Source organism: Nelumbo nucifera, chromosome 2 (genome assembly GCF_055504915.1).
Source record: "Nelumbo nucifera cultivar China Antique chromosome 2, China Antique-T2T, whole genome shotgun sequence".
NCBI classification, from domain to species: Eukaryota; Viridiplantae; Streptophyta; class Magnoliopsida; order Proteales; family Nelumbonaceae; genus Nelumbo; species Nelumbo nucifera.
In genome coordinates, this window is record NC_142650.1 from 17,543,790 (window position 1) to 17,615,763 (window position 71,974).

The 71,974-nt window shown below is 36.6% G+C and overlaps 5 protein-coding genes and 1 pseudogene across 6 annotated transcripts; 3 read left to right on the top strand and 3 right to left on the bottom strand.

Annotated features, from left to right (window-relative positions):
- Positions 1–4,727: 4,727 nt before the first annotated feature.
- Positions 4,728–5,602, bottom strand: LOC104596975 (WUSCHEL-related homeobox 5-like). Its single transcript, XM_010258318.2, has 2 exons — positions 5,189–5,602; positions 4,728–5,006 (listed from the first exon to the last, which is right to left on the bottom strand). Exons 1-2 carry the CDS (start codon positions 5,532–5,534, stop codon positions 4,804–4,806), a joined length of 549 nt encoding a protein of 182 aa, XP_010256620.1. The 5' UTR covers positions 5,535–5,602; the 3' UTR covers positions 4,728–4,803.
- Positions 5,603–19,299: 13,697 nt separating this feature from the next.
- On the top strand, positions 19,300–21,081 carry LOC104597328 (transcription factor bHLH53-like). Its single transcript, XM_010258804.2, has 3 exons — positions 19,300–19,859; positions 19,891–20,250; positions 20,520–21,081. Exons 1-3 carry the CDS (start codon positions 19,554–19,556, stop codon positions 20,715–20,717), a joined length of 864 nt encoding a protein of 287 aa, XP_010257106.2. The 5' UTR covers positions 19,300–19,553; the 3' UTR covers positions 20,718–21,081.
- Positions 21,082–21,902: 821 nt separating this feature from the next.
- LOC104597327 (protein NRT1/ PTR FAMILY 5.5) lies at positions 21,903–31,136 on the bottom strand. Its single transcript, XM_088896972.1, is given in 7 exon segments — positions 21,903–22,416; positions 22,418–22,451; positions 22,454–22,758; positions 23,035–23,349; positions 23,351–23,445; positions 25,715–25,929; positions 29,358–31,136. Coding segments are annotated over 7 exon segments (1,482 nt in total). The 5' UTR covers positions 29,395–31,136; the 3' UTR covers positions 21,903–21,935.
- A 4,708-nt stretch (positions 31,137–35,844) lies between these two features.
- Positions 35,845–37,491, top strand: LOC104597326 (transcription factor bHLH53-like). The gene is made up of 2 exons (XM_010258802.2): positions 35,845–36,766; positions 37,014–37,491. The coding sequence occupies exons 1-2, from the start codon at positions 35,987–35,989 to the stop codon at positions 37,239–37,241; spliced, it is 1,008 nt and encodes a 335-aa protein (XP_010257104.2). The 5' UTR covers positions 35,845–35,986; the 3' UTR covers positions 37,242–37,491.
- Positions 37,492–38,226: 735 nt separating this feature from the next.
- LOC104596974 (protein NRT1/ PTR FAMILY 5.5-like) lies at positions 38,227–41,571 on the bottom strand (annotated as a pseudogene). The gene is made up of 3 exons (XR_016082535.1): positions 41,216–41,571; positions 39,424–39,947; positions 38,227–39,259 (listed from the first exon to the last, which is right to left on the bottom strand). The product of XR_016082535.1 is annotated as a protein NRT1/ PTR FAMILY 5.5-like (transcript).
- Positions 41,572–60,876: 19,305 nt separating this feature from the next.
- LOC104596971 (uncharacterized) lies at positions 60,877–62,503 on the top strand. Its single transcript, XM_010258316.3, has one exon. The coding sequence runs from the start codon at positions 61,114–61,116 to the stop codon at positions 62,233–62,235; it is 1,122 nt and encodes a 373-aa protein (XP_010256618.1). The 5' UTR covers positions 60,877–61,113; the 3' UTR covers positions 62,236–62,503.
- Positions 62,504–71,974: the final 9,471 nt, after the last annotated feature.

Sequence of the window (71,974 nt, forward strand, 5' to 3'; positions counted from 1 at the left end):
TTGACCAAGAAAGAGAATGAGAGAGATTGAAGGAGAACTATAGGTAGAGAGAGAGAGAGAGAAAGAGAGATTGACCAAGAAAGAGAATGAGAGAGATTGATGGAGAATTATAGGTAGAGAGAGAGAATGAGAGAAATTGATATAGAGAACATAAATATAGAAACCAAAAACTATTTTTATTTATTTTCAAATCACATAGTCATTGAGCAAATAAATATGATTGTGAGTGAGATGGTGTGTGTGTGTGTGTGAGAGAGAGAGAGAGAGAGAGAATCACCCAACATTAAAGGGCAATTTCAGTATAAGCTTTTTGTTGTGTCCAATATGGATTAAGAGTCCCATATTGGCAATGGCCACATAAGCCTCCGATGACATGGCGGGCATTTTTATAAATTGAAATGTAGAGCCGGTTGCCAGAATAGATTGAATTGAGTCATATCGCAATATCTCAATCACAGTTAGATCTCATGTATTAAACCACACAATTATAAATTCAATCATTCTTATAAAGTTTTACAATAAATGACCTAACTGACAAATTAGAGCATATATATGCTCTAATTATTTGATACGAGGGTTTGGGTTTTACTATTATATTGAAAGTAAACCCTTTCAACATGAAGATGTCCCATTATATAAAATGAAATCAAACCAATCTAAAATTAAAAAGGGAAAACTATTCACTTTCATGTGGGGTTTTGACAAATACTTAGGCTCAATTTGGGAGGAGTACAAATACAAATAGATAAAAAATAGTACAAAATACAAGGTTTTGCATTCTACATATTTGTATTTGTATTCCTTCCAAACTGAGCCTTAAGGCTTGGTTTGGGAAGAGTGCAAATACAAATATGTTAGGTGCAAATACAGGTTTAGAATATACAAAATACAAGGCTTTTGCACTGTAAATATTTGTATTTGAACTCTTTCCACTCTTTGCATTGTACTTGCACTCAGTTTTGGGAAGAGTACAAATACAGATATATAGAGTACAAAACCTTGTATTCTGTATTATTTTGTACATATTTATATTTGTACTCATTCCAAGTTGAGACTACGTACTCTTAATGATTTCAAAAATTACTTAAAAGTAATCATGTGGTTTTATCACATTCCGTTCTTACATCATGTGACCATCATAATATTTTGAAAACCCGGCTTTTTCCTTTTAATGCAAGAGGGAAAAACCTCCCAAAGCTTTGAGAACTCACTCAGAATCTTGCCCGTGAGTCCATGGATCAAGAGACTTCAAATTATTCAAGCATAAATAAGACAGATAATTAGTCCGTGGAAGGCAATTGCCTATATTTGGAGGGATTTTGCCAAACATGTATGTGCTGGTCTAACTTGAGCAAATTTCTTATAAAAGATGGAATAGAATTAGATAAGTGATTTTTTTGAGAAAAAGATACCTTGTTTTGGCTCTTCTGCAAACCATCCAATAAGGTAATTGTTTTGGAGTTCCATAAGCAACAGATCTGGCAAGTAAAGAAACCCATGTGGAATTGAACCACTGAATTAGTTATGCCCAAGTCTAACTCTCAAGAGTATCACATACAGGTCCAAACAAGAAATTGTTGAGTAAAATGAAGATCTTCAGCTACCTTCCTTGGTAAATAGATCTAACTTATTAATATAAAATAGGGGTGGGTACGTATAAATTAAACTTTTCACGAGTTATTCAAATTTAATTTGATCTAAATCGAGCTTCGGGCCAAATTTTGAACCCAATAAATAAGCTTCTTTGCTAATCAACCTAAACTAGAATCAAGCCCAATAGAATTTAGCTCATTAACTTTTTATATATAATTTTAAATTTTATATGAGCTTGATTGACTATCAAGTTTGAGTTGAACTGAGCTTCAACGTATAAACTTTTTGAGTAAAGCCAAAGGGTTTCTAACAGGGCAACTTTTTGCCCTTAATATCAATAAAAAATAATATTTTTATATATTAATCTTCCTCCTCTTTCCTCTATATTCATGCGAATGGATAGTCAAGTAATAACCGGAAATGTTCTTCACGTCCCAAAAAGCAAACTGGCGATGGGGCGTCTCCGCCGTGACGTGGAGGAGGAGTCGAACTCTTCGTTTGCACAGAGCAAGACAATCAAGGTCTTCCAGGTTGAGTATCGAAAGCATTTTCAAAAAGATTGAGCCCCCCGCTCGTGAGAACGCCGTAACGGAACGCTGGCAAGGCTTGGGCTATGCACGTGAGAAAAACTCGGTGAGGCTTGGGCGGAACGCCGTGACGACATCGGGTGGGGATGAGCCCTCCGCTCATGTCCTGTTTTGCACACTGACATGGGCGAACAAGAGAAGAAAGAGGAATGAAAAGACAATGGATTCATAAGGAATGGCCGGAATCTTATGATCCTCCGGCAAGCATTGCGGAGTGCGGATCCACAGTCCTCCGGCAAGCAATGGATTCATAAGGAATGACTGGAATCTTATGTCCGGAGGTTCTGTGAGTCCTTAGAGATGGACACTTGGAGACGGCCGCCAGTTTAATTTCTGGGACACGAAGAGCATTTCCGGTTATTACTTGGCCGGGATTTTATTATGATTCATCCGGATGAAGACGAACACCACTACCCTTTTTTGATATTTTTTCCATATTATTTTTTATTGATATTAAAGGCAAAAAGTTGCCTTTATTTGTTATTCTGCCAAATTTAAGTTCATATTTCAAGCTTAAATCGAGCTCAAAGCCAAATTCAAACCTTATATTTTATGTCTTGATTCGCATCCACTCCGATTTCTTGTGGTACTTGTTGATAAATAGATAAATAGATGCAAGAGGCCAAGAAGGAAAAGTCCTCCAAGCTCTAAGAACTCGAGCAGAATCTAATATCACAATAAATGCATCCATACTTTGAAACAAGTCGAAAGGAAAAATGTATAAGCATATTGCCCCCCTCATTCTTCAATGACGACGCCTTTACATAGAGGAAAAAAAAAAAAATGTTGCTTTCTTGAACCAAGCAATATAATAGCAATTAGCAATTAATTTAGCATCTCTTGATAAAACTTGTTCCTGGTGTTCTCTCCTTTCCGTTTCGTTACTTTGTTTCTACCTGTTAAAAAGTCAAGTAACTAAACCCCACAAACTCTTTCCAGACATAATAAGCACGTAATTTGGAAACAAATTCAGAATTCATAGATACAGAGAGAAGCAATTTAGGGAATGAAAGTGTTCGGGAAACATCAAAGTAAATAGACGGAGAAGAGAAAGGTCTAGGTGTCGCCAAATTGGGTCTGACCTACAAATACATGTCATCATTTCTTGGCGAAAAGTCCTCCAAACCCGCCGGACTTCTTGGGTGGAACTGCGACAGATCCCCTCTGCCCCGATCTCGTTGTGCCGCTGTTCTTTTCCTCGACCTTCTTTAGGATGGGATCGGTCTCAAGCAGCTGGTCTTCCTTCTGTAGACCCCCGAGGATCCAATCCAGAAGCCCTTTCTCCTCTCCGCTTCCCCCGGATCTCTTCGCCGCAGTTGCAGCAAATACTCTCCCCGCCGGAGGAGCAAAAGCTATGGTGAATGACGCCATGGCACTATATTTCTGTGTTTCCGGTGGTGGATGTAACCCTTCGTTCCTGTTGTTTATTGGGATAATAATATATCCTTGTCGCTCGGCGCAGATGAACCGTTGGTTGGAGGGGAGGAGTTGTGATCAGATCACATGGAGCATTACTAACACGAGTCCGCCACAGGTGTCTTATCCTTATTCCTTGCATCTTTTTAGGGATTAGGGAAAGGAACGATTTGTAATTTGCGAAGGAGATGAGAACTGATCGTTAGTAGGCTATATTTTTGACACGTGGTAACATGTTATCCTTTTGTTTTCATCCAATACATGTGCTCCAAATTTCACACTAGTGAGTGGCCTTTTTAAATTTCAACTGACCATGATGCATCATCAAGGTCTGGCCCACCCATACATTAATCAGAACCATCCAATCGTTGAAACACATCTTCGTCTGATCTGATCTAATGTAAGGCTAACTCCGCAGACGTTTGGAATAATTTGTGGGGACATTCTTGTTGTTTGCTGAGGCACAGCCCCATGCCTCAGGTGTTGCTATCTTGCCAATTTCCAGAAATTTTTAAGAAATCATTTATTTTCACAATTTACGTACAAACAAACGGAGCCTAATAATCTTTTTTTTTTTTTTTTTTTTGAAAGGATCATATGAATGATGATAGACCACCACTCCCAAATGACGGCATTGGCCTCAGCGTCCTTGGACGTCAATGAAGCCATACTATTACTAATACCACCATCGGAGTCAGTGGAGTCAGTCGCGTCAGATAAGGAGTAAGAGTGAGGACAATTTTGGTATATGAAATTCTATATATACAGCCAGACACCCCAGTACCACTCCCTCGCATCCCGTCCAGTCCACCACTATTTTTTTACGCATTTATTCAAACGAGTTGTGTTTATCGCGAGACGGATCGAAGTTCAAGCATAAACAAAAATCCAACAGAGTAATCACACAGATAAACGAACCAACGTTAATTGAGGAGAATGTCTGAAGCATTTAAAGCTCCTTACTTACTCACTCCACTCACTCGATATCTGGGGCGACGTGTTAATCAACAAAACACAAATAAAAACCGGAAAAGAAACTGAGTTTCAGAGAAATAATTAATATCCTTCTATTTGATTTTTATCATTAATCTTCACTGCTACGAGAGTCTACTACAACTAAAGGTCCCGATCCCCAATCCGAATAACAACGATGGTATTCTTTTTTTTTTTTGTTCTTCTGCACTAGAAGAGTCAGGTATGAAACTGGTTACAAGAAGCTTAGACGAAGATCTAATGGCGGATGATCATTCTCTTTGCCCATTCCATTATAAGAAAATGCCGACTCCTTGCATTCGTTCCTAAGTAGTCTCAGCTTCTGTGGCTCTGATTCTTCATATGAGTTCAACGGAAAGAGCTGCAGTGTCTCTATGGTTCTTTCAGGCTCTGAAACAAGATCAACGTCCACAAAATCTGCAAAAACGCAAGGGTCCATAAATTAAAGCAATAACAAACCAAAGATTAAACAATAAAACAACAAACAACACCAGTTCTGGTTTCAACGAGAGCTATACAAAAAAAAAAAAAATTCTTTTCTAAATCGACATTCATGCATTGGAGGATATTCTGTTATGGTTTTCTGCGTTGTCACCTACGTTTTTCTGGTAAAACCTTATCTGCTGCTCGTTCGATAATATCTCGGTCTTCAACGGATACTCTCTTGCGCTTCTGCCTCTCTCGGGCTTTATGGTTCTGAAACCAGTAGAAGACGTTCTTGCTCTCGATCTTCCCGTAAAAGCTGAGCTGTGCTGAGATCTTTTGTATCTGGTCAGTGCTCGGAGTTCGGAGCCCGGACCTGAAAAGATCAGTCAGAACTTTAACCTGTTCTGCCGTCGGGTTCCAACGCCCGCACTTGGTTCCTCCCCCACCTCCTCCATGATCACCACCACCATATCCTCCTCCTCCAGCTCTAAGACAAAAGCCTGACATTCTTTCGTCCATATACGAGCTTCTTCTTCCAGCACGCTTCTCTTCTCCAACTCTCTGCTGAAACCTCTGAAGTCTGAACTACTTTTCCTGAGCTTCTAAACTCATCAAAGGTTCCAACTCTGGTGCCCGTATATATAACTTAATAATATAATAAGAGGGTTTGTTGATGTTCTGTTTTGTTTTATTGAATCGGAGATCAATAACAGTAAAAACCGGCTTTTTGTTCATCTTGGCCTGATTTGATTTTAGTACAAAATTAAAATGGAACTGAGAAGATTTTGATTTGTGCCTGGCCTGGTTTTTTGTGCACCCAAGAGAGAGAGAGAGAGAGACGGAGAAAGGGTGGGAGACATGCGCAAAAGCTGCCACTGTTCAACGTTTCGATCCACGAGCATATACATATTCACATTGTAAGTTTTTATTCAATTAACTACGAACAACCCCAAGTATATTTTATTATAGCTTTGGCCTTCGACTGTGAGAAAGAACAAAGTCACCCCCAGAACAGAACGTTTCTGATTCCAAGTATGGAGTATAAAATAATAATGGCGATAAGAACCAATAGTATTGTCTTCACTTCTGTGGGGTACTTCCTTAGGTCCTTCATTCCTTTGCTCGGCTGCGGATAAGTAGGGTTTCAGTTTCTGTGCCAGTGTTTGTACAAAACGCCATGTTGTGCCTAATTATAGTTCCGTCTTCGTGGTGCGATAATCCTTTTATTGACTGAGTTGGAGCATGAGCCTCTTTTCTGTTTCTCGTCTGACCAACTTCTTTAATTGATCAACTACTACTTCTTATTCGGAATTCTGTCACTGTGAGAGCAATATTGTTTTAGAACTCCGAGTAGTGAGTAACCTTTCATGGTTAAGAAAAAGAAAAAAAAAAAAAAGACGTAACAAGTATAGGGCAAGAGGCCCAAGCTAGACCTCCGCATTTATTTTTAATCCCAAATACAAGGGTTGTGACTTGTGAGGGGTGAGGACAACTAGATATGGACATATATCATCCATCCACCTTGTTGACACACAAGATTCCTGTATGGATTTACTACAGTGGTGCCTGTGTCTAGGGCCCTGGGCTCCTTTAGTATCCAAAATAGGCCGTCTGGGCTGGGTATTGAGATTTGAGACACCCAATAACGTCCCAACCCAAGTAATTAACCAAACAACGAGGTAAAAGAAAAAGAAAACAAGGGTATACGTTGGCCTCCTGGCTGCTATCTATAATTTAACTAGGCCTTGAGAGTCTTGCTTGTTCAGTGCAACTATAATGCATTTGATCCTTACTGATCAGACAGCCAGAAGAATACAATAGCTCTCATCATAAACTACTAGGCTTTTTCTTCGAAAGTTGTCGAAAATTGTCTAGCTTTTAGAACATTGAGTAGGTGGGGTCATATCTAAGTCAATCTGAGATTGTCTGATCTCAACTGGACGATTTTGATAGGTACTGATGAGATTACATATATATACAAGACCTCCACAGTAAAATCCATGGAGGAAATGGTGGACAAGAACGTCTTTTAAGGGTAAGGGCTACTGTAGTATAGGGGCGAGAGGGTGATCAAACTAAGACAATGAGTGAAAGAGACCACCAAAATAGGGACGACACCACATGACCAGCAAAAAGGGAAGCACGTTGCCTTTTCTTATGTCGTGTCTTAATAAAAGATATTCTTAATTTATTGCATTATCGATCCTCTTCTATAATATATATACCACCTTGGTTGGGTTGGAGACTCGAGAGGGGATGATCGGTGTGAACATAGGTTAGCAGCTTGATGGGTTACGTGGCCGTGTTTTCCACCGGCCGATCGATGGTCGATCGTCGAAGGAGCCAAACTGAGCTACAGATTTAAAGACACATTCCCCAGCTTGGGTTCTTTCCAATAACTTGTTCTTTTTTTTTTTTATATAAAAATATAAACAGAACGGAAAAACCGTTTTGCGTGCGAACTCCAATTCCCAAGGCATATTCTCTTCAAGATCAGCATGGGATTTGTCTTCTACCTCTAGTAGTTTTATGGGTTCCATGCCTGCATTAACTCCGAAGATTCACATACATTAAATACTAAAATAGCTGCGGAGTGCGGAGTACTACTCTGCTTGGTTTCCGAGACTCCAGAGTTGGATCGATGTACTCAGTCAAACACTCGATTCACTGCCGAGTGCCGACTGATCCGAACGCTCTGTTTAAAAGTGAGGAAAGAAAAAATCAAAATTGCTTGATTGGAGGGAACCCATTGAAGATAATGGATCTGAGGTATATTATAAACATATACATCTCAGAACTCGAAGAATATATAAATAAATGAACAAGTAGGTATATATCATAGGGGAGGTGGATGAAGGTTGAAGGTTTGAACCTGACGGGAGTTGGTCAGTTGGAGATCTGGTTAGAAGAGCTGTCTGTCGGGTATTACTGTCCTTTCCATTTGTCTATGTAGATCCTCACAAATATGTCTTATGTCTTATCACGAAGGGGAAGAGAGAGAGAGAGATCCGATTCAGGGGATCCCAATTCCCAACTCCAATACATACATCACGAAGCAAAAGCGGAGAAATGTTTTTCAGTGAGAATCGCGAAGACTATCAAGACCCAAAAGGTTTTTTTTAATGAGCACGCGTGAATTCAAGGCCGCCCGGATTTCTGTCTTTCTTCACTCTTGTCGGAAGGCTACTCTCACAAAATTTATTAATTTAACTTCTATCTTTATTTTTCTTTTGGTTTTTTGGGCTTTTCTAGTACTGAAATGATGCAGAGAACTGAAAAAAGGAAGTAGTAATTAGCTACCAAAACCTTGATTATCCATGCAATACTCCTACGCTCCATCCTAGTGTTTGGAAACAGGTCGACAGTTGATTTCTGAGTCCTACTAGGATGACGTCACGGTCAAAACGAATAAAGATGACGTTGTTTTGCTTTATTAAAGAATACAGAAGACCACCAGGGTTGTTTGGATTACAGCCATACGCTTTTACATAAAAATACCATTTACCCTAATTAATTATGTGCACTTGTTGGAGTCAAAATTAAAGCAGTTTCTAATTAATAATTTAGTAGGTTCATGTGGCAAAGTTTTTTTGTTAAAAAAGATTTTCATTAGAATAAAAATAAGAAATCAACACAGAGAAACCAGCTAGACACTAAGACTGGGTCACACACTACAGACAAACAAACAGAAAAAGAGACAACAAACTAACCACGAGCTAAAAAGTCCTTCAACACATTATGGGTTATGATCGTTAAATTAGATTTAGATTAATGAATATTGGATTAGTTGCGATTTCTATATTATAAGAAATTTTTTAAACTTATTATGAGATCGGATTCAGTCCTTCCGAATGCAAGGTTGCAAGATACTGTAAGTAACGGTGTGAGCACAGTTTGTGAGGATAGAATTCGATTCTTATATCACAACAGATTGATAATTTTTTATACCTCTTGAATTCTCTTCTAATACCTCAAGAGTTCACATTTGTGCCCCACAACGTCCCACAGCACATCCTGTTAGTTTACATCTGTGTCCCACAACGTCCCACAGCACATCCTGCTGTGTATTAAAAACATCTCTTGATGATAGTATCAGAGCTGATGATGTCATTATTGGGAGATATTTCCAATACACAGTGGGGATATAGTGTGGAACGTTGTGGAGCGCAGATATGAACTCCAATTCAACCATATGAAAAAGAAAAAGCTTAGGCCTTGCAATAAGGAAGTGGCAAAGTTGAGTCAAGCTATAAATTATAACCTTTTATTATGAAAGGGGGTTTCACACGCTACTCAATGAAGCAATTAATGGATCTCCTTTAGTTACACCCCATTTAGATAGGTATAATTTATGAGACAAACAAATAAGGGGCCATTTGATAAATCTTTTTTGAAAAATCTTCTAAAAGTTGACAATCAAAAGGTGTAGTGAATTTTTGCATTAAGATCTTAATAGCATGAAGACCATTTGGTTAAGGTGTATTTTTACACGCAAAGGTGAGTTGAAAAAAAACCCTCGAAAAGCTCTACTTGGAACTTCCTGAAAATAGCTCAAAACGAGCTTTGCACATCTTTTTGGCACAATATCTTTTTACGGTTAGATCTCCTATGAACCAAACGAAAAAAGACCCCAGTGCGATTTGTCGGACTTCTAAATAACCAACAAACCATGCTGAAAGATGCACCAAACGAGGCCTAATTCTAATTGATTATAGTTTACGCTCATTTTGGAAAGAGAATAAATACAAAAGTGTGTATTGCAAAACCTTGTACTTCACTACTTTATATTTTAAAAAGTACGTATAATTCTAAAAAGTAAAAACATAAAACCCCTGAACGGTGGTAACGTGTGACCACCCTTAGATAAAACCCCTTGACCGAAGACTCCCCACTCACCTATCGTCTTCAAGCCCATACCTTCTTGCCACCATGAGTTCTTGCTCCGCCATCGCCTATCTCTGACCACCAAATCCATCAGAAATTGCCACCAAAAAAAGCACAGCCTGTTGGCGATTGTACTGCTACTTCTTTGTTAGAATTGCCATTACCGACGAAAAACTTGCAGGTATGGGTTCCGATTTCATCTTTTCCCCTTTTTAATGTTTTTTCTCCATTTTCTCCACGATTCAATGGTCTGTCTCCATTGGAATCACCATTGTTGACCGCTGAAGTAATTGCCACGTGTATAAATACCGTACATGATATATACACGTGGCCTGTGTGTCTCTTCAATGCATACAGGTGGCTAATCATGGGTACTGACATATCGTGGCATTTGTCATGTGTAAGATTAACTAAATCACATGACTAGTAACGTTCTTTTACCAAATGGGAAATGCAAATGGTTCTTTTGTTTCATAAAGCATACTTTACAAATTTTTTTTACCCAAACAGTTTTTACAACAAAAATATCAAAGTAAAAGCAATATATGTACTTTATACTCTGATACTATTAAAGTAGAAGTCTATCCAAACATACCCTAAGTTAATTGCAAGGTGATGAGGGTGGAAATGGGCTCCGGATTGATTGTTACATGGATGTATAGGAGGGTTATACGTGGCCGAGCCAAGGACTGACAACTGTCGCACACTTGATTGAGCAAGCATTATCGATGTGGTGGGCTCCCATTCAACTCGATGACTAGCGCTTACGAATACTGCGAGTCTTGGATGAAGGGATACACGTGGTGAATTTCAAGCAAACCCCCATTGTGATGAGATCAACATAAATGGCCTCTGAACTCTTTGTCCCATGACATACGGCTTACGCCTCTAACGACTCGAGTGTGAATGTCCCAAATACCAACACGTGTCCCAGTACCAAGGAGTGCAATAACACAACACGTGTCGCAGCACCAATAAGTATTTAAGAGCATGCCACTCAAGATGAAGTTTCTTCCGCAATCTCGGATGATTTGGCCTACCTGACCATTTCATTACCACTTATTGAATCGAGCGTTGGAATGCTCCCTTATAAGAAATCACCTTGAGGCCTCTAACATCTTGTATTGGCATGTTGTTGGTCTATTCTGTCTAGCTCAACACCCGAATTCATTTACTACCCGTCCACCTTACCTTGAACAGCATTACAAGCATAAACTTTTTGTTATTCATATGATTTTAGGGTATTGCAAGAGAATTGAAGTGGGCGTAAAAAGTTATTATATATGTTGTAATATAAGGCTTAAAATATTTGTTATAATGTAGATAGTCTTGAGTCTCTTTGACAATGAGACAACATACCTTTTGCTAATTTATGAACCACCCTAATTATTACGGTCTCTACTAGCATAAGTCACTGAACCGTGGGAGAAATTTGACAAGATCGACTTGGTTTGAATTAGACTTTGAATAACTCGAATATAGGAATATTTAGTTAAACCAAATTAAGACACGTCGAAGCTTGACTTAGCTTGATTTGATTACACCCCTTGGCTACACGAAAGACTCAATCCCAACTCACATATCCGTTCAACCAGTTTGAAAAACAAAAGGTAAAGAAATCTAAACAACGTTTGTAGAGAATGAACTATGAAGTATGGAACGGAGGAGCATGTCATGTGTGCGGTCTGATGCCATCCCATCCCATCATATTCTACAACGGTTCAACCATCTTCCGTTTATTGTGGTACAAGCATATCGTGTTAGACTGATCCGTAAAATACTTGGCGCGAAAGATGCACTTTCGAACACGTGGCGAGAGGACATTAGATTAACCACAGGAGGCATCAAAGCAAGAGGGGATCCCCATCCATCCCGATTGAAACAGTTTCCTCGAACCGTTAGTAACTTTCTCGCTTATTGCTTATTAATAGTATTAACGTTGCTTTCAAAAAGAAAAAAAAAAAAGGGGGAAAATTTGAGTTTAGTACCTTGAACTTTAAAAAGTGCAGCACTCAAACTTTCGAAATCTGTCAAATTGATCCTTGTTGTTAGTATTCCATCCGTTATTTTGGTCACGTGACGACATGTGATGATTATAAATTTTCAAAATGTTAAAATTACCCTTCGGTTTTCAGATTAATGACGATCATTGTTGTTGCGTCGTATATGAAAAACCTGTACCGTAGAACCCTTGGGGGTATTTCTTCTTCTTCTTCTACTTCCTCAAAAAAGTCCCCTTCCAACATCCCCATTAGAGAAGTCAAAAAGGTAATCAACAAAAAAATCATCCCTGCAACACCATTTGCGCCATTAACATACCACTCATCATCCCAAAACACTTGTTGGTTCGATTTTAAAGCCATCTTCGGCAACAGACTGGTTTTCAACACCCTTGCTTCGACACACTCCTTTTCTGGTTTTACATATGAACGAATAAAACCCAGAAGAAAGAAAGTTCAACCTGAAATAGTTTCGGAGAATATGTTGAAAAGTTAGAGTAGTAATTTTGTATTTTTTTTTTTATATTTTATCTTTTGTATTGAATGGGTTACTTCAGGAGTTGGACGGAAGCCGAAATGTCTAAGTATAAAAGTAAAACTCCTAATCTGAAATATTTTGTACGAGAGCTCAAAAAGCTAAGGACGAAGTAAACCCTGAACTTTAAATGGGCTTTTCATATTCTTCTCTTCATTCTATATTCCTCTTCTCTTCAATAATTTTTTGGGTTTTTCCTTTGGTTTTTACTATCCAAGTTATGATTATTTTTCTATTTTAAAATTTCGGTTCAACTATGATACGGAAAAGAAGTTGTAACCAATTAACTAATATCAAATTGCAGCAAAAAAGAAAAAAAACAGTATTATAAAAGTTGTAAATTAAATGGAGTGGGATGGGAGGTGGCTGTTTGATTTTGATATTCAATGTTTTAAAAATCAAACCACAATTGAAACGGCTTTGGCCATCAGTTCAACTATTCGGTTTGAATAGATGTCCCATTGGAATTAAAAAAATAAAAATGACAAAAAACATTATTTGGATTGAATGGATTAATGGTTTGAGCACCCAGATCAATAAGTCATTGATCAAGTTTAAGGAACGGTTTATGGGTGAAATGAAACCCATTGCCTAAATGGTTTTTGAACTAAAAGGTCCAACTGTCCAAAGCAACGACGGTTCAAAAATCATGTTCAATTCATCGAATACAATTAATTCTGTTTTTGCATGACTCACGTGGCACTGTTTTATAAGTAATAGAGTAAGTTGAATAACCAATTAATCAAACTTATCAAACGGTTGAAAAAAACTTACAACAAATCAACTAGCATCATAAAAATAGTAACTAATCAGATGGGTTAATTTTGACCAAAATTCATGGGGTTGTGATTGATCAAGTCCTTTCCAATATGATGTAAAAGGCTCGATTTGGAAAGGAAACAAAATACACATGTATATTCATCAGTTTAACCAATTACAAATCCACGTGAATTGAATGAATACAAGTTAATTGAATAACGATTAGTCATCAGTTGTTTGGATAATGTACCATTCTCGGTATGATAATAGGAATTATCGAGTAGGACAGGAATCCGTTAATGAGGTTGAATTCGAAAGGAGGAGAAGGAAGTCGGGGGGTGCAAAAGCGGCGCAAAGTGTCCTTGAAATCAGATATGTATAAACTTGGGTTCCTTTAAAGTTCAAACGGTGGATGAAAAGGCCACGTTGTCAATGTTAGTAGAATCTTAAACCTTTCTTCACAATCTTCACACTTTATGTGGGTTTGTTCAGGAGTGAGCTGGAAATCTTTTTGTAAGATAAAATTTATCCTATCTAGAATAAAAATCTTTGTTTGGCACCGTTGCAAAGGAGTCTTTCATGTGTCTGCTGACCTTGCCAAGAGATCGAATGACATTGATCCCACCTGCAAACTTTGCCATGAAGATCTAGAAACTTTAGACCATTTATTTTTTCACTACCCAGCGGTTCAACCAATTTGGTTTGCCTTATCCATGTGTTTGCGAATCAACATTTGCAATGATCAAGGTTTTCTTTTCTTGTTAGAGGAATGGAGGAAAATGGATAACATTATTAAAGAGGAGTCGGATCTCTCCCTATTTACTAGAGGCATTGTTCTTATGTGGAATATTTGGAAGGCTAGATGTCAAACCTATTTTAATGGGAAGCCATTCACTCATTCATCCGTTCTCATTCCCTATAATACCCACCTTGGAGACTTGGTGAAAATGCGTGAAAGACCTTTGTTGACCCAACCAGAAAACTTGGGATTTGCTCCTCCTTCTTCTCTTCAAAGAACCTCATCAGTTTGGATCAAACCTCCTCTTTTGCACATTAAAATCAGTACTGATGGAGCATGGTCTCCATCAAAAGTTGCAATCGGTGTCATTGCTCGAGATGAAATTGGATCACTCTTGGTTGCCAAAGCCTTGTTGGTGAAGGGTTCTTCTCCCATTGAATATGAATTTAAAGCAATTCTAGAGGGTAGGGGTGTTCACGGGTTGGGTTGGGTCGGTTTCTTGGGATTTTCCCAACCGACCCGACCTGGTCGGGTTAGCTAAGGTGGGAACCGAAACCGACCCACTGACAGGCCAAACCGACATGGTCAGTTTAAGTCGGGTTGGGTCGGTTTCTTGGGATTTTCCCAACCGACCCGACCTAGTCGGGTTAGCTAAGGTGGGAACCGAAACCGACCCACTGACAGGCCAAACCGACCTGGTCAGTTTGAGTCGGGTTGGGTCGGTTTCGGTTTTGCTCCTGTACAAAGCCAAATAAAATCTGAATTAGTTGATAATTTGATATTCAAGAGTCCAAGATAAATCTAAATTTAATTCAGGTAAAGAATAAAATCAATAAATTCTTCATGTAAAAACAAGTGTCAATAATGGGCCTTCTAGAGTAAAAAACTAGGTAAATCAATAAAATAAAAATTTAGAAACCTTCTAAATTCTAATCTAGGTAAAAAACTAAAAAGGGACACCTAATTGAATTCTAATTGTAATTGCCTAATGAGCCTTCTAGAGTTCTAGTTCTAGTAGAAGTCTAAAAGTAGAAGACTATTAGGAATTAGGAAACTACTCAAACTAGGAAGTAGGAACTACCAAACTAGTAGAATACTAGTTCGATTCGGGTCGGGTTGGTTTCGGTTTTCTCGCAAGAAAACCGAAATCGACCCGAGATTTCGGTTTATGTATGTGCCCAACCCGAAACTGATCGGAACGGATGAAAACCCGGCCGACTCGGTTTGGGTCGGTCCGGGTTGGTCGGGTTGGGCATTCTTATGAACAGCCCTACTAGAGGGTCTTCGACTAGCAAAATCTTTCATCTTGGACCTGATTATCATAGAAAGTGATGCTAAACTTGCTATTCAAGTTCTCTCTTTGGATTTGGAACCCCCTTGGAGTTCGCATCTAGTTGCCTTGGATTGTAAAACCATCTCAAAATCCTTCTCATCCTGTACTTGCTATTGCACTCCACGGTCCTATGATAGAGCAGCCCATGGGCTTGCCCAATTTGCTCTAAGACAAAACCGATCGTTTACTTGGTCCTCTATTTCAGATTGTATCCGATATATTATTTTGAATGAGATGTAACCTCCAAGTTGAAAATTAAATAAAGCTCTTGCCCTATTGTCACAAGTGACCATTTTGCCGTGCCTTCAAGTGCCATCATCACGCCCACAACATGCCATCCGAGTGTCCGAGTGTGTGTCTTGGGTGGGACATTGCATTTATTTTGTATGGGGGGATTGTCAATGGCATTTCTGTAATTACCTAGTATGTTTTTTCATCATTTTGATGTATCTTTATGTCACTCCCCCAAAAGCTTAACGTACTCTTTGAGTGGAGGTAGGTAGTCGAGTGAGTCATGAGCATGTAAAGGTTAAGCATGAGATCCCCTCGACTTGCCATTCATTAATGCAGTACAAGTAGCATTTTTCTAATTCGTGTGCCATCTTTGTTGCCTTTTTTTGTATTGTTGCTTGTTACTTAGGCTTATTCATCGCATTCGAGTGCCGCACGGGGTCCCAACGACTAGCCCCATGACAGTTGGTATCAGAGTAGGAGCTCCTACACACACTCTAGACCCTATCTTCGTTCTTGTGTCAACACAATGAAGAGCAACCGTGGCATTGCCGATGACACACCACATGGGCGGCTCCAAGCCCACGACATTGATAAAGCTCCACTTGACGAACCTACCAAGACACAAGCCCCAAAGGGCCGCACAACTAAAGCTAGCAAGTGTGACGAATCAGTCGACCAACTAGCTAGCATGGACATGCACCTCCTATGTTGCGAGGTGACAGTGGGAAAAACCCGAGATCGGGTCGATGAACTCCACCTCAACCTAGAGACTGTTGAGATTGCAGTGGTGGAACTAGAAGGACATTTCAATGGCACCTTTAGAGACATGCACACCACCATACAAAATTCGGGAGCTGGGCCTTCCCAAAGTAGCCTACAGGGCTTGCTAGACAGATTTGAAGCGCAATTGGATGAGATGACTCTCCTAAAGAGGGCGGTGGCCAACGCTCCTAGCACTCCCTCCACCCTAGCTTCCAAGAACATCAAGATCCGTGATCCAACACCTTACTCGGGTGCTCGGGATGCTAGGGAGCTTGACAACTTCTTGTGGCAATTGGAGCAATATTTCTCCGCCACTGGCATCATTGACAACCAAACTCAAGTACGTACAACTGCTATGTATTTGACTGATATCGCAATGTTATGGTGGCGTAGGTGTTGCCAAGACATTGAACGTGGAACCCGCACCATTGACACCTGGGTTGGATTCAAGCTGAGATCAAGCATCAGTTCTACCCAGAAAATGTAGAGTACATGGCGTGCCGAAGAATGAAGAATCTCAGATATCAAAAATCACTACATGACTATGTCAAGAGTTTTCGGCCTCGACGCTGGAAATCTCCGACATGTCAGACAAGGATCTCCTATTCAATTTCATGGATGGTCTCAAGCCATGGGCCAAGCTCGAACTCTAGCGATGCGGGGTTGAGGACCTCGCCACCGCCATGGCCGTAGCTGAGCAGCTTGTTGATCTGAGAACACCTAAGGAAGATGCGCAAAAACCATCCAGCCCACGTACCATGAGTTTGAGTGGGGGAGATCAACAATCAACCTCTACAAAGGAGAAGTAGTGCCTGCGGACAAGCCCTACAATTACCAACAAGGGAAGCCGACCCAAGCCTTGGTGGACACTTGGGCCACCCACAACTTCATTTCGCTTGCGGAGGCAAAGCGACTCGGCTTGACCACCACCAAACAAACAGGGTGAGTCAAGGCTGTCAACTCCGGGGCCAAAGCAGTAGAGGGCATGGCTCGTGGAGTAGAACTCCGAGTTGGACCATGGAAAGGACCCATCAATCTATCTGTGGTACCCTTGGATGATTTTCAGGTTGTTCTTGGAGTGGAGTTCCTCACGCAGGCGGAAGCAACACTTATGCCACACATCAGCTTCTTACTTATTTTGGACGAACACTCAGCCTGCAAGGTTCTTGTCTCATCAGCCTTGTAGATACTTGGGAAGCAGCTTTTAGCCTTGCAGTTGTACCAAGAAACCAGCAACCATGAAGACAGCGCTGCGTCAACAAGGAAGAACCCCTGTCAAGCATCTCACATCGACACTGGAACTGGTTGAGAAGTCGTCACCAGGAAGAAGTCTCCCCCAAAACAGTTCCATTTCCAGCACCAACACCAATGCCAACGCTCAAGTTAGCACCAACATCAGCATCAACATCAACTTCAACACCAACCACATTAGCGGAAGTCGACTTCGCAGCAGAAGTCGCAAGCGCCTGCAATTGATGGGCCCAACAGAAGACCCAAGGCCGTGTCAAACCTTGCCCACATCTACTACCACAACCACCAGGGAGAGCGAGTGCCACCCAAGCCATCTAGGGACCGCATTCACATCATCCCTCATGCTAAATCCTGTAGTAGCCCTATGAGTCACCCTTGAGGAAAAATGCATGAGAACCAATACCCTAACTATCCAAAATATCATTTTGACCCAGCCTTGGCCACCAATTTTCCTACCACCATCGGGGAACATCCAAAATCCTACCTTGAAGCAGCCAGGCATGGACTTAACTTAGGGACTAGCCATAGGTTTTCCCACCATCAAGAACATCCACTAGCCATCTACCCAACCTCCTATCCGGGGCCTTGGAAGAAACCCTGTTCATGGAGCAGTCGAAGAACCTTCCTTCACCAACAAGAAGTTCAAGCCTCAAACAGAAGCTCATCTTTGAGGACGAAGACGGAATTGAGTGGGGGAGAATGTCACAAGTGACCATTTTGCCACGCCTTCAAGTGCCATCATCACACCCACAGCATGCCATCTGAGTGTTCGAGTGTGTGTCTTGGGTGGGACATTGCATGTATTTTGTATGGGGGGATTGCCAATGGCAATTCTGTAATTACCTAGTATGATTTTTCATACTTTTGATGTATCTTTATGTCATTCCCCCAAAAGCTTAACGTATTCTTTGAGGGGAGGTAGGTAGTCGAGTGAGTCATGAGCATGTAAAGGTTAAGCATGAGATTCCCTCAACATTGAACTGTGTGCTTATGCTTGCCATTCATTAATGCAATACAAGTATCATTTTTCTAATTCGTGTGACATCTTTGTTGCCTTTTATTGTGTTGTTGCTTGTTGCTTAGACTTACTCGTTGCATTCGAGTGCCGCACGGGGTCCCAACGACTAGCCCCGTGACACTATGGCTTAAAAAAAAAAATCTTAAACCTTTCATTATAATAGGCACAATGTCGCTAATCTCTCTACTATTGGAAGTAGCATTTCTTCCTTTCAAATTGATCAGCGAAAGGTGAACCCCATCGAAGGAAATGATAATAACGGTATCGTGCGTATAACCCTAGAATTAAAGACAGAAGGCCATGTGGCCATGTGCATCCTACTCACTCGGAGGCCATTAACTGTTTCAAGCCTTATCAACCCCTGGTTTTTCTGCTATATGTGCCATGTCCCCCCCACCCTCTCTCTCTCTCTTCATGTGCTTTTGTGTCTCGAAGTGTCAAGAATCAAGCGTCAGTGTTGGTTTGATATCGTTTGTTTAGTCTACTTTTGATTCGACAAAGAAACGACAGCCAAGCCTTCTTCGACCGTATCTTTTCAGTACTCAGCATCAGCAGTAACTTCTGCTGCCTTTCTCTCTCTCTCTCTCTGGCACATGCACACTAACACTGCACAAAAGTAGGTTGTGTTCTGCTTCTCTTACCGTGCTACCGAAAGATCTCTACTCTTATGTTTATATTCTGCTGTTTTCTATTTTTCCTTCAACTGTGTTTTACTGTACCAGATTCATCGATCTTAAAACAGTACTGTAGCTGCTAGTATTGTTCACTTTTACGTTACTTCTAGTAAGTAACTTGCTTTCTTACATCCCATGAAACTTCTTCAACGAGAAAATGAAACTGAAAAAACAGAAGAAAAAAAAATATCTGTTTTCTCTAACATTTCTCAGTCAAAATTGTTAGAGACAAAGAAACAGAATGCAAGACGACCGCCAATTCTTTCTAACATATCTTTATTTTGATTTATCTATCTAGTATTTTAATTGATTTTGCATTTGCCATCTTTTCTGCAGACTCCAATTTCCCATGGCACTGAGTTCTTACTCCAATTGGTGGACACTCGAGCATCTTAATCCAAAGATGAGTACCTTTCAACAAAGGCAGGAAGAGATAGCCAGGGAGCTCCTGGGCTTCTGTGACAATCTCAACCCGACCAACACAGTTTTTGATCCTTCCCTTGAGCCCAATGATTTCTTATCCACCGAAAACTATCACCATCTTCTCTCATACTTCTCTTATCCCTCTGATCCTCTAGTTACAGTCTCCTCAGGAACCCTTCCCACCCAACCACTTGGATTTCTGCTGCCAGTACCGGCATCAGTACCCAAAATGCCAAGGGACCTATGATGTTGATTTCTGAAACTCTGCTGATAGCATATCCAACTCCTTCGATGGGTATATCCCCAACTCTTTCCCAGTACCCAAAATCTTGCTCGAGTCTGATCAACTGTTGCTTCCAGGCACAGAAGTTCAAGTTCCACCAGTTTCTTTGAGTGACATTATGGACGACAAGAAGAAAGCTAATAGAGGGAATATGTCCACACAGAGTGTCGCTGCTCGGCAGAGGAGAAGAAAGATCACTGAGAAGACTCAAGAGCTTGGGAAGCTTATTCCCGGTGGGAATAAGATGACCACAGCAGAGATGTTTCAAGCTGCATTCAAGTACGTGAAGTTTTTACAGGCCCAAGTTGGAATCCTTGAGTTTATGGGATCAATATTCCAGGTAAATTTTCACCTCTACTAATTTTATAACAACGATAATTACTTAATTATATATAGTTCCGACTTTAATAATTCTTTGTATATCTACCGTTGTAATTTTTCCGAATAAGCAGCTTTATATTATTGGATTCAATTTTTATATTGATTAATATTACAAAAGGGCATTATTTTCTGCTTTTATTCCTGTCCTCTCTGTGTTTCTTTGTCGATTCAATATTCATGATTGGGTTGCTGACTAGAATGAGCCATGGTTTGGTGTTTGTTGTGCAGGAAACCGGTAAGGATCAATTTCATATAGAAAAACTCCAGGTTCTTGTGTCACCCACAATCCAAGAGAAGCTGTATTTGGAGGAGAAGTGCTTGGTTCCACTAGGATCTGTCCAAACCATAGCAAAAGATCACGACATACAATCGAACCCGTTAATCTCCGAAGGGCTGAAGCTGTTTGGTCAATCAGAGCATTTATAGTGAATTTAAAGCAATCCAAACCTGAAGTGGAAGTATTCTTTTGGGTTTTTAATTATATTTATATGCGTCCCTTCATTTGTTTCATGCATTTTGTCCGTGTAAATGTCATTTCTCCCCTTAATTTGTCGTCATTTCTCCCCTTAATTTGTCGTCAATTTCAGTTGAAGAATTTTAACTAATTAAAAATAGGATAAATTTCTGAAACATCCCTTGAAGTTTTTTGTTGTAGCTGAAACTTTTCCTGAAGTTTGGTAATTACAATCACCTTCCCTAAACTTTCTGACATAGTTGCAAACAGATCCCTCTTGATGGATTTTTTTTTTAAAAAACATGAATATCTCCAAAATATCCATGCAATTACTTTTAACAAAAATGTTTGTTTTCCAAATTTTCTTTTCATATGAATCACTACCCTAAACCCTTCCAATATTTTTTCTAAAATTGATCTATTTTTCAAATTTGCCCTTCATATCAATCACTCAAAGGTAAAGCTGCAAAATTAGTTAATTCTATTTGTTTTTTTTTTTGTTCATAATATTTGTATTGTTTTTTCCCCACAGAAACCAACCTCAATAATAATTGTATGGGTATTTTAGACATTTTCATGCATTTTTTTAGAAGATTTTACTAGAGGGTGTCTACTTGCAACTATATTAGAAAGTTCATGGGAGGTTTCAGCAACAATCAAAAACTTTAAGAAAGGTTTTAGCAAATTACCCTTAACAATATGGAGTGCCATCCAATAAAAACAAAAAGATTAGTTAGCAGTGCATCAGTATGATTATTAATTCATAGTCCTGCTGCGAATTTGTATATTATATGATCTGTTTGGCGTCGAATTTGTATATCTGTCATGACTCATGACTGCAAAGAGACTAGGTAGGGCTGAGATTTTTTCTTGAAGGCTTGAATCAAATTCAATTGGAACTTAAGTAATACTGCAAAAAGCTCCAAAGCCTAAAATGACAGAATTTGAGCTCCATCCACATTAAGGATCATAATCAACTTTTTAGTTTATTATTATATAGCACAAAAATATATTTTATAATATGTATTTTGAAGTCCGTTGACAGCCCTAGTAAGTAGTAACCATTAATCGAACAGGTAGGCCTCCATTAGAAGGAAATTAACTAATTAATCACTAAACATTAGAGAGTAGAAAAGGTAAACATGTCACACAAAATGTAGTAGCAACAACAGTTAGCTTTATATATATAATCAATCATCATCATCACAGTTTAAGGGTGAACCAGCCCTCGTCTCTTTATTTGCTGCACCTTTATAGGCAATAAGTAGGAAGACAAGAAAGTTGATAGAACTCAATACTGCTAATGTCCAATAGTAATTATCCAAGCGACTCCGGTTTAGAGTGTCCTGGAACCAGCTTGGTCGCCTTCCTTGCTTGCTGTTGCTAGCATGGCTTACTATGTAAACAGAAAGAACACTGCCTAGGCTTCCTGCTCCAAATGAACTGCTGATGAAGTGGTTAATATACTTGTTCATGGAGTTTGGGGTTTGCTTTCGGAAGAAATCCTTGATGTCGTTATGAGCAAATCCATGTAAGGACCCTAGCAACAAAAACTGTGGAAGTAGCCAAAATATACTCATGGGGATTGTGTCATCAGGCTTGTCTAGTAAGCCATGTTTTCTGATCACATCTAATCTTCTGGCTTCCACTTTTGCAGCAGTAATACAACACTCCTGATGCAATTCCAACTGGTGCGGCATACTCTTCCGTCTCTCACCCAAATCGCTTGACAACTTCTCATATAAATTGGAAGCTAGGGACTTTGAGCATTCACTGAACACTAAAAAGATTGGAAGGGGAAACGATAGGCGTCCAACCTTGCGATTCATGTGATTTGCCTGCTCAACAAAATAAGTGTTGCCAAAGGATAGTACAACACCAAAAATAGCAAAGGTAATCCACATAGGTATCATGCGTATGATGGCCTTAGTTTCTTCCACCTCTGTGACTCTGCAAAGGGTCCATCCATTCTGCGGCCGGGAAGGCAGTACCACTGCAGCTTTGTCGAGACATCTGTTTTTTCACTGAAATTTGTTAAACACAGAAATTCAAATTGCAGGTTCAATTGAGGCCGGAACCTATGGCAATTAGTATCTCTATCTCACACATTTAAATGGTAAGACTTTGGTTAAACACTGTAATGGTAATGGAGCCTATAAAAAGTCATTTAGCACAGTTAATTAAAACCTTGAACCAAGCCTTGCCAACTGCTCGTTTGAATCAACACTCAAACATTAACACAAGGTGGCAGGAGGGAGAGAGAGAGAGAGAGAGGTTTAGTAATGGTACCTGAGGCCCTTTGTGTGAGGCATCACATCTTCACCAGGGTCATGCATCCCATAAGGCTCAGCGTTATTAGTATTAGGAGGATGGTGCATCTTCAAGGTAGAAGCCACAAAGACCCGGAATACATGAGTAAGAGGACTGCCTTGCGGTTTGACAAATCTGTAAGAACCGCAATCACTCGAAAACAAAAGAGTAGCCACCGAAGTACATATTGCTGGAATTCCAAAGCGAACCGACCAAGGATGTATATAGGGAAGTGCTATTGCGCCAACTATTGGACCAATCAGCACCATCAAGGTACCCAAATTTTTAGCCCATCTGCACATTGCCAATGCATGCTTTCTCGTACCTGCTGGATGTGCCTGTAACCTTGGATAGGACGGGAGGGGTTGACATGGCTAAAAATCCCAAGCCCTACAAAGTTTTATTTGTAACTTTTCAAATTCTTTTCAATGTCCACAACACTCATGTTCAATAATATAACTTTCTAGTGTGGACACTGGCCAGTAAAAAAGTGAGACATGAGTGCTTTTAGAGATGTAAGTAGCATGGGAAACCAAGGTCTTCAGGAATAGGGGAAGTTTTTTGAGATGAGAATGGCAATATAAAGGCTCTCTTTTCCAGGGCAATAGGGGAGGGGGATTTACTATGAGCAGAATGGATGGCCATGGTTGTTAAGGAGATACAAAAAGTAAAAGATATCAAAAAATGAGAAGCTTGTAACGGCGGTTATGGGTGGCAGAAGAATACACACAGGAAGCACTTTGGACTTATAGGGACGAAATTAACAAGTGGTTAACTCGAGGAATGCAGGTGCAATGAGTTCAAAGATCAAATGCAATGGCTAATACTCCAGCAAAACAAAGGGTGAACAGAGAGGGCATGATACCCCAAGGTCTGGTATAATTTCAAGCTTTCAATCAATCCAAGTTGATAAATGGAAACAGAGCTTCAAGTTGGAGGGTGATGACATCTCTAAGCTGCATTTGGCATTCCTTATTTTAAGGACTTATCTCAAAACTCATTGTTCATAAGAGGCATTTTAACTGCAAATAAGAGATAAGTCCTTAAATAAGAAATGCCAAATGCAACCTAAGTGATTGGACGTTTTTATATTGGCAATGGTGGTCAAAAGAACATTTCCATGTCAAAATTTCTTATATTATATTCAAAAAGGATATTAAAACTAATCAAAGATGAAACCAAGCTAGATATTTGTATTGTTATTTTTTTAATCTAATGGTAACCATGTATGCGTTTGGTTCTGTTTACGTTTTTTTCATTCAACGTGTGTATTTTACTTACTTGCAAAACCGAGAAAGGTAATAATTACAATCGTTTATGACAACTAGGCACCACTAGGCTCCACATCAGCGTAACAGTGAAAAAATACTTAACCGTTTGTAAAAGCTTTAAAAAGTAACTTCCCCAAATGGTAGGCGTGCACAAAAACCAAAATCTACTTTTACCACTGCTGTAGTGGCGCCTATGTGGCAGCGTTTATTGAACAAACACCCACGAAACCAAACACACTGCATGTCTGATACTTTTTTAGATTCCCTTGTGTTATATTTCCATTATAAAAGTTTCCATGGACAAAATACGTGCATATTTACTACTTAGCCAAACTGTACTTTTAGGTTGGTCTTGGTTCGAGCTATTTTCACCCACGTTGTAAAAAATTGGATCAAGCCCTCTGCAGACCTTATCAAGTCATTTGGGCCTTATAACTCCAATGTAGCCAGCCAAGCAGATCAGCACTTGTTTTGGCTCAATCCCTATGTTCCAATAGAGGGGAGATCAAGTATTTGAGTATATTCCCATTAAATGACTAATCCGATGAGGGCATATTCGTGCATGAGGTCTCTCATTAAACAGTTTAAAATTCAATTTCTAACCCAATGTGTCAAACCCAAGGCCGGCTAGTCGGCTACCCTGGGGTTAAGGCGTTGAGCTATTTAAAGAGAGCCCGGATCTCCTGCAGCAAAAACCCTGCACAGAATACATTTAAGCAGACAGCCCCAAAAATGGCTGCCACATTGCTGATTTGGGCTCTCCAGATTTTTCATCAACCATAGCTTTATGGGCTGTCCATGTCCGGATTTCTTTCTCTTCTTCCTTCCTTTTTGATTTCTTTTGAAGGGCTATATTAAGAGCAGGTGCAGGCGGGATTCGATCCCCCGTCACCACTACGACCAACAGCAGACCTTACCAACCAGCTGATGGGCACCTTGATTATATTTTTTTTTATGAATAATTCTCTGGATTTTTCACCATAGCATATAGTTTGTCCATGTAGACCCCACCTGAGAAAGCCAGAAGTAGCTGCACTTCAGCTCTCCCAAATGGGTCTGGGGAGCTTCACTGCCCTCAGTGACCAGCTGATAGAATTGACACTTTGGCAGGCTCAATCCGGGGGACCATTTGATAATGGCTGAAGTTGCGCTGAAGTGAGCAATTTAGTGCTTTGTCTTATAAATAAAATAATTTAATAGTAAAATATTCAAAGGGTGTAGACGTATAATCAGTAGCCCACTACCTCCTTGAAAACGTATTCAGTAAAAGACAACGCAATAAACTCCAGTTCAGCCCTGGGGGGCTGGGGCAGTCAAATTACTTGTCTAGTTGGTAGTTAATATTAGCAAGCAAGTAAGCAAGAAGAATCTCAGAAAAGCAAACTTACAATGCTATAGGCGATACTGGAGACTAAGAGCATCCAAAAATGACCAACAAGAGTGTCGACAAGGTATGCCATTCCTATTGGCATGATTGCTGACACGCCATAGAAAACATTCATTACTGCTGTTGCGTGGGTGAAATCCATCTTCCATACATTTGTCAAGTATGTTACCATTACAAACAGAGTGTAGGCCACAAGAATATCAGCCCAACCTAGGACTACCATGAAAGAAGAGTTGACAAGTTAAATAAGACATCATGTCTTTCCTGTATCATAGATTTTCCCTATTGCAAATAACAAATACAAATAATAATTTGTATCCACACCTTCTGTTTTATAAATAATTTATCTGTTTACTAATAATGATCAATCGTGTATTTATCTTCATATTCCATCTCAAAATAATATGTTAGTGTATCCCCAGGGATTAAGCAAACTATAAAAACAAAACGGCAAAGAAGAACTAGTACATAGTGATGTGGATGTGTTTGACATGATTTCTTAAGCTGTTTCACCTTACACTCCACAGAGAAACTTAAAATAGAAAATAAACTGGATATGAAAGAATAAAAAGGAAGAAATATAAAAGACAAGAAACCAGAAAATTATTGCATTTGAGGAAGGATTCCACGCTAATCTAGATCCAAGCATGAGCTTCTTTAACCCTCCCCCCCCCCCCAAAAAAAAAAAAAAATACATGGACTTATTCGGATTAGTATACTTTTTTGCATATTCCTACCTAGTGTATCATATCAAGTATTTATGCATCAGTTCAGAATCTGAATGCTATGTTAATATGACTCAATTCAAAAGGAGCCAAAGAAAATTACATTGATATTCTTGTAAATGAATATTGGCAAATAAGCAAAAAATGTGAACCAATGAAATGGTGAGAGGTTACGTTTCTAGACCATTGTATTAAAGGTGAGACACCTTTAACATGATTGGTTCACGTTTTTGCTTTATGGTCCAGTTTCTAACCACTGTGACACTCATGATTCATGAATATTATTTAATGTTTAGACATGGTATAAGGGGAAAAACTGGATTCATGTTCTAACTTGCTCCATCATATGCAAAAGAAAAACAAGTAAAGCAATTGTCTTTAGGTTATCAATTGATCATTTTCAGGTGATTGACAATTTTGAGGTGGCTAGGCAGTGAAAATACCAGTTATTTTGGATTGACAAGCCCAACTAGGAAGTAGGTTGGAGGATCACCAGCTGTTGTATTCCCCCAGGCCAGAAAATGTATTGAAGTGGTTTCATATTACTATACAGGGCAGAAAAATATCATCTCCAATCCATTTTAGCTACTAACATAGTCTTTTTCTTATAGTCTAAAAGTGCCATAACCTAATGATGGTCCCCGCTATTCAGGGTCTTGGGAGGGTTGGACTGGATTCAGACCTAACCTTTGGCATCACACCAGTTAAATAGAATTAGTGTCAAGTATGTTCAGGACATGCCTGTCGGCATTTTTACTTTGAGATTCCACCAAGGAGCTATTTCTGCTAGAATGCTACTCATAACTCTGTCTCCATTAAATCTCTAAGTCATCTCCTCATATTTGGCAGCATAGCCAGACATTCTTGGAACCATTTTAGTAACTTATTGAGCATTGGCAAAATCCAAGTGACACTATTTTTTTCCTAGGAGCATTTAGGTGGTTCTCATCCATAAAGGAAAGGACCTTGTTAAATGGCTTACAGAGAATGCTTCCCATGGTTATTTCCTGCACCATTTAGTTCATCATCATCATCATCCATGCCATATCCCAGCTATATGGTGCTGGCTACATGAATCCTATTTCGCCAATCTGTTTTATTTAAAAACATATCCTCTGTTAAATTATTAGTGTTTAAATCATTTCTTACTACTACCCATGTCCTTTTTGGTCTAGCCGTAGCCCTTCTAGCCCTTCAACTTGTGACAAATCAGTTATTCTAAGCGGTGCTGATGATGGTTTTCTATTCACTTGACCAAACCATCTTAGTCTACTTTCTCTTATTTTATCACATATTGGGGCTACTCCTAGGTTCCTACGAATGACTTCATTCCTGATCCTATCCTTTCTAGTTTTTCCACTCATCCATCTTAGAATTCACATGTTTGCCACTCATCTTCTGGACATGTTTCTTGACTGCCCAACACTCTGCTCCATGCAACATAGCTCCATTTAGTTAACTCCTCCAGCATGGGCCTGTCTTACACTGCTGGTCCCAAGCCCAGATAGAGGAGGAGGTTTGCATCAGGTTGGCAGCCGGCACTAAAACTTTTGCCAAACCTTTATGAATATGCAAGTGAAAATTTCTAACTGTATAGGATTACATAACATGATTGCTTCATTGTCAAAATTGATGGGGAATTTCAAAACAATCTTGAACCAAATAGGAGGGGAGGACTGGGAGGTCCAATTACAAACCATAGGACAAATCTACTGGTATAATGTATTCATAGAATTTTTATGGTTATGGATCTAGTGTTGCTTAATCATGAATGTAGAGGAGTAATAAACTCAACCCAACTCAACAATGACTTATCCCAATAATATGAGAATACATGAATCTTAAACTGAGGTTTTGTAACGGCTATTGAGTCAAACCTGACTACATTGGAAATGAATCCTGGCTCATGGTACTGACAAGATCAACTAAACTATCATATCTCTCTCTCTCTAATCAATTGTTTTATTTACTACAACTTTCATGAAAACAACAGACCCGTTAATGTTTTGGGAAATTTGGCAAATTAAATCAAAAGCGGCCATCCCATTCTTCAGAACTATTTAGAAAAGAATGCCAGAGGATTTATTTTACTAAAGAAGGCACAAAGTAAATTTCTAATTCAAAATCACAAAAGAACCTGACTTTGACAAAGTTCTCATAAAGTTGAAATAATCATTAGAGAAGAATAAGTGATCAAATCCAAGTCATATAAATCATGGTATTGTTTTCCTTTATGCTCCATCTGGAGGAAAGTTCAGAAACACAATAAACACCAACCTCAAATCCAATCGGTTAATTTTATAGCCAGAAATAACACTAGTTGTTTTTCTGTTGCTGCAGGTCGAAAGAGCCAAGACTCAAGTGTCACATGAGGTGTTGGAGATTGAACTGAAGGCAATATGTTTCCCATCAAGTTTACCATGTGGCAGGGATATAAATTTGTTGTTTTGGAATCTGACAAAATATCTACACTTCATGGAGATTATGCTTCTGTTACTTTGGAGTTGTTGGCCTATTCTTAATATCAGAACTCTTTGTCTGGATTTGGATACAGTTAAATTTTGTTTTGTGTATAGGCAGGTTAACAAATAAGCCCATATAGTTGCTCAACATGCTAAAATTTTGGACTCTGAGGTTGTGTGGACTGATAAGCCTCCTCCTTGGTTGTGTAATGTTGTGGAAACTGTTATCAGTTTGCATTTAATGAATGCATATGTTAATTTACAATAAAAGAATCCAATAGGTTAATTTGAAGACAAAAATTCAAGTACTGATAGAGTTATGAGTTATGACCTTCCGATTTGAATGAAACATTCTGATTTACAAACATAATAACCATGAACATTAAGGAGAATAGGGGAAGAGGGGGGCCCAGAAAAGATGGCTAACTGAAATGTCCAAATGCATTGATGCAATTACCAATGATTCTTTTGAAGGATCTTGGTTCGCTGGCCATTTCCTTGTCGTTGTGTTGCCCTTTCTCTTTCTCTTTCCCTGTGAGAGATCCAAATTATACAGAAATAAACTCATTCTGAAATTGTAACAACTGAATAATTATATACCAGTCTAAAAACAAGAAAGCTCAGTCACTGAACAAGTACAGGGGGTCAAGAGAAACAAAAGAAGGAACAAATAATTTAAACATTTCCTTGCAATTCAGACATTTTCAAGAAGAGAATAGCTTTCTCGCACTTTTCAGAAAAGATGTGATGGGGACAGAGGGAAGCAATCCTAGAGATCAGAAGAAGTGCATATTCAGGTCAACACTGAATTCAAATCCAATTATGAATGAAATCTAATATTATTACATGTTTTTTAGGTAAGAATATTATTGTAAGTTTTTCTTTTTCCTAATTAGCAAATTAATGCATTCATTTACCCACAGACCAAAATACATTAGTTGTCTTTTAACCACTATTTAGATTATTACATAACCCTTTTAACGGAGTCCAACATATGTGGACAAGTAATAGTAGCATCATTGCCATTAAGCAAACTAATGGGCTAATGGCATTTAAAGAGCCAGAAAAAACCAAAACAGACATCAGTTCCCTTGAATAGCCCAATTCTCCACTTCAATAATTGCCATAAACTCCACTTCCATACCACCTTCACTATGAAACATACACATACACACACACAGCAGCAGTAGTAGCAGTCAAATAAAAAACTAAAGCTGTTAGTATAACACACAAACCCAAATGCTCCACCTTTAACTCTCAGTGTTCCCACATCAGGCCATCATAGAAAAAATTGATATAATTACTCACATTCAAATGCAAAGATCTGGGAACGGAAGAACAAACCTGATTTTGAGCCACATTCATATCATCAGCAATATTGCAACTATTGCAAGCTATAGAATGGGAGGATATTTTCTCCACAATCAAGATGACACTAGACAAAAAGGAGAAACATCCTGAAAAAACCATGAGATTCCTAGCCCACCAAATATAAAATCAAGCCAAAGCAATGAAGCCATACTATTCTTGATACTTAAGATCGACATTTGAGAAAGCAAAGAAGAATCAATACCTACCAGACTACCACCTCATTCACATGATTAAAAGGGATTTGAACACCCCACCTAGGTAAAAACCACACCCCTCTAGATAAATGACAGTTAAAGAAAAGATGAACCATTACCACAAAAGGAACAAATATTATCCACACAAAACCCTTTGGTACATAAGACATCCTTAACCTCTAACTTTATTATGGCGGTGAATCTCTGACCTTCAACACCTAAAGTTGACATGTCTCGCAGTATGATGGAAAACGGCAACCTGCAACAAAAAATAAATAACAAAAAAATATACATAAATGAAAAAAAAAAAAAACAGGGGAAACAGGGGAGCGCTGGAGCGGTGTCTCCATCAAGCATCTCATTCCATCAACCGCTGACTTCGTGGAAAACCCACTGAACAAAACAGTTCATCCCAAGCCAATGCTTCTTCATTCCTCCTAGAAAAAAAATGAAAGCATAAGATAAACCAGGCCAACCAAAAAATTCTCCTTTTGACCTCATGATCTAAAAATATCAACAAATATATGCGAATACTATGCCCTTATTCCAGATGGAAGTTCGAAAGTCTTCCACTACTTGATTATCACATATTTTTAAACTCAGATCAGGAAAGGGTGTAAAGATAAAATGAAAAACAAGTATACAATGATCTCCTAGTCATCTTACATAAGGCTGCGTTTGTTTGCTATACAAACACTGAACCGGGGTATTTATGCATTCCGATTCGTGTTTGTGAACGTTTGTTTGAAACTTAAAAAAGTAATGATTATCAAAGTAAAATTGTATTTTTTGATACTTTTGTACTCTAAAAAGAGAGTATTATTGTAGCTATTTTTTTGGATATAAATTTGTATTCATTTGATAATTAACCTTTTGATCAAAGTTGAGACATTGGAGCATAAGATAGTTGGAACAGTTAATGATGGATTCACATCTTTACACCCATTTCAATCAATGAATGCAAAAACAATTTAAAATGTGAACCGTATTTACATTCATGAAATAAAAAATGAGAAATATGTAGTGTACATGTTTGTGTTTCTATTGCAAATGAAAAAGATTTTTAGAGGCAAAATCATTGAGAAGGTGACACTTCCACCATTCCACGTTAACGAGTCTGGATGTGCGCCGTGTGTGAGGAGCAGATCTGATCTCCTACAATTCACCTTGTATTATCAGTGACCGTTAATAAAACTGTCCAACTAACCTTGAGTGGTCAATTGACCCTAGTGACTTAGAAGTTAGAAAATGAACAAACTTTGACCATCTACAGGTGACAGCATTGTCCCAACAAGTCATTAAAGTTACACATTTAGAACATCTCCCCATGAATGACAAGTGAGATGTAAGGTGAGGTTATTGAATAGGTTTTTATACTCTAACACTTTTCCTCACGCCAAAGCCAATTGGGCTTAAAACATAGACAAGCACAAATCCACTCAAACCTTATACTGAAACTTAATTATGACAGGGGAAATGAGAATTAAACACTAGACCATTTTGATCAAAATAGTTGTAATCAAAAGAACCACTCAATCCTATAACTTAAGTTATTAGGGGATAAATGGGTTTTTATTGTCTAACAGTAGCATATCCCTACCCCCATTGTACAATCTATTAATGAAGGAACAGTAGCATTGTCTAGGAGTGATCATTGGCTGGACTTGAATCCAGACCTATAACTTTTGTGTGTATTAGTATCAAGTGTATTTAATATTTTATATTATATCTCATTTAATATATGTATAAAATTTATTTTATATACTATATATTATAAAATATTATATATATAATATGTACTATAGGTGTCACATTATAATATTTATTTATAAAATATAAAATAAATAATATACATATTATAAATTTTGTATAAAATAGTAGATTTTATGTATTTTGTGGGTTGGGCCAAGCCTTGTCCTAAAATTTGTGGGTTCGGGCTCAAGTTAGGCCTAAACACAAAGCCCAAATATGAGCTTGGGATTCTGAGCCGGGCTGAAAAATGATAGATTTCTAATAAGGGTCTCGGGAGTAGGGGTGGCAATTTCTCACCCAACCCATTGAACCCACCTAGTATCTAACCCACCCATTTACTTGGTGGGTTGGAAATGGGTTGATCACCCATTGGGTCAATTTAAATGGGTTGGGTCGGGTTGCGTTGTGGATAACCATTGGGTTAACCACTAAAGATACAAGTATTAATTCTTTAGCCCTTTTTTTTATTTTCTTCATTTGAGTAAAAAAATTTATAATTAATGCATTAATCTTCTATTAATTATTGACTAAAATTAGTTTTGCCTCGAATCAACACACTTTCACCTAAATTGACATAAATCCAAATCAACCTGATCCAAGTATAGACCAGTTCAACTCAGTCTAAATATTAATAGACCCAATCACCTTGGTTTGGTTCATTTAGGTTGGTTAGCCCACTCCAAACCCAACCCGATCTAGATCAGACAAATTTGGGGGCGACCCGAATCCAAAGCAAACCCGTATGGGCGGGTTTGATCCAGGCTAGTACAATTTGGTCCGCTTGCTTTGACCAATTTGGATCATCGACCAACCCGTATTTGTACAAACCCGACCCATATTTGGATTGGCCCCGATTTACTTCCCTCAACTCGATTTGGTCCCAAACCAGTGCACAACCTGATATGGGGCCGATCTGAGTCAATCCGCTATTGGATGAACCGGTTTGGGTTGGTCCGACCAGACTGATCTGAATCCATACTGTTCAACCGGTCTTAATGTGATTAGCTCGAACACAATCAAATTAGATAGTTCAAGGTCTGACAGGTTTGAACCTAAGTGGTTCGTTCAAACTTGAAACCCAAACATAATCAAATGACTTTGCCACTTGTGTAAAACTAGCATGCATGTATTGTGATTTGAACCTTCACCACTCGTGTAAATAACAATTACTATTACCATCAAGCTATGACCAAATTATTTGTCAAGTGGAAATTAAGTTTTTGTTTTAAGTACATAAATATAAGATTAATGGGTTTGGGTGAATTGGATTGAGTGACAGAGGATTTGGGTTGAACCTAATCCATTTAATTTTATATAATTGGATAATTAATAGGTTGGCGGATTAGATGAATTAGGTTGAAGCTCAACCCAAAGTAAACCCAACCCAACCCGCTCAATTGCTACGGCTACTCAAGAAGTTTTAAAAAATCTATAAAATAAAGAGAAATTGAAAAAGTGAAAGAGAGTTTTAGATAATAATAATTAACTTCTGTATCAAGGCAATTTCAATGATGTGCCAATGGTAATAATAGGGGAAGAACATTAATCAATCTGACCCTGTGAATTTTGATTAAAAGTAGCCTGATTGATTACCAGTTTTGATGATAACCTATTGATTGGTTTATTAACTTCTAAGGTATGATGCACTAATAACTTAAATGTATATGGAATGATAATAACATGGCTATTAAAGCGAATTTGGTATGGCGTTATGGACAGCGAGATTAAATATTACACGCAGTTCCATTGGATACTCTATTTTTTTGGGTTTTTATTCTTCAGTCCATTTAATAAATTTTAATTTCACTTTATAATTGGGGTAGGCAGAAATGAAATTCAGAATTTTAAAATGGAGTACAGTGTAATATTCTCTCTTTTTTTTTTTTTTTCTAAATTCTTGAGTCCTCCAAAATCAAAAGTTACGCACGATTACAGGATCGATCTTATGGACGGCCTGGATCAGCCAAAAAATCCGTCCATGTTGCAGAAGTGCATGTAAAGATCGGAGATGGGCTCCACTTGAGCTGAGGCACGTGAATATTTTCTTGGTAGATGTGGGCTCCAGTCCACACCCGCACCCATCCAAATCTTTCAACCAATCTTCCGTTTCTTGTGGTGTGGTACAAGAATGAAGCATCTATCGTGCTACTTCTACTAGACCGATAGATACTTGTACTATTGCGCGCATTGGGTTTGGGGTGTTGGGAGTTGGGAGTTGGGACATGTGGAGATCGGACGTTAGATTAGCCTCATGGAGCGCCGATGTACCTACTTAAAGCATGCCGGAAATGAGGGAAACGCATCCGACGCACAAACGCAACGCTTCCCTCTAACCGTTAGTAACTTCTCTCGTGTATTGCTTTTTGTTAAATTACAAAAATACCCTCAACTCTCCCCAAATGTACATTCATTCGCAGTTATGACTTATGATGATCGTTCCTCCCCTCTATCCCTAAATTCTACACTTAATTCTCATCATGTTATTATGCTTCGGGTTTTGTAAGTATCAGGAGTAGTAGTAACCAACAACCAATCGTATTTATCGAAAATTCACTAACGAAAAATAAAGAAATTGTGGTTTTTTAGATAAGGAAATTGTCAGACGACAATTCAATTCTTTCTCTGACTTTTTATATATTTTCCACAATTTTTATGGTATCGGAAAAAGCATGATTACTGACAAATCCACGTGAATTTGAGTGATTTCGACTACGACTCTATGAGTGGTTTGATTAGTAGTAATTGGTTGATTAATGATGATCAGTTTTTTTGGATACCGTACTCTTTTCGGTATACAGTATGGGGATATGAATGATGATAATCGGAATTATCGAGTAGGACATGCAAGAGACCGTTAATGAGGTAGGAGGAGAAGGAAGTTGAGGGGAGTAGTGGGTGTGGGTCCAAAACCAAAAGCAAAGCCGCGCTAAATGTCGCAGAGAAGAGATCAGATATGAATAAACTTCCGTTGCGAACGATAGGAGAATCTTAAACCTTTCAATATGACAGGCGCCACGTGGCTTTTCTGTCTACCATTGGAAGGAGCATTTCCTCCTTTCAGAAGCAGCGAAAAGTGAAACCGAGTGGGATATATTGATATTGGGATGGCAATAACGGTCTCGTATGCATAACCCTAGAATTAAATACGGAAGGCCATGTGTCATCCTAGCTTCTCGGAGGCCGTTAACCGTTTCAAGCCTTCTCGACCCCTGATTTATATGCTTACTGCTCTCTCTCTCTCTGCATGTGCTTTTGTGTCTCGAAGAGTCAAGAATCAAGCGTCAGTGTTAGTTTGGTAACGTTTATTTGATTCCACAAAGTCCCAAAGCCTTCTTGTACCGTATCTTCTCAGTACTCAGCAGTAATTAAATTCTGCCGCCTCTCTCTCTCTCTGGCACACGCACACACTCAAAAGTAGGCTGTGTTCTGCTTCGTTCACCATGCACCAAACTCTCTCTCATGTTTATATCCGCTGCCTTCTATTTTCCTTTCAACTGTGTTTTACTGTTCCTGATTCATGAATCTTAAAGCATTACTGTAGCTGCTAGTATTGTTCACGTTTTATGTCACTCCTAGTAATTGGTAACATGTTTTCTTATGCTCATTCTTACATCCCATGCATGAACTTTTCAACGAGACAGAGAAACTGAAAAACCAGAAGAAAAAATGCTTGTTTTCTCTGGTTCTTTTTCTAATATTATTTCCCAGTCAAAATTGCTAGACAAAGAGACAGATTGCAAGATAATCACGAACTGGCACAACTTTCTTTATGAACATATCTCTATTTTGGATTAATCTAGCTACTATTTTAATTGATTTTGTATTTACCATCTTCTCTCTGCAGATTCCAGTTTCCATGGCATTGGGTTCTTGCTCCAATTGGTGGACACTCGAGCATCATAATCCAGAGATGAGTCCCTTTCAACAAACGCAGGAAGAGATAGCCAAGGAGCTCCTGGGCTTCTGTGACAATCTCAACCCGACCAACACATTTTTTGATCCTTTCCTTGAGCCCAATGATTTCTTATCCACCGAAAACTATCACCATCTTCTCTCATGCTTCTCTTATCCCTCTGATCCTATGGTTACAATCTCGTCAGAATCCTTTCCACCCAACCACTTGGATTTCTGCTGCCAGTACCGGCATCAGTACCCAAAACGCCAAAGGACCTATGATGTTGATTTCTGTAACTCTGCTTATAGCATATCCAACTCCTTCGATGGGTATACCCCCAACTCTTTCCCAGTACCCAAATTCTTGCTCGAGCCTGATCAACTGTTGCTTCCAGGCACAGAAGTTCAAGTTCCACCAGTTTCTTTGAGTGACATTGTGGACGACAAGAAGAAAGCCAATCGAGGGAATATGTCCGCACAGAGTGTCGCCGCTCGGCAGAGGAGAAGAAAGATCACTCAGAAGACTCAAGAGCTTGGGAAGCTTATTCCCGGTGGGAATAAGATGACCACAGCAGAGATGTTTCAAGCTGCATTCAATTACGTGAAGTTTTTACAGGCCCAAGTTGGAATCCTTGAGTTAATGGGATCAATCCAGGTAAATTTTCACTTCTACTAATTTTATAACAACGATATATAATTACTTAATTATGTATAGTTCCGACTATAATAATTCTTTCTTTATCTAATGCGTTCAAATTTTTCTAAATAGCACCTCTACTCTATATTATTGGATTCAGTTATTTTTCGCTTTTTTCCTTTTCTCTCTGTGTTTCTTTGTTGATTCAATATTCATGATTGGGTTTCTGACTAGCATGGGCCATGGCTTGGTGCTTTTTGTGCAGGAAACCAGTAAGGATCAATTTCATATAGAAAAACTCCAGGTTCTTGTGTCACCCTCAGTCCAGGAGAAGCTGTATTTGGAGGAGAAGTGCCTGGTTCCACTAGGATTTATCCAAACCGTAGCAAAAGATTACGAGATACAATCGAACCCTTTAATCTCCAAAGAGCTGAAGCTGTTTGGCCAAGCGGATCGGAGAATTGATGGTGAACCTAATGCAATCCAATCTTGAGGTAGAAAGCATTCTTTTGGGTTTTCTAATATGAGTCTTGTGCATTTGTTTCCAGCATTTTTGCCATGTAAATGTCATTAACCCTGTTTGTCGTCCTCTTGTTGTTCGACCTAGTCTATTTTCTTGTAAAACCCATTTTGTCCCCAAGATCTGTTGGATTACTGTTGTATTTTCGGCAGTAATAACTAATAATTGTAAGGGGTCCAACTTCAGTACACACAGCAAGAAAGTGGGATTTTTGTGTTGATCCAAATGCGTCAATTTCAGTTAAAGAATTTAACTAATAAATTTATAGTACCACCCAACATGAAAATGATGACAAAATAATGTCGACTAGCATGATTTAAGTTAACAATTTTACAATATATCTCTAATATATCATTAATTTATATTCCTTTTATTCAAGCCAAATATACAAATCGAATTTGTATATCTTTTTGATATTAATATTGCACCGTGTGAACTTGCAACCGTACATAAGGTTAATTACGACTTAAGAGAGCAGGATGCACATGAGGTGCACTAAACTAGCCATACATATATACCATCGAGAGTCAACAGTTCCACAGGTTTAATCCAGCGCCACCTACTCGGGAGGGATTCCGACTCTGACCATCTCAATTAGACAATTACTACTGGGATGTCGGCAGGTATTGGTCCTCTGCCCACTTGCACGACTTAAGGTTAATTAAGAGCTGGAGCTAGAGCCTGTGAAACATTACTCTAGTAACTTAGTTTGAACTGAATTCTGGCATCTGTTTCTCGACAAGTCATTTTAATGTAAAAACGATGGGCCCTTATCATTAGAAAAGCGTTGGAGAAACTCTGAGGGCTAAATGAGACCCTGATCCCTTCCAAAATTGCACGGAAGTGATGTATGCAGTTTATTGGATGAAGCCAAGTATTATAACACTCTCCCCGTTCCTGGTATCTTAACCTTTATCAATAAAAAATTTCACAAAACCTGGAAGTCTCCAATGCGTACACAATTCAGAAGCCACCTAAACCGGTACAAACTAACAAACCAAACATGGACACTTCCATTTGCAGGAAACTAATCACGAAACATTACAGTAACAAGCAATAATTTAGAAAGGATAACTTCATGAGAGAGAGAGAGAGAGAGGGGGGAGGGATAAACATGCCACATAAACATACCAGCAAGGTAGCAACAATAGCGAGCTATATCATCGCAGTTTAAGGATGACCAACCCACGTCACTATCTTTTTTTACTGCATCTTTGTAGGTGTAACAAAGTGCAATAACTATAAAGACAAGAAAGTTGATAGAACTCAATACTGCTAATGTCCAGTAGTAATTATCCAAACGATTCTAGTTTAGAGTTTTCCTGGAACCAGCTTGGTCGCCCTCCTTGCTTGCTAGCTTCGCTTGTTATGTAAGCAGAAAGAAAACTGCCTATGGTCCCTGCTCCAAGTAAGCTTTCGATGAAGAAGTCAATATACTTGGGGAGCTTGCTCTCCGAAGAAATCCTTGATGTCATTACGAGCAAGTCCATCTAAGGCCCCTAGCAACAAAAATTGTGGAAGTAGCCAAAATACACTCATGGGGATTGTGTTGTCAGGCATTTCTAGTAATACATGTTTCCTGATCACACTTAATCTTCTGGCCTCAACTTTTTCAGCAGTAATACAACACAGTACAGAGAACAACATTCCTAGTGCAACCCCAACAGGTGCGGCATACATCTGTCTCTTCTCACCCAAAAGGCTTGATAATTTATGATATAACTTGGTAGCTAGTGGCTTTGAGCATTCATGGAACCATAAAAGGATTGGAAGAGGAACCTTTACGTTTGCGATTCATGTGGTTTGCCTGCTCAACAAAATAAGTGTTGCCAATGGACAGTACAACACCAAATATGACAAATTAATTAAGGTGATCCACATGGGTACCATGCGAATGATAGTCTTAGCTTCTTCCACTTCTGGGACTCTGCAAAGCGTCTATCTTTTCTTCACTTGTTCCTCAAGAGGTCGGGAAGGCAATATCATTGCAGCTGTCAAGACATCTGTTTTTCCACTGAAACTTTTTAGACACAGAATGACAGAATTCACATTACGGGTTTACCAGAGGGAACTTACCGCACATCTCATCTCACACATCTGGGTGGATACACGCTATAATGAAGCCTGTGAAAAAGTAGCTGAGATCGGGCCCCGCCCTTTGTGTGAGGTATCACATCTTCACCATGGTCATGCATCCCATAAAGCTCAGCGTTATTAGTATTAGGAGGATGGTGCATATTTGAGGTAGAGGCCACAAAGACCCGGAATACATGAGTGAGAGGACTGCCTTGCGGTTTGACAAATCTGTAAGAACCACATCCACTCAAAAACAAAAGAGTAGCCACCAAAGTACATATTGCTGGAATCCCAAAGCGAACCGACCAGGGAAGTGCTATTGCACCAACTATTGGAACAATCAGCATCATCAAGGTGCCCAAAATTTTAGTCATGAGGCCCCGTTCTTCCAATATCACCTTGTCCTGTTTGCTCTTCCTTTTGTTCTTCTGAAAATGCGTGTAATGAGGTCAAATGACCAGATAAGCCCACAGCCATTAGAGCTAACAAATCATAGAACAAGCCCATCCGCACGTTGCCAATGCATGCTTTCTCGTACTTGCTGCATGTGCCTGTAACCTTGGATAGGGCGGGAGGGGTTGACATGGCCAAAAATCCCAAGCCCTACAAAGTTTATTCGTAACTGTTGAATTCTTTTCAAATGTTACGATGTCTATAACACTCATGTTCAATAATATAACTTTCTGTGAGTCACCATAACTATCCATGGTTTTGCTAAAGTGTGTGTGTGTGCAAATGGAAGGCAGGGGATAGCCCTTCCCCAACACTCCAAAACCACCTAGCACCAATGAAAGCGGGATTCAATTCCAGGCATTACAAACAGCATGAAACTTGGTCATTATCCATACTCAGATTAGGATATAGTAGTTATCTTAAGATGACATTAAGCCACTAAATGGGTGTTTAGTTCACACAGATAAGTAACTTTTCATCCGATATTAACTGAACATCAGTAGAAAAGTTTGATTTTCCATCTATAAAATATCATTGATAAGTATGCTTAGGCTTATAGCTGTGATAAGTATGCTTACCTACTTATATCTTATGACAAGTAAATTGTGTAATAGGTTACTTATCATGAACTACTTAGTAACTAGTTAATTATGAACCAAACACCAGCTAAGGTGCCCATAACCTATTCAATGACTTATTCAGTTCAGCCAATTCAGCCATAACCTAACAGTCCCCTTGAACATGTTTTAAGTGAAATGTGGTTTTGCAACAAAATGCTTGCTAATCAATTTCCCAAATAATACTATAAGTATATGGAGTTCATTTGTTGTTTGGAGGAAAAGGGGGATTGTTCACTCTAAGCTATTTAATCAATAATCTCCATTTGGAAATGCTTAAAAGAAATTTTTTCCATGTCAAAATTTCTTATATTATATCCAAAAACAATATTGAAATTAATCAAGATGAAGCTTTGCTATAATTTCTTATATTATATTGTTTTTTATCAGGTAACTATACATGGTACTTCTTTGCAAGCATTCTCCCACCTTAGCCTGGTCTTGGCTCGAGCTATTTTCACTGACCTTAGTGAAAATGACCAAACCCTCTGCAAACCTTATCAAGCCATTGGGCAACACAATTCCAATCTAGCCAGCCAAGCAGAAGCACATGTCTTGGCTCAATTTGTAAGTTCCCGAGAGAGGGGTTACGCATTCCCATCATATGACTGCATTAATCAGGGGCGTACTGCCATACATAGAGACTCATTAAACAGTTTGAGACCTGCCCCTATAACCAGTTGATATAACTAGGGAGCCTTACTGCCCAGCCGATAGATTAAATGCTAACTACTTGAGGGCCTGGGGCAACCAAATCCCTGTCCAGTTGGTAGTTAGAGAATCTCAGAAAAGCAAACGTACAATGCTATAGGTGATACTGGAGAATAGGAGAATCCAAAAATGACCAACAAGAGTGTCAACAAGGTAAGCATTCCTATTGGCATGATAGCTGAGACACTGAAGAAAACATTCATTACTGATGCTGCGTGAGTGAAATCCATCTTCCTTACATTTGTCAAGTATGTTACCATTACAAACAGAGTGTAGGCCACAAGAATATCGGCCCAACATAGGACTACCATGAAAGAAGAGTTGACAAGTTAATAAGAAATCATGTCTTTTCAATCTTATTGCAAATCACAAATACAGTCTGTTTACCACAAATAATAATTACTTGTGTACTTCTCTTCATATTCATTCTCAATAATGCTAGTATGTTCCGCGGTATTATGCAAATTATAAAAACAAAACAGCAAAGAAGAACTAGTAAACAATTATCTGGTTTCTGTTTGATATAATTTCTCAGGCTGTTTTACCTTACATTTGGCACAGAGAAACCAAAAATAGAAAATAAAGTGGAAATTAAAAAGTCAAAAAGGAAAAAGAAAGACAGGAGACCAGAAAAGTTATTCAATTTGGTTGCATAGAGAAAATCATCATCACCTAAGCTTTGCCCCACTACATGAATCCTGTTTTGCCATTCCATTCTCTTCAGTGCCATATCCATCTTTAAATCATGGGAACTTAAGTCATTTCTTATTACTTCCTCCCATGTCCTTCTCAGTCTGCTCCTAGCTCTTTTATCCCTTCAACTCGTATGTTGTAACAGATCACTTTTTCTAACAGGTGGTGTACATGGTCTTCTATTGAAATGACCAAACCATCTCAATCTACATTCTCTCATTTTATCACCTATTGGAGCTACTCCTAGGTTCCTTTGTATGACTCATTTCTAACCTTGTCTTTTCTAGTTTTACCACTCATGCAAGCATGCACATTTCTGACACACTTTTTTTTTATCAGTTCTGCCACACTCATTTCTTGGACATACGATTTCTTAATGGTTTCACAGAGAAAATATAAAAGAAAATTTAAGGGAAGCGATTAGTCACTACAAAGCAAAAACATGCAGGTCATGTGGATTAATTAGAAAAAGTACATATGGAAGAATTCCATGATAATCTAGATCCAATATGATCTTACAAGAATTGACTCTTACCTGTATGTAAAAGTCAGGTTTATCTATGGGTATTCATATATGATCCAGGACTCAATGAATCTGAACCATCAACCATAATTGGACTTGACTGGGATTAGCATACTTTATTTTTTTTCATATGCCTACTTGGTGTATCATCGCAAGTATATATGAACCAGTTCATGGATCAAAACTTGGTGTTTGGTTGGTTGCTTTGAAGGAGGACTCCAAACATGGCAGCAGTGAATAAGTGGGTGCAAGACGGATGGTCCCCCAGGTGGAGCAAGAGTGAAAAAGTTGGTCAGCGCTTATTCCTGTTTATGCTTTCCTTGGTAGGAGAGGCTTCTAGAATCCTAAATCAAGGAAAGAAAACTTTGGGTGGAGAACAAATGTTTCTTGATTGGTGGAGGGTGTGTGTGGGTTGTAGCACCAATGAGCCGCAGAAAACAAGGAGAAAGAAAATAAAATCTGGATTTTAGTTTATGCTTGCTGGTGCCCTTATGAAGTCTGGAAATTATTGAAGCCATAGGGAATTATAGTGGAGTTTTATCCAGATGGATGATTTTGAAGAGAGTTGGCTACCCGTGCTTGGAAAGCAACAATACCAGCCATGGTGGGGATAGAAATGAGAAACACTAGATATAATATCACCACATGGCTTTTCCTAGAAAACAAAAAAAGGAGGTTAAATTAGAAATCATGGGACAGATTTACTGGTGTATTCACAGAATTTTTATGGTTATGGATCTAATGTTACTGAATCATGAATGTAGAGGAGTAATAAGCTCAACCCAACTTAAATGACTTTTCCCAACTATAGGGATCTGCTACATGAATCCAATAAGATATTGTAACAACTACTAAGTCAAACCTGACTATATTGGAAATGATTCCAGGCTCATGGTACTGGCAAAGATCAAATAAACTATCGTATTAGATTTCTCTGTAATTAATTGTTTTACTTGCCACAACTTTCATAAAATCAATGCACCTGCTAATGTTTTGGAGAAAAGAATGCCTGAGGATTTCTTTTACCAAACAAGGCACAAAGTAAATTTCTAATTTGAACTCACAGAAGAATCTGACTTTGGCATACTTCTCATAAAGTTGAGAGAGGTCACTAGAGAAGAGTAAGCAACAAAATCCAAGTTATATAAATCAAAATATATTTTCATTAAGCTTCCATCTTGAGGTCAGTTCAGAAACGCATAATAAACACCAGCCTCAAATTTAATTGGTAAATTTTATACTCATAAATAACACTAATTTTTGTGCTGCTGCAGGTGACTAGAGGCAAGTGTCACAGGGTGTATTGGTGATTGAAATGAAGGCAATTATCTATGTTATTAAGTTTGCTACTTGGCAAGGAAATAAATCTGTTGTTTTGGAATCTGACTGTAAAGTCTAAACTAGTTATATCTTCACTCATGCTTCTCTTCCTTGGCCTTGTTGGCCTGTTTACGACAACTCTTTGACTCAATTTACGTATAGGCAGGCTAATAGAGCAGCTCATATAGTTGCTCAACATGCTAAAATTTTGAACTCAGGTTGTATGGACTGGTAAACCACCTCCTTGGTTGTGTAATGTTGTAGAAATTGATTATTAGTTTGCTGGCAGTGAATATGTATGTTAATTTATCCATAAAAGAATCCAATAGAAAATTTTGAAGACAAAATTTCAAACATCATCAGGGTTATGACCTACCCATCTGAACTTTAAACATTCTGGCTTACAAACATAATAACACCATTAGGGTTATGACCCTGAACAGATGGCAAACTGAAATATCCAAACGCATTGATGTAGTTACCTGCGTATTCTATTGAAGGGTCTCGGTCTGCCGGCCATTTCCTCGTCGTTGTGTTGTCCTTTCTCTTTCTTTGTAAGAGATCCAAATTATACAAAAATAAACTCGTTCTGAAATGGTAACAACTGAATAATTATATGAGAGTTTAAAAACAAGAAAATTCAGTCACTGAACAAGTACAAAGGGATTAAGAGAAATAAAAGAAGGTTGAATAATTTAAACATTTCCTTACCTACAATTAAGGGGCTTTCAGAAAGAGGATAGCTTTGTCTCAGTTATCAGAGAATATGTGATGGGGAGGAAGGGAGGGAGGCAATCCTAGAGATCGGAAGAAGTCCATACTTAGGTCAACACTGAAGGAAAATACAAATATGAATAAACATGATGTTATTATGTGCCTTTAGGTAGGAATTTATTATAAGTATGGCTAACCTTAGTATGATGAAAACGCGACCTGCAGTAAAATAAATATGAAAAAAAAAAAAAAAAAAACAGGGGAAACATGGTCTCCGTCGAAGAAAATTATGCCCCTTTTCCAGATGGAAGTTCGAAATGAAAGAGTAAATTACAAAGACACCGTACTATGGAGTCTCTGACAAAGACCCCTGTACTTTGTTAGCCTTTTATTTGAAATCCGCCGTTATAATATTTTTAATTCTCATATTACCCTTCTAATAACTATTTGGAGAAAAATAGTTATTATAGCAATTAAACGGATTTCTCGGTTTCTTTCATTGGTTCTTTCACCGACTCCGTGAATGTAATCATTGCGGTTCAACAGATTATTATAGCAATTAAACGGATTTCAAAGAATAAAACACCCTAGTTGAGCTAATCTGGTGCTTGTGATCATCATCATCCCTCATCGCATGACAGGAACCCGGACTTGTAAACCATTCCTCATAATGCCCATTCCACCCTGCATGCTACTACCAATCTCAATCTGGGCAGGATAGACCGAGAACTGCAGGCAGCTCTCATCGCTTGTGACATTAGAGCAGGATGTGGCAGAGCTACCTATAGTCCCAGTGTCCGACTGAAGAACTTCAGATTCCAATTGATTTCCACCCTGTTGTAGAGAAGTAGAGTCTGAGACATCATGGCCACCCATAGGGGCAATAGGCTTGGACTCTTCCTGGAATTGCTTTGTGTTGAGGCATCATGACTACTTCTCCCTTGAAGTAGTTCTTTTCTTGATAAAAAAACAGAGCAGAATACTACACCGAAAAAGTGAAACCGCGAGGAGGCCCCCGGTGGCTATGAGAATTATGTCTTTGGTGGTCAGTTTGCGGTGGCTTGGTTTCGTAGTCTGGTGATGGAGATGGCGAAGAGAGACAGGAATCCTTCCAGAAATGAAGTTGTGATCGAGGGTCAATAACTGAAGCTGATAGCTTTGTTCCACTCCAGGTATCCGGAATAAAACCAGAGAGATTATTGTACTGAAGAGCAAAGAAAGTGAGGGAAGGAGAGAGGGTAAGACTTACATGAATCAAACCTAACAAGGCGTTGATGCTGAGGAATTGAACCTGAAAGTTGGTTGTTGAAGAGATAAACACCTCTGGGAGGAACCCAAGAGAGGTTGGAATCATGCCTGTGATAACGTTGTCGTGCAGGCTAAGCTTTTTAAGAGCTTGAAGTTGGACAATCTTCTCGGTAATATAGGCAGTCATCTGTTGTTGGGCTATTTGTAGTTTCGCATGACCGCGGCATCATCAGCAATGGTTATAGAGACGAGATTGAAGACGGAGAAGAGAAGAAAGGGAAGATGAGAAATGGGTTTCCTTCATCCTTTCAGTGAGGGGAAGGGGAAGGGAAAAGAAAGGGAAACAATAGGTTAAATAGGTTTTAAGAGAAAAAGGGAAAAAAAAGAAAATAGAAAAAATTTAGTGGGATATTTTGATAATTTAATATATTCCGTCATCTATTTGCTTATGACCATAGTACAGAGGGTCTTTGTTACAAAACAAAATATAGGGGGTTTTTATAATTTGTTCAATTAAAAAAGCTAAAGAATTGTTACAAAGATCTCCCTGTCATCTATCTCATTTAAGACAAAAATCATCGAGAAGATAGGACTTCCACGGTAACCCCGTTGAACTCAGATTGTGTTTGGATTGAAGGAAAATGTAAGGATAGAAAAGGAAAGATGGTGTAGGTTTCCTTACCTTTCCATAATTAATCTCTTTAGGAGTACCTTTATATAAAAAAGGTTTGATGTAAATATTACCATTTTTTGGAAAGATTGTACTTTAATCCTCTGAACTTTGGGGTAATGTCAAATTAGTACCTGAACTTTTAAAATGTATCACTGCAATATTCAAATTTTTAAAAAGTATCAAATTGGTCCAAAATCATTAATGGACGTTACGTCTCATGTAAAAGGATAAAGATGCTTTCACCTATCATCTAATTTTCTTAATTTTTTTATGATTGGTATCCAATTTTTGGGCAAAAATAAAACCTGCGCTTTATTGTTGAGAACATCAATTGCAGAACAGAAACAACAGATTGATGGGACCCCTTTCACCTGGCTACAGTAAGCAACAGCTTGGGATTTTCGAAGCTAATTAGTATAGCCTTTTCAAGGTCATCCATGGCGGTTCAGCAATCTAAAGTGGAATTTTCCCTATATATAATACAAGCACTCGGTTTGTTTCTCCATTTATCTATCGGTTTTCTGGTACGGTGGCGGGCGTCAAACCAATCTCTCCTCTTCTTCGGCGATCAACACACCCACCGCTCCAATCCGCTTGAATACCATTGTCTTTCGAGACAGGAAAAAAGGGAAAGCAAAATCCTTCTATTTATCGCTCTCTTGATCGTTTTCGCCCATCCAATTGATCTAGCCGGCGTTAACTTGTAACTAACATTCAAGGAATGCGTTTCCGACGAAACTTTTGTCCTATTGATGTTCATCGGGTGATGATCAATTATCGTTAAGATGGTTTAATACTTTAAATGCTTTACTTGTATTAGATCGTTGAACTTTATGTTTATGTTCTTGTCAAATTACCACTGTTTTCAAAACCGGATTGGATCGGATGGTCGGACTGGAAAAATCAGGAACCGGTTCAGTTCCGTTTTTCTCTAAAACCGACTTTTCCCTCAAAACTGTTGATTTTGGTAAGTAAACTGCTGAACCGGCCGGTTACAGTTTTGACCGTTTTCTAATTTTTTTATTTTTTGTCAGAACAGACCGGCCGTTCAGGTTGAACGATCGGACCATTCGAACCGATAACCGGACCCTTGACCGGTTCAATTTTAAAAACCATGCAAATTACCTTTTTGCCATTTTTTTGTTATTTTCTAACTACTTTACTTGTATTTTATTTTGTTATTTTCTAAAGATTATTTCCCTTCTCCGTAACTCTCTACTGAGAGCTCATGGTTACTAAAACACCGAACCACTCCCTTCTTTGTTTATTCCCTTTGTCCTACCTCTCTTTGTTTCATATACAATTGTTTCCATTTGTATTCAAGGTAGAAGACATCAACCCAAGGTATCTATTTCACCCCTAATTTTGTCATCCGCCATCCTCTTAGGGAGATGAGAGAATAGAATGAATAACAATTTGAGAATATTATTAATTAAAAAACTAGAAAATGACAATGGTTTCACACCTCAACCGGTTCAGTCTCAAGGTAAAAGATAATGAACAGTGTTTTCTTTTGAAGGTTAGTTCTGACATTTTCAAAAAATTTAAGTTGCACATGTCATCACGTGATCAGGTAACTGGCGGTCGGTTAATGGCAGTGACCAACTTGATACTTTTTGAAAGTTTGGATACTACAATGACATGTTTGAAAGTTTGAGTACTAACTTGACATTGCCCCCAAAGTTCAGGGTACTAAAGTGGAATTTTTCCCTTCTTTTTTGGGAGGGGGGGTACATGTCCTAATCTATACTACCTATAAAAGAGTGAATTCCCCTTTTTTCTAGATTTTTCATTGGACGTTTTTTGCCCTTCTTGTCTAAGCACACAGCGGGCATAAAGAGGGCATATATGTCATTTATTCTCACTTCAGAAACTACCCACTCATAACTGTTCAGAAACTATCCACTTATATGTTATAACTGCTTAGAAACTACCCATGAATTATTAATAGTTTTGTCTTAGAGATATTGCTACGTGCAAATGCACGTACACATTTACTAGTAAAATCTATATAAATATATTAGGCTGAAATGTGTACGTAAGAAGGCCTGAGGATGAGGGAAATGGAATTTAACAGTATTTTTTGCCTTTTATTTCTCTTTCTCTCTCTCTCTCTCTCTCTCTCTCTTACAAATTACAAGAATGCCATATCTCTCTCTTCTTATAAATTACAAGAATGCCACTCTCTCTCCAATTGAGGGAGACCTCAGCTTGGCATCTCGACTGCTAGGGGACCTGCAATCAAAGGTAGTCGAGTTCGAGCCAAGCCAAGCTCGAACTTCTAAGCTCAAGCTCAAGTCTCTAATTTGAATTGAGCTCGAGCTAGAAAACACCTCGACCACTGAGAGAGACCTCAGCTCGGCACCTTGGTCACTGAGTGAGATCTCGGCTATGCACCTCGACAACTAAGGAAGACCTCAGCTCGACACCTTGTCAACTAAGGGAGACCTTAGCTCGATACCTCGCTTGCTAGGGAAACCTTAGCTCGACACTTCAACAGTTGAGGGACACCTCAATTTGACACCTCAACTGCTTGAGAGACCTGCAATCAAAGGTAGTTGAGCTCAAACTTCTAAGCTTTTGATTCGAGCCGAGCTCGAGCTCAAGCTCAAGTCTCTAATTCCAATCAAGCTAGAGCCTGATAGTTTATGAGCGAGTCCCTACAACGTAGGGCCCCCTCTGCTAGTAAAAAAATAAATAGAAATTGTCTAATACTTACCATGACTTTTTAGCATTTCTCTTAAACTCACCATAACTTTTCAAAACGTCCAAGGAACCCATGTCAGCAAGTTGACATTAAATAGGTTAACGGGTATTGGTAGATTACTATTTTACCCTTTGTTTTGTTATAATGGAAAACAAAGCAAAACTTTGATAAAAAAACAACAAAAATATATCCCAAATATTTTAGTCTAAAAAAATTATGCCCATTTTACATATTTAAGTAAAAAGGGAACTTCAAATAAAAAAAGGAACGCTTTTGATTCAAATCAAACTCATTTTACGCTCCATATCTACTTGCAAAGTACAATTGTCACTATACTCATTTAATTCCAAATGCAACAAAAACTGAGATTAAGAAAAGATCTATGATCAAGAAGAGGATACGTGGCTCCTTAGGACCCAATGTCCACTTCTATCAAATGTCGGTTAGAACAAAGGTGTATTGAATAGAAATTAGGCTGGCATAAAAATATGTTTAATAATGTTGACATGCCATTCAGGAAAAGTTTGGTCATAAAAATTGCATTTATATTGGTGTGGACAACTTGTATCAATTAACACGAATAATGCTCAACATATGGTGACTTTTGGAAAACAAAAAGTCACTGGCATGGGGTTCCTTGGATGTTTTATGGTGAGTTTAAGAGAAATGTTGAAAAGTTATAGTGAGTTTTAGACAATTTCCAAAAAAAATTAAATGGTAATGAAGACGTTGGAAGATTAAACATGTAATTGGTGTTTTGACACAGATTAGCCGATCCAAAATAAGAGCTACACTACAACTTCAAATGGCACATTACAAAGACTCTCATGATCTCATCATCATTGAAGCTTTCATGCCTGGTTGTTAATGATGGAAATTTCTACCCTACCCAATGGGTATTCGTCCCGTTTGTGGGAAATTTTTTGCTTGAAGGACAGGTTTTGAGATTTTACAATTTATACTAGTAAATGTAGGGTATGGTATTAGCAAAATCTAACCCTTCCCGACCTATGTATTGTTAGAAAGTGATGTAGTGCAGTCTAGTCGCTCCCTGCAGGAAGGCAGCTCAGATGTTGGACTGCTACATGGTCGGGTCGAATTGCAAGAAAAAGAGATCAGAGGTGATGCCTTTGCGAGATGGGCACTCCGATGCTTAAGTTAGCGTGGAAGATTTGTAAGAGAGTTGATAGCATAGAATAGCAAATTGCGAGATCTAAATTGTGCGTACCTTGTGAGACTGGAGGTGATGCCTTTATATAGGCAAGTTGTTGTAGGCCTCACAAAATGTGCCCGAGAGCATCGGCTCATCTAATCCGGAGTCTGTTCTGCACTCGAAAATGGACTCCGCATAAACTGATAAGGCTTATCCAGGTTCGTCCGATTCAGGCGGGATAGAAATATGACCTGTTGGCTCGCGTCATGGTCCCGAGGAGATCGAAGACAACTAGCTCGCTTCTAGAAGGAGGCTATGTGGCACTTCGGTAGGTCGCTAATTGTGGCAAGCTGCTCGGGCCCCGATCTTAGCTAAGTGACCCGAGGTGCCCATGGTGACTTGGACTCCTGAGGTGTATGAGGATGCTAAAGTGTCACCGAATGGATGGGTCGCTCCACGTGTCATCATGTCACTGGTCGGGTCAAATTATCCCTCATCAAAAAGCATATAAACTTTATGTATTAGGTGTTGAATTTAATAATATTTTGAATTTTATGTAAATGATAATTGATAGTTTATGTGTTTTTTACATGTCTTAATCAAATAATTGAAAATTTTGTTGTTTGTTTGTGTTATATATTTTACTTATTTATTACTTATATATAACAAGAAATGAAAGCAAATTAGATGTAGGTTCTAAATGAGTTCAAATCAGCCCCCCATAATGTCCCACAACACATTCCCGCCAGGTATTGTGAATATCTCCCAATGATAATACTAGAAATGATGATGTCATCATCTGAGATGTTCCCAATACATAGCAGGGATGTTTTGTGGGGAAAATCTTGTGGGGGGCTGATTTGATCTTGTTCTAAACCCAATCCACACCTACCCTTAATTGCAGGGAGAGTTTTGCATTTTCATGTGTGGGGTGAATTTGGATTCTCAAAATCCAATCCGCTATAGGTTTTGGGACAAATACAGGTTGGGAGGTTTAGGGATATAGGTAAGTTTAGAATTTACAAAACCCTTCCCAAACCCACCCTGTTGTCATCCCTACTGGTTGTACCTTAAGTAAAAAAAATGGGGGTAAACAATAAATATGCACATTCCTTTTCTTCTGCATATCTCTATCTATGATGAAATCAAAATTCTAATAATATTTTTGGTATGGGAAAAAAAACCAAAAATCCCCTTGAATTGAATGGTTTCAGGTTTCATCTTTTATCATAACATTGGCCATCACTTTTTCTTTTTGGGTTGATTATCGACAGTAGGGAAATAAAAACACAAAAATGCCTTTAATTGCGAAGAGTGCAAATACAAAATAGTTAGTAAAAATGTAAATAAAAAGCCAGTGGTTTTTATCTATTTTTATTTTAATTATTATTTTAATTTTTTTAAATTGTAATAAATCAATCCATTTGGATTCATTAAATTTTCAAAATATATCACTCCTTAAATTCATTTGTTGGTTCATTAACCCTGGCTCTATTTGCGAAGAGTGCAAATACAAAATAGTTAGTAAAAATGTAAATAAAAAGCCAGTGGTTTTTATCCATTTTTATTTTAATTATTATTTTAATTTTTTTAAATTGTAATAAATCAATCCATTTGGACTCGACAGTCAGAACAACTGACCTGAAAAACTGATGTCCAAAGTAGCTTCGGTTTTGAAAACATTGATAATAAAGCATTTGTCATATCAGCAAAAGTAATGTGTTTTTTTTTCTTTGACATGACATTACTTTGATAAGGTAAAATCGTCTACAAAGACAAACGCCCCCATAATATACTAATGTTATTGAGATTACATTGGAAACACAAAGGGAGAATTATGATTTTCAATAGGTCAAGCCATGCCAATTTTAGGGATTAGAAGAGGTTCATGTATTATTATTATTATTATTATTATTATTATTATTATTATTATTATTATTATTATTATTATTATTATTATTATTTCGTGTCATAGGCCCAAAGCTTAACCAATCCAATCTAGTTTGGGCTTGTGCAATTTTTTTCTTTTTACTTTTTAAATATTATTTAATATAAAATTTTCTAAATAATTATTTTTTATTATTAAATGTCATATATCCAAAATTCAGCCTAATCCATCATCACCCCTAATCATTTGCAATTTAGACATTAAGGCTCAGTTTGGAAGGAATATAAATACAAATATGTATAAATATAAATACATACAAAATATAAGATTTTATACTCTACAAATTTACATTTATACCCCTTCCAAACTGAGCCTAAACGAATCTCTTCACTTCTTGTTTTAACTGAAAGGTTTAATAGGTAATTTTATTTAGCCCCAAACATTACTCCACGTGTATAGACGGGCCACCTTAAAATTTTATTATAATCACACATGTCCCCATAGATAGATAACAAGGACGGACTTAGCCCACCTAACCCCAAACCCAAGATACAAGATCTCTCCCTTAAACACTCAAGCCCAACCCAAGAAAAGAAAGAGCAAATTAACAAGTTATACATACCTCGGAATAGGAAGGACAAAACGATATCATCATAGACCACAGTCTTAATGTGTGAGTAGGAAGTTGATTAATGGAAAAGAAGTACTTATTGGAAGCTGTATCAATTAATCTCAAATTAGCTTCTCTATGAGCATGATGAAACGTACATTATCCTTAGTTGATTAATCATCTGCCCAATTTCATGAATTAAATAGAAAAACACTCTGAGGAGGAGAAATGGTCGAATTGACAAGGTTGATTAGAGAGAGATTATCACTTTAGGCTGTATTTGATTGCAATGTAAATAAAATTTGCACTGATACAAAATTATGGCAGTGCAAATGATTTGAGTATAAATTCTGACTTATTTTTGTTTCAAAATTTAGAATATTTTGTTTGTTTGCAGTACAAATGAAGTAAATTAGGAGATGAAACAGAATAAGCTCCCAAAATATGTTTGTATCAATTGATATTAATGTTATGTGATCGAACAAGCTCCCAAGCTGAAAAAACTGTGAAGTTTTCGTTGGAGGTACAGGTCCAAACCAGCTGATCATACTCACCTATATATTATCTTAAATTGGAATTTATCTCACTTTCTATATTCAGATTCGTTGGAAAATTCCACCCACCATCACTACTTGCACTTCATTCAACTTAAAATCAATAAACTTAGAAGTTTGAAATTCATTACAAAGAGGACCATCAGCACTTTCTAAGTATTTTATTTCTTTTATTTTGAAGATTGATACTACAATTATTACTGTGCCAAGATACAAACTACCTTTCATGAGTTATTTTTACTATTTATATTTTAATCTTTTAACTTTTTCAAAGGAAATGATAGTTAATTATCCCCTTAATTTTATACATTTTGTTAATTCCAATGATGCTTTGAATTAATACTTATGTTTATTTGATTAAATACTTTGCGTTATTTTTTATTTTTATTTTAAATATATCAGTATTTTCCTTTTTATTTATACTTACTATACATTTGTATTATTATTATGTGACTAGGTCTAATCCGGCTTGTGACAGGATTCTCTAAAAACAAAAAACTCTGTACTCACTATGAAAGCATAGGAATGATGCTGCACATTGGGAACATTTCCTCATAAATATAAATTTAAGATAAACGTATAAAAGATATTTGCAATGTGTGACTGGACGATATATAAGCAGAATTTTCTTCTTCTTTTTTTTTTTTATGAGATCTCGGCTCATCTGCTTAGAATAAACTTGATTCTAAAGACCAGATTTCATAACAATGACAAAAAAGACTTCTACTACTTTTCTTCTCTCACTCAAAGTATCTTATATATCCCCTCTAATGTGAAAACTTTAGATATGTTATATTAAATGATCATTAGATAAAACACAATAAACATGTACAAAGGATTGGGAGTTTCATTATATGTGGCAACATACAAGCAGCTGACTTTCTACTTTTCTAACGAATTTAGTTTTTTTTTTTTTTTTACTTTTATATTTTTTGAGGGGAGGGGTGGAAGGAATTTTAGATATGGAATCAAGGGGTGGGACAAAGCAGGGTACACATGAGGCCCACGGACCATACCATGAGAGTGACTGTGTATCTAAGGTTTTGATATCATGTCTTGTGTTTTGGAGGGGTTAACCATCTTTACTATGGGCCACCAGAGTATATAATTCCTTGGAGGTTTGATCAATCCTTGATCGGCTTCTACGGTAGGACCACAACTCGTGTAGGCCTTATTTATTTTCCTTTTTATGAAAACAATTACATAATCAATTTATATCCTAATTGGGTCAATTATTAGGATTGGATAAACAATCGTAATTGTGAGTGTATTATGTAGAAACTGCCACTTAGTCAAAAATGTAATTTTATTGTTAGGTTGATAAAAAAATTATACCTAAAGTTTGGACATTCCAATATCTATACTATATATAAAAGTGTGAATGCAATGCGAAACATTTTTTGGACTAAAATTATGTTCTATTTATTTGTTTGAGAAATGTATAAAAGTCATTAGTTTTGATGGTCACTAAAATGCCCATGATTATGTATTTAGTCCATCTCTAATGGTAAGGTTGAAATTGTAGTTTCAATTATTACTTTTCACCTTATTTAATTCCCTCTCATTAAGTCTTACACTTAAATTATTAACTCTCATTTTCTCTTATTAAATTTGATTTGTGTCAATGTTTTTAACAATATAAACCCATATACTTTAAAATTGACTCAAAAACAAAACAATCCTTAATCCAAGTGGTGGCTAAACAATTAAACCTTCCGAATCAAAATGATCAACATATGAAGTCATAATTAGGTAACAAAATTTTAAATATAAATAAATATAGAAACTTACAAAAAATGTATAAAAAATTAGACACATTTATGATATTTTTATTAATCACATTAAAAATAAGTGTAATAAACAAGAATTATTTTTATTGGTATTAATGAAAATGAAATACATAAATTAGAATTGACCACAACGAAATTATTTTACTGTTTGGCGAAGATCAATAGTTCAAATTTTTGGGTCAAACATGTTAACCTTTAATGTCATAAATAAATAATAAAATATAAAAATACATAAATTTTGCAAAAAAAAAATTAGGCACATGTATAATATCATATATTTATCATATTAAACAAAAAGTAAGTGTGACATATTAGAATTATTTTTACACACAAAAATGCAAAAAAGTTATAGAAAAAATTAAACACATCTATAATTTTATATTTGCCCCACTATTAAAAATATGAACAAGATTGTGAAACTTTCTTTTGACTAAAATGCTCATTATTGAATTCAGTCACTATTTAATTATAAGGTTTAAATTGTAAATTGAACTGCAACTTTTCAACCCATTCAATTCCCTCTATTTAAATCTTACATTTTTTTATAAATAAACAAAAAAATTGGATACATTATTATTATTATTATTATTGTCATCTAGAATTACCACGTGCACACTTACTTGTATAGAAAAAGGTGTGTATATTAAAAAGAAATGGTAAAATATTTATATCTTCCTTGACATTTCTTATAAATATTAAGGCAATGTTTGACACATTTTTTATGTGTGGGTTATTGGTTGTTTAGAAGTTGGACAGCTTGCATTTTCATCTTTTCCTGTTTAGTTGGGAAAAAATCTAGCCACCGAAAGATTGTGTCCTAAAAAGATGTGAAAAGCTTGATTTGAGCTTATTTCAGGAAGTTAGAAATGGAGCTTTTCGCTTTTTTTTTTTGTCTTGTCTTCCCATGGAAAGATACACCTCCAACCAAATGGTCTATAAGCTTTGGGTGCTCACGGTTTGGTTAACTGAACCGTGGGCCTTTTTTGTAACCTAAGCGGTACTACTAGTTTTTGGAAAACCAGTAATCGAAACCGAACTGAAGCCAATTGGTTAACTAATTGACCAGTTTGGTTAACCGTTGGTTTTTCGATTTTTAAATTTTTACAATATATATTATAAAAATATATATAAATATATATAACATTATATTTTAAATAATAAATAATATATCATATATCATAAATATATATAATGCATATTTATTAATTTATAATATATAAAAATATAATACATATAATATATAAAATATAAAATATATAGAAATATATGTATACTGGTCGGTTCGGTTAAGGTTAACCATTGGTTTTCTATATTGGTTAACTGAAACCAAACCAGTACCTTTGATTTCTTTAAAAACATTAAACCGATCGGTTCGATTAACTGATTTTTCGATTTGGTTTCGGTTGATTCAGTTTTTCAATTTTTTTTTTTTTTTACTCACCCCTACAATAAACTGTTACGATCTTTATATAAAAACCCACTATGTTTTTTGACTGTTAAATCTTTTAGAAAATCTTTCAAAAAAATACTTGCTCAACAACACCTAAATCTTACTTGTGCTTTCAAATTGGACAAGAAATCCTTTGTTCTCTTCTCTGATCTATCACTGATAAATACATGCTCTCTATTAACAAATAACAATCCATCAAGATCCATTTGCACGTGACATCATGTGAGGATGATTTTTTTAGGAAAAAAAAATCAATTTTGTCGTTTTATAATCTTTTACCTTTAGTTGTTGCTTGTATTTAACTTTGTTTGGATAAAGACCTCCCTCATTGTGCACTGAGTAGTCTTACCCTTTAATAGAGATTCCAATCTTCAACGTCCAATTTTCCAATACAACTCATAATTCATGTCATCCATTAGAAAAAGAATGATTGAACTGACTACTGAGTAGTGAGTACTAACATAACATGCCCAGATGACAACGGCAGGATTTATGCATGGAGGCACTAGCAAAGATTCCACATCCACTTGCTAAGACATTGGCGCCCACAATGAAATCAATTGCAATGGGATGGGGTATACGGCACCATGATTATTATGTTCCCATCTTGGGGTCTACACTCTACAGCGATAGCATAGACTGTTTACGCTATTGCCTAAAACTCATGGAGGCATGGATGGGATCTCAATCCGTTCCCCACAAAAATAAAAGCTGTCCAAACACACTTCCAACGCGATCTTTGTCCATACATCCACCCTGATATCAGGACCCACCATATCTGAGATATGTGATAAGATCATGCTCAAATGTTTTTTAATTTATTGAAAGTTAAAGTGTCATGCGAAATATGATGTGGCATGTTCTGATTGGAAGAGCATCTTATTGTCATATACGAAATCGAGTGCAGGAAGCTCACCTGCTGCCATGTAAGAATTAAGTTCATCTTTTGCTGGAGGCTGGGTTATACATCATACTTCCAAATCCAATGTTTGACCGTTTGGGTAATGATTTGGGTACATCACTGTAAAGTGTAAACTTTTGTAAGTGTTGGAAGGGAAAGTCATTTCAATCAAAGAAATTAAAAGAAAAGAAAGGGTCCGACTCCGAATCCGACTGTCCGAGAGTGTGTGTACAACTGTATAAGAATCTCTGGAGTCTGAACAGTTTTTAACCATGCAGGTGGCGAGTGGCACCGGCACTGGCACTGTCACGAGCAGAGCAATCAGGTGAAAAGGCGCCAAAGGCCAAACAAGTATTTAGAATTTTTGCAGTCAAAAAACACCTGGAGCCTGGATGGAATCAAAAACTGAACGAGGGGAGGGGATGGAACATATGGATTGGAAATTTGGATTCACACAGACACAGACACAGGCACCAACAAAACAAAACACATTCAATCAATCAATCACCAACAAGTATTAAAAAATTATTTAATGTGGGACCCTTCCTCTGTCTGTTACTTGGTCCCACGTGTCAACAGTCATCATCATTCACGTGTTGGTACATTGCCATTTGCCATAGTCATGCAACGACCGTAACTTTTAGCTGTACGCCTATTCCTTATAGGCTATTAGTCTATATCCAGGTTTTTTATCTTCATTCCAATCCAACGGCTTTCATCCACAAATGAGGACAACAACCCTTGCACGAGATTCCCACTCTACACCATAGGTTCACTTCTCTCTCTCGACTCTCCCTCCATCTCCGGTCTCCACTATTATCACTCCTCCTCGGAAACCATAAACTTCCAAGCTTCAATTCCCAAATACCGCGCGCGCGCGCGAGGAGGACGGAATCAAGAAAATTTGAAAAAGAAAAGAGAGCAAATTAAAGACTTAAAGGGAAGTTCTTATACTTTGTGGGTGTCATGTTTACCCCTTGTACTTTTATAAATTGTGGAATCCCCTCATGATATTAATAATAAACGAAAATATTACTTTATTTAGTTAATTGTTCATATAATTTTTATGCTTTTAAAGTAAAAAATGCGGACTGAATGATTTGGATGGTTTAGGTTAATTGAAAACATGGTATCAATCGGGTTGTCAAGATTATTTCGTTGGTCTTAACAAATTATTTTGGTTACTTAAATACGCTAATCTTGGACATTTAAGCAATATAACCAGGATTTCAAAACCAAACATGCCAAACATATGGACCATCAATATCAACTTCTAGGATCAGTAGCAAGTCATCATATCAGGATGCACATTAAAGTAGTTTACTAGTATTAATGATTAGATGCTTTTTGAATTACTTGATTGATCTTAGGATGTGCCATTTTGATAGGGTCATATTTTAGGTGTTGTTTGGTGCATCACTTTATTTGGCTTAGGTTTTCCACACAAAAAAAAAAGGTGACTTACTTGAATGGTTAGATTAGTTGAAATTGATATATTTGAATGGCCAAGATTAGTTCTTTTTTCTTAGGACACCATTTTGATATATCCTAGATTTTTATCTTGATTTGGTACCATTTTGAATGGCAAACATTTGGATGATTAAGATTAATGCATTGAGATGATCACTTGTAGTCCTCTTCATGGGCCAAGTAGTTTGACGGGCTGGTCAGCTCGATCTGTCTTAAATTATGTTTGGACAAAATTTTAAGCCTATGGACTCGGGCTCAAGCTTTCTCAAATAAGACTGGCTCGAGCCCGAGCTCAACTTGGTAATATTAAATATATAACATAAATAATACATAATATATATTATATAATAATAAAATTAATAGCAAAAAAAGTATTAAATATATTAAATGTATAAAATATTATATAATATATAATTAATGTGTTATAAAATTCCTATCAAAGTCGGGCTTCAAGCTTTATATAGGGCCAGGCTTGGTATCAAGATCTAGGCCCGATGATTAGACCGGGCTCAAACTCGATTCTAATAATTTTCTGTTTATATAGAGGCAAAGCATGGTCCACCCCATGAACAAGTCTAATCACTTGACATCTATCTAGAAAAGAATCACAAGATCAAGCATGCAAAAAACCACAAGCTTTTCATAGCACGATTCAGTTCATATTCATAGGCCTCTTTGTGCACCTTGTTCTACTTCTATCCACACTCTTGAGCCCCTTGTAATGTGTACTTGTGTATTGCGTGCTATACAATTAAGTGAGCATTGTGATTGTTGGGTTATTTTGGTCATACCAGCTTTCATATGTTAGATTATTTAAAGTCATTGTGCATCCCTTGATAAATTCAAGATTAGTTAATTGATCTCGAGGTATGAGTTGAATATTCAATTAGAAAATCATGATGAAAGGGATTATAATGATCATATATGGGAACGAGAGGGGTCTAACAAGTTTAAGGGTTTTATTTTTCTTTTGAAAGTTCATTTTTATTTTTCTACGATTAATTTTTTTAAATTTAGGTCGTGTTTGGTTTGAAGGAAAAAGTACGAAAAGGAAGGGAATGGCAACTTTCTCTTCATTTCCTTATTTTTTTTCTTCAAACTAAACATAGCCTTAATGAGCCCTTGATTCACCCCTACCCTTTAAACCAAAATACCCGAAATCATTTGGTTGATCTATGATATGAATGCCAAAAATTGAAGCCTATTTCATTTAAGAAACAAATGAGAAGGTGAGTTGAACTGTAGATGAGCTATGAACATAAAACAGAGGAGAGAAAATGAACCTGTTTTTTGCATGGTTTTTAAAAACGAACCAGTGAACAAATCGATTAGGGGTCTGGTAACCGGTTCGACTCAAACGGCCGGCTCATTCTGATAAAAAAATAAAAAATTTTAAAAAATTTAAAAAAAAATTAAGAAATTGGAAAGCGGTCAAAATGAGAAGGTGAGTTGAACTGTAGATGAGTTATGAACATAAAACAGAGGAGAGAAAATGAACCTGTTTTTTGCATGGTTTTTAAAAATGAACCGGTGAACAAATCGATCAGGGGTCCGGTTACCGGTTCGAACAGTTCGATCATTCGACTCAAATGGCCGGCTCATTCTGATAAAAAAATAAAAAATTTTAAAAAATTTTTAAAAAATTAAGAAATTGGAAAACGGTCAAAACCGTTCAAACGGTTCTAACGATTAACCAACAGGTTCAGCAGTTTACTAACCAAAATCAATGATTTTGAAGAAAACAAAACCAGTCAGATACCAGTTCCTGTTTTTTCCGATCCGACCGTCCGGTCCGGTTTTGAAAACAGTGGTTTTTTGTTTCATAAAAAAGTCGGTTAATAGGATTATTTTCGGTCAAGGTTAACATGTGGACCGTTTTTAATTCTCATAAGCAATTAAGCACTGACCGTGAACTAACGAAGGTAACTTCTTTAAAAAGTGTAACACTAGAAGGATTGGGTTTCTACAGGAAAGGTACTAATTATAAAAAAGTTGGAGTAAATTTACGAGAATCCCAACAAAGTGTGGGAAATTTCAGATAACCAACCATCTTAAAAAAGGGGATGGGATGAGGGAGGGGGGGAAATACGAGCTTGCGTTGCACCGACTCTCCACTTTATTCTTCCATTCCATGACCCCCACCTCAACACTCTCTGCTTTCATTCTACCTTTATTGGAATACTCTTCTTCCACCATTTCTAACCCTTCATCTCTTTCTCTCTAGTATTGTTCCATTGTTCCGACAACTTGTTGATGGCCCTTTCAGAGCTCCAGCTCCAGCTCCCCGCGTAGCAATGGCCACTATTTGCTCCTTCTTGAACAAATTCGCTGCTCTGGTTCTCCTTCTTGTTCATTTGGGTTGCTTCATTTTCACCACCGCAGATGGTCCCTCATCAAAGAAGCGAAAGATATCTCCTCAAACCACTCAATCTCCTTCTCCGCTTCGTCCGAAGTCTAAATCTCATGAAACTCTGTCTTCATCTTGGTCCTATCTCAAACGAATTTTCTCCTTTAAGAATCAGAAGAAAGATATTGAAACCCACCCCACAACACCAATTTTATCATCCGCAAGATCGTCACAGCAACTGATGCCTCAACCTATTGTCTCAGCTTCCCCGCTCAAGAGACCAATTCCTTCTCGTAAAGAGACCGATATCTCGGTCGACCAATCTTCGTTTCCCCTCCGAAACGATATATTCCCCTGCCCTATATGTGGAGAGGTTTTCCCCAAAAACCAACTTCTCGAACAACATCAATCTCTCAAGCACGCCATTTCAGAGCTCGTGGATGGCGATTCAGGGAAAAATATCGTTCAAATCATCTTTGAAACGGGTTGGAAGGATAAAGAGAAGAACCCCACGATTCACCGAATCCTGAAAATCCATAACAGCTCGAAAATACTATCGAGGTTCGAAGAGCACAGGGAGTACGTGAAACTGAAAGCTGCACGAAACGGGGTTAGAAAACGAGATGAAAGGTGCATTGCAGATGGTAACGAACTGTTGAGATTCCACTGTTCGACTTTTGTTTGTGATTTGGGAATCAACGGGAATTCTAGTCTCTGCACTCAACAGTTCTGCAGCATCTGCGGGATCATAAGGTCGGGGTTCTCGGCTAAGATGGACGGCATATTGACGCTATCGAGCAGCTGGAGAGCACACGTGGCGCTGCCCGATGAGATTGAAGAGGAATTCGCCTTCATGAATGTGAAGCGTGCCATACTGGTGTGCCGAGTTGTGGCGGGTCGCATCGGAATCATCGGATGTGATGAAGATGTGGCCCATAAAGACGAGTCCGTGTTTGACTCGGTCGTCGGCAGAGGTAGCGGAGTCAACTCCAGGTTGGATGAAGATGAGCTCTTCGTCTTCAATCCGAGGGCTGTACTTCCTTGCTTCGTTATTGTATACAGTGTGTGATCGGTGAGTGTGATTTTCCGGAGCAAATCCTTTTCTTCTTTTTGTTTTTTCCTCTGTAAAATATATAAAAATTAATAAGGAGTAGTAAAAAATAAAATAAACGAAAATGATGATACGGTGCATGAACGGTGAAAGTGTCGGCACTTGTTACAGAGTCTGTGTCACTGTTCGTCGACTGACTTGAGGTGTGAGTAGTGCTTACTATATGTATTATGCCTTTTCTTTTTTCTTTTATTTTATTTTAATAAAACTAGATATGTTACACAAATGTCCCACACCTTTATTCGTTTTTTTATTCTTTAAGCGATCTCAACCGTCCGATATGATAGGTCTGGCTTCCGGCTTTGATTAAAAGAGTAAGATCTGATGAATCAATCGAGAGTCGGGAGTTGCTCTTATGCGGCAGGGTCTTCCGATGAACTAGTTGGTTAAATTTAAATCTCATAAGATCAAAACCGACTACCAGTTAGAAACCGCCAAGTGGCAGTATGTTGGGGGCAAATTGTCAATTGACGAGCTGATCTAACATGCACAAGCAACGCATATCAATGTCAGCGTGGCCCACTACCTACCACATGCATATATATCAATTAAGGGCGCAACAAGTGAACTGAGTTCTGACCACATGTGAGAGGATTCTTGAATGAAGCCCCTCTCCTATGAATAGGTGAGTCCCCCATTCATGTAAACAACTGAACATGGTAGTACATTACTATAAACAAGATATGCTAGACACCTTAGCATATAGAGCTCAAACTCGAGCTCTTCAGTTCATCACATGGAGCTTTCCAGTTCTCCTTACGAGCTCACTAGCTCTCATCACAAGCCCTCTAGCTTTTTAAACAAGCTCTCACCTCAATTCACCAAGTTCTCTAACTCACTTTATTTTTTTCTTGGTAATTACGAACTAAATCATCGGAATTCATGCCCTTGAGATCACTCGGGGCCTTTGACATCTCTTATGGTTGCAGGTCTCTCTTAATAGTCAAAGTGCTGAAACTTAGTCAAAGTTAGCTTCCTCTGTTCATCGAAGTCTATGATGACGTATAGGCTCGAGTTGCTTTGGCCATCTTTGGGAACAAGAACATGTTCTGACCGCCACTGCTCGACAACCAATTGTTCAATTCGAGCCAAATGAACATCCTCGTGAAATTCCAATATTTGATTGAGAGAGAGCAACAAAGAAAACAAAACACACTGCAATAACATTAAGAAAAATCTTGATAGGTAGAGCAGGAGTAAAGTAATTCGAGGGATTTCCTCCAGTAGAGAAGCAAATGACTTGTTCATCGCCAATGTATATACCTAGAGGAAAGATTGGAGAACAAACTCACCACACACACAGAGAGGCTGGAGGTGGAGAGGGCTATTGCTGCCACTGGTTAAGGATCAAGCCTGTTCGGTTTGTTATTGATGGAAGGAAAAAGACAATATGGGTAATATTGAGTTTTAAAAAAATTATACCTTATGTATATACAAATTTTGACAGAATATTAGCGATAAAGTTAGAGCTAGTCAATTATAAAATTTGCATTAGACAATAATCAACCAATAAAAATATATAAGGGTAATTTAAGAAATTTACTCATACTTTAAAGATGATAAAATAGATTCGACTAAATTTTAAAATTCCAAAAACCCGATGGACTTGAATGCCATTGAAATCGATTGACTGGATCCAATCCGATCCAATCACATCCCTACTTGTTTATCATGAAAGGAACCTCTGTTAAGTGTTTTGATACAGTTGAAATTGCAGTTGTTTGGTAATTTAAGTGGTCTTGGCACAGGAATGAATAAATGTTCAGATGCTTGTGATGGTCAGTTGAACGATTTACTGACAATGAGCTGTTCTCTGCTTTATTTGTTTTCTCGTGGGGCCCAACCCAAAATTGGGGGTCATGTCCGGCACGATTTTATGCCGTAAAATTCCAATTACGCAGGCCGAAGTACTTGTTGTCCTCAAATGCGCAGCCCGTGACCCACATAAAAACGCTTCTCGCAGAACTAGGAATTAGGGGTCAGACACACTACACATTTCTACTCCAATAATGTCCATACCTCATGTCCAGGTTGGTCCTTTTATATTTCTACAAATCTATTATATCTCCTCTTCGGCCATGTTTGGGAGTGGTTAAGTTGAAAATAAATACTTATTGAATAAGTGTTTAAAAATAAATATTTATTCAAATAAGCACTTATTTTATATTAAGCGTTTGGTAGTATTTTTTCTAATAAGGACTTAAATAAGCATTTATGATTATTTTGTCCTTTACTTTTTTTTTTTAATTTTCAAAATATATCTTTTAAAAGTACTTTTAAGAAAATATTTTTATGAAAGCATTTTACAAAAGCATTTTTATAAAAGTACTTTTATGAAAATATTTTTATAAAAGTATTTTTGTAAAAGTAATTTCATACGTGTTTTTATAAAAGTTCTTTCATAAAAGTGCATTTGTAAAGGTACTTTCATAAAAGTGCATTTGTAAAAGTGCTTTCATAAAAGTGTTTTCCTAAAAGTGATTTTGTAAAAGTGCTTTCATAAAAGTGCTTTTCTATAAAAGTGCTTTCATAAAAGTACTTTCGTAAAAGTGGTTTCATAAAAGTGCTTTCATAAAAGTAATTTTATAAAATTCAAATAGGTATAATTTTATGTGAAATTTTAAAATTCAACTAGGGATAATTTTGGAAGAAAAAATTGAATAAGTGCTTATTGTATAAGCACTAAAAAAACGCTGGAAATTTAGGCTTAAAAAATAAGCCCTTATTTTTAAAATAAGCACTTATTTTGGGTTTATTTCTCAAATACCAATAAGTGTTTAATGGCCCAAATAAGCACTTATTTTTAAGCACTCCCAAACATGCATGTTTAATGACCAAAGTTTTTGTAAACTGAATGGATTAGACAGTTAGACCAGTTGATTGGTCATGGCTCCAGGTTCAGTTTTGGACCCTAAAATTGTCCGATTGGGGTTTGGACCAGAAGGTTAGACCATTTGACTTGTGGTCAAAGGGGTTTCGTTTTCGGTTTGGTTTTAAAAACCATGTTTAGAACCATTCAATTAATATATTATAGAGTTTTGATGTCGCGCGATCTAGAAGCTCCCTCGTGTCTAATGACTCGGACTCGGATTTGGGTATTTCCTGGTCAGGGCCGAGGTGTTAGGCTGGGCTGAAAGGTGGCTGAGCTGATATATACTCCAAGAAAAAGAGAATTAGAGTGCCTGGATGTCTTTTACTTGGGGAGGGCACTCCAATGCTTCAGTTAGAGAAGTTTGTGAATTCTTTTGCGAGTTTGAGAGAGCTAGTGAGTGTGTAATAACACGTACCATTTCAGGTAGAAGTGAGTGCCTTCTACAGGCACCAGTGGTCAAAGCCCTCTTGTAACGGGCCTGAGCTTCTTGCGGAACCGTATTCGCTTCGTCAGGCGCGTTAATGTACCGATTGTGAGATCTGCACAGGGGTTACGATCTACCCGAGTAACTCTGAGGCGTGCTATGTGGTAGGTTGGTCTAACGGTTGAGATATTAGCGCTCTGGGGATCTTGACTTAGTATCGTACTGTTGGAATGGGTCAACGGTCTTTTCCTTGCGGGTCACCATGGACTTCTACAGCTCGGCCGGCTTCTAAGGTAGGTCGCCGTAATCTTATGGAGTCTACTAGTTCGGCCTTGCCGAGGTGGAGGTCAGCCTGAACGAGGTGCTACAAGCTAACTTGCCGAGCTATTTTGCTTATTCAATGCCAAGATGTCACCTGAAGGCTATCATGTATCACAACATGATTGATCGGACCAAATTACTTCTCATCAAATTTGACTATTATACTGAAAGATACATTATACTGAAAAATTTTATAACCGATCAACAGACATCATAAAATTGACAACCAATAAAGTGGGCTTTTATCAAAATTAGTATATTATCGGGCATGCCAAGGCCCAAGTGGGTTTGATAAATCTTGAAATACAAACTGAAAATGGAATCCTATAAGTCTATAAAGGATGTAATTTAAGAAAAAGTGGCATTCATTTCAACTCCAGACATTCTTAATTTCTGAATGTTCACTATATAGATATTATCTGTTATTTTGTTAAGAATTCTTTTCATTAGTTTAGTACTTATTTGAGTCGGCTACAAAGTTCTTGTTGCTGCTGGGGTTGTTCATTATATGGTCCAATCAAATCGGACCAAACCAAATTAAAATTGGCCGTTTATTCTAATCTGTATTTAAGAATAGACTGATTTAGTCGGGTTTTTTGAATTCTAGTACCTGTAAACCAAATTATATTATACCAAACCAAATGAAAATGGGCCGTTTATTCTAATCTGTATTTAAGAATGGGCTGATTTCGTCTGGTTTTCTGAATTCTAGAAACAGACCAACCTGTAAATCAAAGTATATTATATTAGCTTAGGCTCAGCTTAGAAGAAGTGCAAATACAAATATATAGAGTGCAAAACCTTGTATATATTTATACTGTACATATATTTGTATATATTTGTATTTGCATTCTTTTCAAATTGAGTTTGAGGCTGTGTTTGGTTGTAGTGCAATTCATCTGCACTAGTACAAATGCATGAGAGTGCAAATGAAAAGAATGCAAATTCTGGTTTAATTTTGTTTTGAGTTTTACTTTATTTTATGGTTTTAAAAATGACCCGAAAACGGATTCGTTCTGTCCACCAATTTCCGTATCAACGGTTCGACCGTCAGGTTTGAATGGACAGTCTATTTTAACAAAAAAAATTATAAAAAATAAAAATACTTCAAAATAAAAAAAAAAACATCTAAAAGCTGTTGAATGGGTCGATGGTTTGACTATCCAGGTCAACGGATTGTTGATTGCTTCTACGATTTTTGGCCAAGGATTGGGTTTGGGGTAAAACGGAACTGGTTGCTTGGATGGTTCCCGGGCCGAATGGTCCAACCGTCTTATTTTACTTCATTTGTACTGCAATCAAATAAAATAAGATAAATTTTGAAATAAAAATAAATTAAAAATTTGCATCAAAATCATTTGCACTACCATGGTTTTGTACCAGTGCAAATTTACCAAACACAACTTATGCTCAAATGGAAAGAGTACAAATACAAATATGTAGAGTGCAAAACATTATGTTTTAAATGCATTTGCAATGTACATATATGTATCTATACTCTTTCCAAACTGAGCCTCAGTCTCAATTTAGAAGAAGTACAAATACAAATATGTAGAGTGTAAAACCATATATTTTGTGTTGTTTTTTATGTATTTATACTGTATATATTTGCATTTGTAGTCTTTCCAAACTGGCTCTCTTATTCAGACACTTGTACTTTTTCCGTACGTGACAAGTGGGAAGCTTTGAGAAGTGAGGAGTGGGAAGCTCCCACTCTATCGGTTCCTAAAAAAATGGAGAATGAGATGCATTTCAAACACGTCTCCAACTCTGAGAAACCTTTCTGCTCATTCAAAGTATCTGTCAAAACCTTTCTGCTCATTCAAACCCTCTTCGGATTACTTCAACAAACCAGCCGTATAGAACCTCATATTACTTCCAACCTCCAAGAAACTGGATGAATGGTAGCTATTACTGATTCCGTTCTTTCCTTCAATTTTTCTTCAATACAACTTCTTTCTTTTCCTCCGAATTCTTTGATCACTTTTTTTTTAGGTTTTTTGACATGTTAATGAATGGAAAACGACGACCTTGGGTCTATTTAAATTTCGTATGAATCTCTGTTTTTGTAAAACATTTGTTATTTAAACTTAATATGTTGTTGAAATGGGTGGTAAAGCACCCATTTTTATTTGCCGAAGCCTGCTGTTTTGGTCGCTCTATCAACGACTGAAACTTTTTCAGATATGTTTAGATTAGTTATGTTTGATATTTTAGTTTTCTATTTAAACAATTTGTACCTATATTCATCTTTTAAACCTGTTTTGTTATTGAAAAGGGTGGTAAAGCACCAATTTTTTTGCTGCCGCAGCCTCTTTTTTTCCTGGCTCTAACGATCGAACGAACGGAATTTCGGGTGAAGAAGAAGAACGATTTGGCTGTCGGGTCGGGTCTATATTCGAGCTGTTTTATACCGGTTACACATAATGAGTGTTCTCGGGTTGTCGGGTCCGGCTCAAGGGCGGTTCAAATTCGGACTATTATTTTAAATTACAGATAATTAATAACGATTTAAATTTAATAATGATACTTAGTGATAATAATGATAGTCATTAATTCGTATTATTCAAATTCCCAAGAGATAATTAATAACGATTTTTTACTTACCAATAATAATTAATGATAATTAATTCCCAACAGCGATAATTAATTAATAATAATAATTACTTATAACTAATTAACAAAATTACTTACTGATAATTAATTAGAGATAATAATAATAATACTTATTCATTCGGACTGATAATTAATAATGATATTAATAATTGTAATTATTAATTTGGCTATAATCATTTAATATTCATATTAATTCATAAATATATAAGTAAAGTTAATTATTAATATTATTATTATCAGTAATAATAATGAATAATAGTGTTATTATCTATTAAAATTAATTACTGTTAAATAATAAATACATTAATTTAAATGTATTTATTGTAATTAATTAAATTCAATATAATTATCATAAATATTAACTGTATTTATCAAAATACTATACATTAATTACTGTTAATTTGAATTAATCAATAGTAATTTCATTAACCAAAATTTCAATATATATAAACATTTAAATTAAGTAATGATTATTGCATATTTACATTTTATAATTATTTTCAGTCGTAATAATATTAATTATTATACTGAATAATTAAATATTATAATACTGAATATTTGTTACAATAAGTCTGCATTTATAATATTACTGATAATATTATTATTTTCAATAATAAAATATTATTACTTAATTTAAAATATTATGTTAGTAATTATTTTCAGTATTTAGGAAAAATAAATACCTACAATATGTCTGACTTTTCAAAATTTGACATTTTTTCCAAATTAATGTAATTACTGTAAAAGTTAATTATTATGTGAGTAATTATTGTATATTTTTCTAGAAAAAATTTAATTACTGAAAATTGATAACAAATTATTTTGAAACCTGAAATTTCAAAATAATTATTGAAATTTACTGAAATATGTTAATGGTTATTGAAATTACTTATTTTATTTATTGCCATGAATAATTATTATTTTCAAATAATAACTTTTTCAGAAATTAATGTACTTAATTATACTTATTTTCAGTAATAATAATATTACTTATTATACTGAATAATTAAATATTATATTATTATAATACTCAATATTTGTTACAATAAGTCTGAATTTATAATATTATTATTTTCAATAATAAAATATTATTTCTTAATTTAATAGTTACTTAATTTAAAACATTATGTTAGTAATTATTTTCAGTATTTAGGAAAATTAAATACCTACAATATGTCTGAATTTTCTAAATTTCACATTTTTTTCCAAATTAATGTAATTACTGTAAACGTTAATTATTATCTGAGTAATTATTGTATATTTTTCAGGAAAAAATTTAATAACTGAAAAATGATAACTAATTTTTTTGAAATCTGAAATTTCAAAATAATTATTGAATTTTACTGAAATATCTTAATGGTTCTTGAAATTACTTATTTTATTTATTTCCTTGAATAGTTATTATTTTCAAATAATATCATTTTCAGAAATTAATTACTGTAATTACTGTTAAATTGAATTAATCAACAGTAATTTCATTAACCGAAATTTTGATATATATAAACATTTGAAATAAGTAATGATTATTGCATATTTACATTTTATACTTACTTTCATAATAATATTAATACTAATTATTATACTGAATTATTAAATATTATAATATTATAATACTGAATATTTGTTACAATAAGGCTGAATTTATAATATTACTGATAATATTATTATTTTCAATAATAAAATATTATTACTTTATTTAATAGTTACTTAATTTAAAATATTGTGTTAGTAATTATTTTCAGTATTTAGGAAAAATAAATACCTGCAATAAGTCTGACTTTTAAAAATTTCACATTTTTTTTTCAAATTAACGTAATTACTGTAAAAGTTAATTATAATGTGAGTAATTATTGTTTATTTTTCTGGAAAAACTTTAATAACTGAAAATTGATAACTAATAATTTTGAAACCTGAATTTTCAAAATAATTATTGAAATTTACTAAAATATGTTAATGGTTATTGAAATTACTTATTTTATTTATTGCCATGAATAATTATTATTTTCAGAATTAATGTACTTAATTATACTTATTTTCAGTAATAACAATATTACTTATTATACTGAATAATTAAATATTATAATATTATAATACTGAATATTTGTTACAATAAGTCTGAATTTGTAATATTACTGATAATATTATTATTTTCAATAATAAAATATTATTACTTAATTTAATAGTTACTTAATTTAAAATATTATGTTAGTAATTATTTTTAGTATTTAGGAAAATTAAATGCCTACAATATGTCTGAATTTTCTAAATTTCACATTTTTTACAAATTAATGTAATTACTGTAAAAGTTAATTATTATGTGAGTAATTATTGTATATTTTTCAGGAAAAAAATTAATAACTGAAAAATGATAACTAATTATTTTGAAATCTGATATTTCAAAATAATTATTGAAATTTACTGAAATATGTTAATGGTTCTTGAAATTACTTATTTTATTTATTTCCATGAATAATTATTATTTTCAAATAATAACGTTTTCATAAATTAATGTATTTAATTAATTACTGTAATTACTGTTAATTTGAATTTATCAACAGTAATTTCATTAACCAAAATTTTAATATATATATATATATATATATATATATATATATAAACATTTAAAATAAGTAATGATTATTGCATATTTACATTTTATACTTATTTTCATTAATAATAATATTATTAATTATTATACTGAATAATTAAATATTGTAATACTGAATATTTGTTACAATAAGGATGAATTTATAATATTACTGATAGTATTATTATTTTAAATAATAAAATATTATTACTTAATTTAAAATATTATGTCAGAATTATTTTCAGTATTTAGGAAAAATAAATACTTGCTAAAAGTCTGACTTTTAAAAGTTTCACTGAAAATTATTTCTTATAATAATTACTGATAATTTATTACTCACAATATTACTCATTATTAAGTCGAAATGATGATTAATTAATGATAATTGATAAATATTTTCATAATGGTAATTAATAATTCGGAATTAATCATTTTATATTTATATTAATCATTCGAGAAAAAATGAATGTTAATTATTTATATTATAATTATTATCAGAAATTATAATTCATACATTTATATGAAATAATTAATTTATAAGTAATTATAATTAATAATATTGTATTAGTTAAAGTTTGGGCCTAGGCTTCAGGCTTTATATAAAGATCAGGCTCAGGCTTAGGCCTGAATGTATTCTGTTAATATAAAGACAAAGCCCGGCCCAAACCCAACCCAGCCTAACCAGTGAATAGGTCTATGTGGGAGGGATTAAACTTTGATTGAATGGATTCAGCTCATCTGTTTTGAAGTAGCAACTGATAGAAACTTCAACAGATCAGAGAGCTATACAAGTGGATGAAAAATAGTAGTACTCCGGATGTGCATCTACTACCCACAATTTATTCCCACATCCCTATCCATAGAACACCACCCCCAT

Coding starts and splice junctions, on each gene's coding strand:
- LOC104596971 (XM_010258316.3), top strand. CDS start 61,114: ATGGCCACTATTTGCTCCTTCTTGAACAAATTCGCTGCTCTGGTTCTC.
- LOC104597328 (XM_010258804.2), top strand. CDS start 19,554: ATGGCACTGAGTTCTTACTCCAATTGGTGGACACTCGAGCATCTTAAT. Junction 19,860..19,890: donor CGGCATCAGTACCCAAAATG/CCAAGGGACCTA, acceptor GATTTCTGAAAC/TCTGCTGATAGCATATCCAA. Junction 20,251..20,519: donor TTATGGGATCAATATTCCAG/GTAAATTTTCAC, acceptor TTTGTTGTGCAG/GAAACCGGTAAGGATCAATT.
- LOC104597326 (XM_010258802.2), top strand. CDS start 35,987: ATGAACATATCTCTATTTTGGATTAATCTAGCTACTATTTTAATTGAT. Junction 36,767..37,013: donor AGTTAATGGGATCAATCCAG/GTAAATTTTCAC, acceptor CTTTTTGTGCAG/GAAACCAGTAAGGATCAATT.
- LOC104596975 (XM_010258318.2), bottom strand. CDS start 5,534: ATGGACGAAAGAATGTCAGGCTTTTGTCTTAGAGCTGGAGGAGGAGGA. Junction 5,007..5,188: donor TAAGGTTTTACCAGAAAAAC/GTAGGTGACAAC, acceptor GCGTTTTTGCAG/ATTTTGTGGACGTTGATCTT.